At 46.3% G+C, this 72,089-nt stretch overlaps 2 protein-coding genes across 5 annotated transcripts; one reads left to right on the forward strand and one right to left on the reverse strand.

The window, feature by feature from the left end:
• Nucleotides 1–9,833: 9,833 nt before the first annotated feature.
• On the reverse strand, nt 9,834–19,769 carry LOC146206889 (uncharacterized). 3 transcript variants are annotated; one of them, XM_084591646.1, is made up of 5 exons: nt 15,325–15,596; nt 14,995–15,212; nt 14,737–14,899; nt 12,494–12,922; nt 9,834–10,274 (listed from the first exon to the last, which is right to left on the reverse strand). In XM_084591646.1, exons 1-2 carry the CDS (start codon nt 15,495–15,497, stop codon nt 15,074–15,076), a joined length of 312 nt encoding a protein of 103 aa, XP_084447772.1. In that variant the 5' UTR covers nt 15,498–15,596; the 3' UTR covers nt 9,834–10,274; nt 12,494–12,922; nt 14,737–14,899; nt 14,995–15,073. The 3 variants fall into 3 exon arrangements, 2 of the variants coding, with proteins under 2 accessions (XP_084447772.1, XP_084447771.1); XR_014704558.1 differs by lacking the exons at nt 12,494–12,922; nt 15,325–15,596 and adding an exon at nt 19,186–19,769; XM_084591645.1 differs by lacking the exon at nt 12,494–12,922.
• Nucleotides 19,770–20,115: 346 nt separating this feature from the next.
• On the forward strand, nt 20,116–52,911 carry LOC146206890 (beta-1,3-galactosyltransferase 5-like). 2 transcript variants are annotated; one of them, XM_084591647.1, is made up of 3 exons: nt 20,116–20,416; nt 49,085–49,151; nt 49,629–52,911. In XM_084591647.1, the coding sequence occupies exons 2-3, from the start codon at nt 49,137–49,139 to the stop codon at nt 50,622–50,624; spliced, it is 1,011 nt and encodes a 336-aa protein (XP_084447773.1). In that variant the 5' UTR covers nt 20,116–20,416; nt 49,085–49,136; the 3' UTR covers nt 50,625–52,911. The 2 variants fall into 2 exon arrangements, with proteins under 2 accessions (XP_084447773.1, XP_084447774.1); XM_084591648.1 differs by lacking the exon at nt 49,085–49,151 and having other exon boundaries at nt 20,117–20,416.
• The last annotated feature ends 19,178 nt before the right edge of the window (nt 52,912–72,089 follow it).

Below are 72,089 nucleotides of genomic sequence, written 5' to 3' on the forward strand. Positions count from 1 at the left end.
ACAAGACAGCCAGTGACACGGCCGCAGGCTCTGGCAATTTTTTTCTCGTTTGATTATGAAGCCGCGTGATGCACAGAAGACACGTAAGCTTATTTTACAAGCGAAGAACTTTTCTCGAAAAAGGTTTATGTGCAAGCGTGATTTTTTCCACTGTTTGATTGATGTTGCCTGTCCAGTTGGTCAGCAGTGGTCGCATATAGTTTATTTAGGTCCTTAGTGTGACTGCGGTCTTCTCTCTCGCAAATCAACTCCGTATATTGCACAAAATAGGGAAGAAGGGATGAAATTAACATGTTGCATAGCTTGCTGCTTCTTATGACCTGCAGGAACTTCATCACCTTGCTAACAAAGGTGCATGGTGATTTTCAGATACCTTAGGCGTCCATCATCAAGAAATTTGATAAGTCCAGGGTTTTGCAGGAATCACAAGGCACAAAGTTAATAAATGGATGGGGACTAATAAAATAAAATTATTGACACTCTAAAGTATAGCACTAGAAGTTATTTAAACTTTGGTAATATATAAATAATGAAAACACGGGCAGGCACTGAAAACAGAATAAATAAAAATGTTTCATGAGGTTCTGTAAAACTATTCATACTTTCTCTTCAAATGGACGTGCAAGGTAACCAGCCAAGAATTCAATCGGTGCTAACTCTGTCAGCTGCTGGTTCACACATGAATGAATCCAAGCTGACTCGAAAACTCTCTCGCAGCAGACGTGATATGGCAGTTGGCAAGGTACGACTTTCATAATCACGAATGCAAAGTTTTATAGCTGTCTATTGTTGATAGGTGCATTTGCAGACTGATGCTTGCAAGATGCCAACCTGCACAAAGCATGGCAAAATGTGTATAATCTCAGTCGATATATATATATTTTTTCGCTAGTTGTACCTTCAGTATTTTCTCCGCTACATAATCGATCCTTCCAAGTACGTCTTGGTTCCGTACTTTCTAAAAACTTCACACAAGAAACTGGAGTGCCCCAAGGGTGCATTTTAAGTACCACGCTTTTCATAGTAAAAATGAACTCTATAGCTAAAGTAATACCGAAATCCATTATGTATTCAGTTCACGTAGACGATTTGCAAATTGCGTGCACATCATCAAACGTAACTACATGTGAGAGGCAGATTCAGCTAACTGTAAATAAGCTGGCATCATGGGCAGATAAAAATGGTTTCAAGTTTTCCACGCAAAAGTCTGTGGCTGTTCTCTTTTCTCTTAGACGAGGACTGCACACTGACCCCACCATCTACCTAAATGAAATCACACTACCAGTAAAACACGAACACAAATTTCTAGGTTTAACATTTGATAGGAAGCTCTCTTTTCTTCCTCACATAAACGTCCTGAAAAAGAAAGCTTCCAAATCTCTGAATATACTCAAAGTCCTCTCACGCAAACACTGGGGGTCTGACCGGACGTGCCTTTTGCACATCTACCGCACAGACATTCGCTCTTGCCTAGACAATGGCTGCATTGTATACGGATCAGCAAGACCTTCATATTTGAAGCGCTTGGACCCTGTACATAATTCAGGCTTGCGTCTTTCTACTGGTGCTTATAGGACATCACCTATCGCAAGCCTTTATGTAGACACCAACGAACCATCCCTAGAACTTAGAAGGACCATGCTCACATTTTCATATATCCTGAAAATACGCTCCCTACCAAAACATATATGCTAACCCATTGTCACTAAATGTGCCCCCAGAATATTGTCCAAAAATAGGCCTCAGTCAATCAAACCCTTGTTACTTCGATTTGAGGATAAATGCAAAGAATTAGGAATACTAAACGCCCTCCCCAATATTGCATCAAGACAAAATTCACTGCCACCATGGTACAGCCTTCCTGTTGTGTGCGATTTCACACAAACTCAGTTTTCTAAACATACAACACCACCTGAACACATCCTGCAAGAATTTCTATCTCTTAAAGGAAAGTATGACAATTGCACACAATTTTACACGGATGGATCCAAGACAACAAAACACGTAGGAAGTGCAATAGTGCATGGAAAATGGGAAAAAACTGTGAGATTACCTCAGTGTGCAAGTATTTTTACAGCTGAATGTTATGCTCTGGCAGTGGCTGTAAGCAAAATAGTAAACGAGAACATTACAAACAGTATTATATACACAGACTCCTTAAGTGTTCTCACAGCCCTTCACCACAAAAATGCAGTTGTACCACTACTCGGGGAAATCATACACAACATATCAACAGCCTCTGCTCGAGGACATAAAATAACGTTTTGTTGGGTCCCGAGTCATGTCGGCATTGGAGGCAATGAGAGAGCAGACTTTTGCGCTGCCCAGGCCCATGGAAAACGAATAAAGAACATAGACATGCCACACAGAGACTGTATGATGCTGGTGCACAACAAACTAAAAGACGAATGGCAGTCATCATGGAGTAAGGAGGTAAATAATAAACTGCAGTTGGTGAAGCCCACTTTAGGGGAATGGAAATCATGTCGCAATCAAGAACGTTTTATAGAAGTGATTTTATGCCGTCTCCGCATTGGCCACACGCATATGACGCACAATTTTTTGTTGAGAAAAGAAAACAAACCTCTGTGTGAAGAATGCGGACAGCTACTCACCATAAACCACGTTTTACTTTCATGCACAAGATTTGAAATGCTAAGGAAAAAGTATTTTACTCGATTTTACGATGAACACATTCCTTTCCATCCAGCTTTGATTTTAGGTGAAAGCGGACTTGTCGATCTATCATGTGTTTTTAGCTTTTAAAAGGAAGCAAATGTGTTACGGAAACTGTAGAATAAATAGTGTACGCCATTTACAACCTTGTGCTTGGCGCATGATAGCCTGAGCTGCTTATGCACCATTAAACCCAACACAACACAACACAGTATTTTCTCCGAGGTGAAAACTGCAGCCCTTGCGTCAACTCTGTCGTTCCCGCCTTTGAATTGCCTTAGGCTGCTAAAAAGCGATACTACAGGCCCGCTGTTGAGGGCCTGCTTTAGGGCGTATCGGAAGCTGAAAATAAGATTCGGTTAAACGCAATGCACTTGTAAGAAGAAGACGTTGCACATAGAAGACGTTGTAAGATACTTGATGTGATCAAGAAGGTACTTAATTTGCGCCACTGTGGATCTGGCTGTCATGATTGTTGCTTCGTACGTTTGCTTGGTTAGCCTTTGCTTCGACCTGCCTCCTTGGACCTGAATGTCTTCGATATGGCTAAGTCCAACTCTAACCAAGAGAGATCACTCGTCATCTGACAAATAGAGCGGCTCCTCTTGGTGTCTCTATGGCTTCACTTATGCGATGTTGGGCAAGGCATACCATTTTGATATCATCGTCATAAAAGTGATCGTGGCACAGCTATCTTGAAACACACATGCTTCAGGATGACACGGGGGGTTGTCCAGGAGGAAATGAAGTGTAGCTATAACAAGTGGGGAAAATAAAGCTATTGACCTGCGCACATTAATTTTTGCAAGGTTGTTTGGCTCAACATGAGCCCGCGTGAGTAACTTAACTTGTAATGTGGGCAGTTCGGGAACACGGAGGGGACAGCTGAAGGAAGCAGGATCTTCAGTTTTATGTTCTTCCTGTAATCGTCATCTGTGAAGTGCAGTGAGTATACACTCGGCTCCCACTGGCTTCCTTTTCCGTCTTAACCTTCCCAAGATATGTTTTTCAGCCATGCTGCTCGACGTTGTGAATCGCACGGGAACCCATGGTAACCGATCTTTTCTTGCTTTCGTGGTGTACAGTGGCACACAGCAGTTGCCTGGCATGTGCTGCATACGCTTAGGATGCTGTTGACACAGGCACCGATGAAAAGCATGCAGGACTACCAGAACCACGTGGTTATGCTGAGTAGTCAAAACGATAACACGCGCCAACCCAGCCAGCGCGCTCCTTCCACGTCGTCTGCTCATTCGTGCCGGCGGCGCCTTGTCCTGGAGTGGTGGCGCCCCCGCGGAGAATGACGGCGGAAACTGTAACTTCTCCCAATACGCGCTTCCCCAGTCATTGAGGCGCGACGCGACGGGCCGCACCAAGTGCGCCTCCATTGAGCGACCGTGGTGCAGGCATGTGCAGGTGAAACTGAGCGCGCTGGCTGGGATGGCTCGAATAGCAATGAAAGCCGTCGGCGGCCGCATAGCGGCGCTGTGGTGCGAGCCGGTTTCTCGCGCACATTGCGCCGCGCTGCTGAGAGTTGGAAAGGGAGCTGCGCGTTGCTTTGGCTCACGTTTAATACTTTGTTTTAGAGCTCTTTCAGGAGCTTAGGATTGATATAACGTTTTAACATGCTAATGTTAATATCGAATTGCTTTGTGCAGATTGCTCTAACTTGAAAGCTCAATCGGTACGTGAGCCACACGCTAACCCGGTAAACGCACATGAGAGCTTTCGCGTTTGGAGGAATTAAAACTCAAAGAATACAAGTCACGAAACACAGATTCGGTTTAATAGAACGAAGGCAGCATGTTTAATCAAAGGTGACAATGCGAGTGGAAGGCAATGCTGGCATATTCTTCCCACTTGTCCAGATATCCTAAAAAGTCTTCCAAGAAACGCATGTCTGGGCTACCCGGCTTAAGTGCACGCTTGGTTATCCTGGAGGTCATTACTTGTATCGGGCGATTGATTAGCTTGACGAAGTCTTCTGTTGGTTGCACCCGAGTGTATATAGTCTCCACATGCCGCCGGTGCAAAAAAAAGTCCTTTAATAACCTCATCTCCAAAAAGTTGGAATGCAAGGTCAACCTTCGTCTTTTCAAAGTTATTGGGTCTTAAGCATAAGCTAGGCTGTCATCCACAGAAAGTATCCGCATCCATGTAACCGGAATGAGAATGTCCTCAAATGGATGACGGCCTCCGTGGTGGTTAGGTGTCTGCAGTGTAGCCTGGCTGCCACTCTGTTCACCCACAATGCCCGCTTCACTGGAGCCGGAGGAGTCGTTGCAGTCTTGAAAGCCAGCTTCGAGAAAGCAGGAGTCCTCGTTGATTTCCGAGCCCGAATTGCCGGGTCCAGTCCCTGCGTCCCGCTTATGGCGTTTACGAGCTGGTTGCTGCTCGCATATGTTTCTTTCTTTCCTTTTTGGTGCCGTCTTGGGCACAAGGTGTGGAGGGTATAATGTTAACGTTTTGAAAATAAAAATAACCATCTTCTACATGCTTCTGTTTCGCACCCCAGTTATGTAACCCCCCTCACATAATTTATTTATTTATTTATTCAATATACCTTACAGGCTCCTAAGGCGGAGCATTGGGTAAGGGGGGCACATGAACAGTGAAACACAAAATTAATTACTTACAGGCAACGGCAAGATACAAGATTATACAAAAGCAAAATACATCACGGTCATAAAAAAGAATGAAAAACACGAATAACACCCAATGACATGTTCTATTTATTTCCTATACAACTTTTCCAGCGCTTTTCGAAACAGCGCCCGGTCAACTTCAGAAGCGATTGTGTCGGGAAGACTATTCCACAGTGAAATGGCTCGTGGGAGTGCAGATGAATTGAACGCCAGCGTTTTGCCAGAAATGCGTCGAAAGCTGAGATTATTATGTAGCCGCGATGATGTTCGCAATGGAGCTTCAAGGGGAAAGAGGCATGGTCTCGGGCTATGAACATATTTCTGAAAGAGGCATAAAAGGGCGAGTTGTCGACGAAGTTCTAATGGCTGAAGCGAAATGTCCTGTTTAATTACTGTAATGCTGGAGTATGGTTTGTAATTGCCTGAAATGAAGCGAGCGGCTCTATTCTGCACAGATTCTAGTTGGCAAGTCAAATATTTTTGATACCGTGACCAAACAGCTGAAGCAAATTCTAGCTGCGGACGGACGAAAGTTAAAGGGCCCCTGAAACGCCATTTACGGCCGTATTTTGATGCTACATGTGTTTAGAGGTGGTCTTAGTGAGCATCGAGATCACATTCAAAAAGCTCTGCGTGTTAGCTGTAATTTACAAATAATTTTGGAAAATTGCCGCTCGCAGCCGATTTGGGCGACTCACCACCGTGCGTTTTCAGCCGCCCAGCCCATGCGACGTCATTGGGGTTAGCGTTATCATTGGCCATGGCCATATGACGTCACGTGTAATTTTTGCAATTATAGATTTTAAAATTAGCACTATTCTTCCTGAAAGTAGTATTTTATTCGTTAGTTATTACTGTACATTAAAGAAAGGTAAGAATTCTGCGCGCATCTTGATAGAAGCGGAACACTTCCGGCCGAGAGAGATCCGTCTGCTCGCAAAAGCACGTGTTGCCCGGTTGTCAGTCTGGAAATCTCACGATCCCAACTGCTGCTGCTTTTTTTCTGGTCTGCAATGGACCACCATTGCTGTGTAGTTGGCTGTAAAGCCGAGGACAGGAAAGATGTTATAATGCGACATCGTGTCCCTACAAAGCAAGGTGTCACGCGGGAAAGCTGGCTCCAACGCGTCGGGCTGTCATCGTCGGACAAGCGCCAGGAGCTCAGAGTTTGTGGCCGCCACTTTTCCCGTGACGCATACCAGTATAATCCCAGTTTGGCGCAGCAAACTGGCCTCAACGTGAGACGTCAACGCCTCAAGTCCGACGCTTTGCCGACGCAGTTTCTCCCTGGAATGGTAAGTTTTCTGGGTTGCGAGTTATTGTGGAAACACGCGTAGCATGGCTCGGAGTCTCGCATGGAAGTGCATGAAGCCTAGCGGAAGTTTTGCAGGCGCAGATTCCTTGCGCGCAAACCGCTCTTGCGAGAGGACCACAACAAGTTAAGGCGCTGAAAATGTATGAAAGGGAGCTCTCGCCCTGCGGCGCGCGGATAAGGAAAAAAAAAAAAAAAAGATAAGGCGACCTGCGCACATGGAACCATGAATTGACTCCTGGACTAGTAGGAGACCACCCTGGAAGACTTTTTTTTTTTTTAAATAAAGTTGTTTCCATCCATCCAACATACACTAACGTGTACGCGATCACAACAATCGCAGTATAATTTGCCTGGGTGGTGCAGTGGGTTAGGGCGGTCGACTGCTGTGCCCAAGGCACAGCGGCCGCTTTTCGACGGAAGCGCAAGCAAGGTGCCCGCGTACCGGTGCGGACAAAAGTAAACGGAGCACGCTTTTTCTTCATTTTTCACTCGGTGCATATTTGAAACTGGTAGTCGTGGTATGCGTGGACCGGTAGTAGACGCAAGTGCCCTTTCACGGGCAAATATTTCCTGATCTCCAGTGAGGAAGGCGTTATTTTATATTTGACTGAAAAAGCCTAACTGCTCCGTTTACTTACGTCCGCACCTGTACATGTGCTGTGCGATGTCACTCAGTGCTGTGCGGCGCCTCGTCTGAGTCGAATTTGGGGCGTTGAACCCCATAAACCAAGCCTGACTTGTAATAAAAAAATACCAGCACACTAATCACAATACAGACCAACTGCATCCCCCCCTCCCCCACCCCCCATCCACCTAAAGATATGCTTATTTTACAGTGCGTTTAGTCTACTCTTGATCTTTGCCTTTTAACACCTGTATATGCATGTCTTTCTCATTCATGAAGCGGAAAATTGAAGGGGAAATTGGCTCGTTATGATACAATTAATGAAAGGAGCCAACAGTCGAGTCCAAGGTAAATGTAGGTTTTTTTTTAATACTTTTGTGGTTGATATTGATCAGAATTAGTCCTGTAACGATTTTAGGCAGAAAGATAATTAAATACCATGTGGAAGGAAAAATAACATGTGGTATATAGATAAAAAAAAAAAAAAGAAGGTATCCCCTATGACCTTGCACTTGCAGACTGTTGTCTCCTTTCATTCTCATTCATGTGCAGAATAATAAAACTGCCATTAACACAATGTTGATTACGCACAAATTTTCTTTCTTTTCCTAGCATGGCAATCCATCATCGCCAGGAAGCCCGAAAGACCTCAGCACTACAGAGGTTTCCTTTGGACAGGTTAGTACTGTTATCATGGTATTAATAACAATGTATATATACTTTTATATTTATATTTATGTATATTTAGGCCATATATATAACTTTGGAATATGTTGCACACATATATGATGGCTCTATTGCTAGAAGCTATATAAACTAGCACAACTGTTGCTATGTCATTATGCTTTCATGCAGTTAGTTACGTGTTCAACCATTGCTTCAGGCACCTACCAGAGGTGATCCAAATACCACAGCTCTTCCTGTAGAGGTGAGAATATTTTGGATAGTTCATTTTGTCCAGTGGATGATGCAAATCTTTTGACATATGTACATGCTGAATTTTCAACTGTACTGAACAGCTTTGTATTATATTGCATATGATGGCTCTATTGCCCGAGTAAGTAAGCTATGCAAATTAGTGCAAATGTTATGTCTGCTTCCATGCACAAGCTCGATCATTGCTTGAGGCACCTTCTGGAAGCAATTAAAATGTAACTCTTCCTGTATAGATGAGATTATTTTGGAGTTCAAATAGTTAATTTTGTTTAGTGAGTGATGCAAGGCTTTGGTGTGCACTGGCACACCAAAAAAAGAAACTCTGAGCACATATATTAACTGGATTAACATGGGAGACCCGACGTTCAAAAATAATGAGCTGCTGGATTGGTTCATGGAACAGTGTATTAGTCGACTGTCCTGCACTGTGTCTTTTGTTAGTGCTGCTAACATGCCTCCAAATTTTTCAGGGCTCTTGAAACTCCACAAACTACAGCTTGTCTGTGCAAATTTTTTAGTCATATCAGTTCTCCACTTTCAGAATATTTGTGTATGTGTAGCAAGTTGACAATGTTTGCATTTTGTTACGGGCAGTTCACTCTATACAGCACCTGAAAATGAAAGCATGAAAAATTTCAAATCTGCAACCATCATTATAATTATGAATATCTGTCTGCAGGAAGCATAAACCAGCGGGGCCTTCAACTACTCGCACGCATACTGTAACACAATGTGGGAGTGCCATTCTGTTGGTAAGTCATTATTGATAAAGATGTTGCAGTGTTGTGAAAATGTATTAAAGAGCTATATGATTGATTACATTAAACGTAGATGGGGTGCTTGCGAATAATTTTAAATATATGAAATTTTTCCAGGCACACAGGTGTCTATTGGATTTAAATCTCTAGTCAGCACCAAGGTTCAAACAGAGAAGCCTGCCACCAGAGAAGTCGGTGGCAGGCTGCTATCACTGGCCAGTTACTGCTATCACTGGCCGCTCGTTAGAACAGAACTTCTTTCATCAACTTTTGTGCATTTGCTGGCTATGGCAGGCAAGAAAATTTGTCATTTAAGCACTGTTCATTAGGCAAAAAAAAGAAAAGAAAACTTGACGAAATACGTCACCTATGTGTCACATATTCACTCATTCAAACCTGCAAATATACCCTCCCTGTGACACAGTCCATTCGAATGATAGCGTTCATAACTCTCATGCATGGCTTGACATAATTAAGGATGTGGTAATACTCACAATGGGTCAACAAATATTGCCTTGATGAGTCTATAGAAACCACGCCTCATACATACCTTGCACACCACTAATCTCGGACGTGGTGTTAGGATATTCACAGTTGCGTCAGGTAGCAAAAGGGCAATTTTTCCTTACATAATATGGTCATGCTGTGTCTGCCTAGTGTACATTAGTGCTGTCTTTAGAGCTACTACGGAGCCATCACATGCACTTTGAAGTTTAATTTTGCACAAATATTTGAACAAGTCACTAAGATGCACAAGGATATTTGATTCTGTTGTGAAAAAAATATAAGTTGCGTAGCCCTAAAGTGTACCTAATTTGCCATGGCATTTTTCTGTTCCCTGTTGATAGAATGAAAAAAAAAAAAATGCATACCTACTATAAACTTTGACAGCAGCTTTATTTAGCACATTTTACAGCCAAGACATTCCGAGATGAACATCCACGGCTGCTACGTATTAGTTCATAATATTAACAATCACATGGCACCAATCGCTGACATCACTGCACTTCTTTTTCAGCGACCATCAGGATGAAACGGCCCAGTCAGCGATTGAGGAACCCCTCTACAAAGAGCGAAAATTCCTTGTGTTCGAGGGTTGCCTGCGGCAGCTTCTTGAGACCTGAACAATGTGCGGGCAAACAAGAACCCTTTACTTTAGCATAGCGGGAAGCCTTGTGACTGCGAAGGGGACATGCTCACTGCAGCATTCTTTCCTCTGGAAAAGCCAACCACTGGTTGAAGGAAAAGCAGCAAGAAATGTCCTCCTGGCTGCAGGCATCTTGTTCTCTGGCTGCGGTATAGCTTCAGTTCTTCGGTTCCTGCAATCCATTGGGGTGCAAGGCATCACAGAGGGGACCTACTACAACTACCAACGGGCATACTTGCTACCTGCCAGAAATGAGGTTTGACAATAAGGATATCTCTCGTACAACTTTCAAGTCAAAGTATATGTCATTAACTCGATAACTAGATGTCGCATCCTTTCATGACAACAACTTGAAGCTACAATGCAACATATAAAATGCAGCATATATGCAACAGTGGAGGCATTGCAGTGCAATGCACCTGCTACTGCACATCTCTGTTGCCTTTGGCTACATGTTTAATAGACCAGCTGCATGCTCTAGTACTGAAGGCATAATTTTTGCAATATTTTTTTTTTAGTAAATGTGCTGTGAGAAAAGTGAAAAGCAATGCAGCATTTGAAACCTGCCCCCCTCATCCTAATATGCATTAAGGCAACCACATGACTGCAAGTTTGTAGCCTCTAAATTGAACATCTCCTTCTTTGCAGCTTTTTCAGCAAAGGCAAGCAGAACTTGCTAGTGAGCTTGTAGGGACAACAACAGACCTGGCAGGGGATGGTCGCTGTGACTCGCCAGGCTACAGCGCAAAGTACATGACTTGCAGTGTACTAGCTGTGCAGAATGGAGCCATTTTGCACACTGCACAAGTTCAAGTCGGTGAGGTAATGCGACTCATCCTTTCCGACAACTGAGGTTCCTCCTAACATCACATCCTATCTTACGGCATTTCAACCCTTCTACTCCAACTTCAGTGCACACGGACGCAAGTGGCATAGGCCTCAGTGCTGTCCTCGTTTAGCGCTATGACGACTGTGAACATGTGATTGCTTACGCCAGTCGGACTCTAAGCAAGACTGAGCACAACTACACCATCACCGAGCAGGAATGTCTCGCGGTTGTTTTCGCCGTGCAGCGGTTTCGCTGCTACCTGTACAGAGAGCTTTTCGTAGTAGTAACCGATCACCATTCCGTATGCTGGCTACTCAATCTCTGTGATCCGTCTAGTCGCCTAGCCCGCTGGGCACTTCGCTTGCAAGAATACGACTACAGCATTTCATACAAAAGTGGCCGACGGCACGCAGATGGAGACTGCCTCTCCTGGTTGCCACCTGCCACGACGGAATGCGACGCGGACAACTTTGATCATTACGTCACTGCTTTATCTCAGAGATTTCCAAATACTCATACCTTTTGAACCGAGGAACACACCGATCAGCATCTGGAGTCGTTCTTAGCTGCTGCTCACGACCCAAGCTCGAACAGCCAGTTTTGCCTATGCCTATGTGATGGCCTGCTATACAAAAACGTTTACTCTTGTGGCTGCTTGCTCCAGGAAAGTGTCTTGTTTTTTTCACCGAGCCCACGTCCCCACTCCCTGTACGGCCGCCGCTACCGGCCAACTCTGCGATTACGATACCTCATTAGATAAGAAGGCTGTGAGAATCCGTTTTGCTACAGACTGTCGGTTAATTGAATATTCTTTTTGCCTTTGTTTAAACCTTGGCTTGGCTTAGTATTTTACGCTGTGTTTTTGTGTAACTCTCGCCCTTACTTACTATCTCTGGAATACTTGCTTTGTTATTTTATAGTCTTCTTTATCGCAGCGTTTGTTCATTGTCGGTTTTTTCTCGTGTCATTTATTGAGTCGTTTTTTATTACTATCATGTCCTGGTGTTTTATTAATTTTTTATGCAGTGTAATTTGGACTACTACCTATATATGTTCCCATTGTGTGTTAAAGTGACGCATAAATGTATTCCTTGATCACACACCAACACACGCACTTCACTGGTTTGCCGGCCTAACTTTTAACTGTGTTCTCAAACCTCATAGAGGGACGACGGGTAACCGTAAAGTGGATCCCGCGCCTCTGTTAATCGTTAAAGGCGGGGTTTGGGACAATATAAAACAGACCAAAACTGCAGGAAAGGTATTACATATGCTAAAAAATTACAAAAATTACAAATAGGTCAATGAGCTGCAAGGATTCATGGGATTTGCCAACTTTGAGAAAAATTTGTGGCACAACCTGCATACTCTAGTGCAGTGAAAAGAACTGCTCCCTCCCCCCCCCCCCTCCAAAAGAAATTGCATGAGTGCACTCAATTCTGCTTAGGTGCAGTAATGTTAAAGCACTGCGGATTATGTCACACTGCTTAAATTGGTCCGACATTACGCTAGCAAACCTCGGCCGCACACGTCCAGATGGCGTACGTGTATGCCATATTTACCCAGGTTAAATGAAGAAGTGGTGCAGACGGTACTTCATGAAGATCACAATGTTTGCCGCACAGCTGAACAGTATGTTGTAGTTTGAACTTGAAGAAGAGAATGATGCTTACTGCACAGCATGAGAGTGTGTTGCAAAGTGCATTGCTCGTACCGTAGACGGGGAATGCCTCAGCCCACATAACCAAAGCAGAAGCCAGTGGAGGCCGCTTGGAACCGTCAAAGCCGACAGCCCACCATCACACACCCACGTAACTGGTCGGAATGCTCTGCCCCAAGGCAGGTGACCTCTTCCCCTTGGATAAATGCTCCCTTCTTCTCTCCTTGCAAATTTCATAGTGGTCTTTTTCTGCAAAGCTGTAAATTCTTCAGTTCTGCTCCTTCTATCTGGTGCTCTGTTCTATACTGCCTTTCGTTTTCCTTTGACTATCCTGCACAGATGAATAAAATGTAAACACCAACAATGGAAAAAGCGACCATGAAAAGAAGCCACAGAAGAGGAGATATGCGGATAGAAAAGCGACAGTAAAAACTAGAAACATATTCACAAATCTCAAGGAAGCAAGATAACAAGCCAAGCTGTCGACAAAGTTCAGGCCCCAGAAATTGCAAGAGAACAAGTTAAAAACATCCTTATCAACAGTGCCAAATGAATGAATTATGAAAGAAGCTCCTCGCTCTATAAAATGCCAGAGGGATAAATATTAGAACAGGCAATGACAAGGTCTCCCAGCCCAACTAAGTGATTCCTGCGGTACAGGCCACAAAATGAGAAGCAGTGGCTACCTTAGCTGGCAGAATTTGTGTATATATATTCACTGTGAAAGGAGAGCGATTATATGCACAGTTAGATACAGCTGATAATCAAGAAATAGGGGATTATGTCCAGGCATGACAGCTGGTGATAGCCGAGACAGCTAAAATAAGGCTTTTAGAGCATTCGCTCTACTTCTCCCGTGCACAAACCTCAAAGTGAATGCAATGTTGACTTTGAACTCTCACGCTGTGCAGCAAACAATGTCATCTTTATAGCTTAGACATGAGAGCACTATGCTATTGCCACAACCTATCACACCTCGTAGTAAAACTACAACACACTCTCCTCTGTACAGTGAACATCGCCTCCATCAATTTATAATTGCAAGACATTTTCGTGCGCTACAATGATCATCGTTTTAATGTTTCATCTACTCCTTCTCCTTCATTAAACTTACGGAAATACACCGTGCACATACGCCACCTCACTATAGACGGAGGTTGCAACCGTGCCAGACAGCCTGCCGAGACCATTGAACAAAGAGAAGCCAGACTAGCCCATTGCCAAAAAGCTGAGCAAGAGTGCAAGCGAGCCAAGATCGAAGTGGTAGCAGCAACTGTGACTGCGGCCAATGGCTAACGCTCATGAAATTTGGTTCAAGGACAGTTGAACCTGCACAACGTTTTGAAAATATGCAGTGCTGGCCCTACACTTTGGCAAACACACCTGAAAGGGACCAGCTATTACTGCAGCTTGGAGATAAGAAATGTAACACTCTGAAAGCATATTAGACTGTAAATAAATTCAAATTAATAATTCAGATCAGCAAATGCAGGAACAAGAGTTGTGGTTTGATCTGTGCTTCACCTGTATTACTCCACTGCTGGAATGGATGTATTCTGCGATCTGTTGTCATGTATTCACGGCTAGGAGTATCAATAAACAAACCTTCAAGCACTCATTTCATTGTGTCAGTATTGAGCACTCACACACTCGGTATCAATCAAAACACAGAATGCTTGTGCTGCCTCGGCACAAGCATTCTGTGTTTCGACTGTAATTTTTTTTTCTATAAAATTCCATTCCAAATAAATGAATGTTTATGGTAGATGCTTGGAAGCATGTGCTCAAGCAGACTTGGCGATGCTCAGCATTGTCCTCCATTCTGGATTGTTTTTGGATGTGTATCTTTTTTTTTTTACTAGGATTTGAATTTTCTTCCCAGGCTTTATTTTTCACTAACTAACCGTTCTACACCTTTCTTGCTTAGATATCTGCAAGTTCTGGCACTTTAGAGGTATGAGATGTCTGTTCTTAAACAGTGCCACAAAACAGACACTTGACACAGTGCATAACTTGGCGTTCATAAAATAGCATTCTCTATTTTTCCACCTTAAAAATAAACGCACTTCCATGCACCACTCGAAGCAGTGCGCCTGGCACACGTGATAAATTTTAGAATACAGCATGCAGTGAAGCGACAATCACCTGAGATTAAAGGGGAGGGTGCCTGAATCCCACGTAGCTCGCCGACGGAAATTCACGCCGAACCCGGCAAACGACGCAGGCTGGCAGGACCACCCTGTTGCCTTCGCCCAGCCTGCCCCAAATCCACTTGGTAAACAAGCGGTAGGCTATGAAGCGGTGCTGCCTGAAAATACCACGCTTTACAGTAAACGGATCATACGCACACACAAAAAATAATAATAATGCGAATCTGTCACCTGACGCTTCCGCACTACCTACTTGTTTACATCTCCGTCTCCATCGATGTTCGCTCCCTCCTCCTCTAGCGCAATGTGCACAGCCCGAAGGACTTCGGGCGTTAGGCACACGCTTTGGAACGCTGGGTGGATCGTAATGCAGCCGCCGTCTGCTGGCACACCACCAGCACCTCCGGCATGCTGCGGCAGCACACATCTTCTTCAGGTGTGGGCATGCTTTCGCAGCGGCCGCAGCGGCACCTGCGCATAAGTAAAATGTGAAAAGGCCGCGAAGCAAACACGAAACGGCATTTCGTGAAATAAGAAAGTTGTAATAACTTATGTGCAGTGGCGCGTGCGCCACGGAACGCACCATGGTAGGCCGTCTCCGTTGCCAGCGGGTGGTTCAGAAGGGCCACTCGATGGCGTGCTGCTGTCGTCGCTGTCTAGCGGATCACGAAACGGAGTATAATCATATGGATCAAAGTCCAGCTCGGCAGCGGCTTCACGCAGCCTCGCTTCGAGCTCGGGATCCATGCGATCCATGGCGACCGACACGCGAACCGCCGCACCGCAAACACGAAGGGGAAGAAATCGGAGCACTACCGGAAGTAAACAAACCGAGAGTCGGTGGCGTCACTTCGTGACGCATTATGGGCGGGGCGTCGGCCCGGACATTTTCTTCTTTTTTTGGCCGGCGCATCGGCGTGTATGAGTTGAGGGCTAAGGTGACGGGAGAGGAGGAGCGTCATTTTTAATATGGAATATCTGCGCTATTAAAGATGTTAGCCTAAAATTTTTTTGCGCTTTGCTGACTAGCGAAGGCACGCCGACCGCTCGTGCGCCTTTCTTAAGCACGGCTTTAAGCTTTTCATGGGCCCTTTAAGTAAGAGAGGCTACGTACGGTGGGCGGAGACTTGTGCAAATTACGGCGGAAGTACCCTAGCGTCTTTGATGCTTTGCTACGAATGGTGGAAATGTGCAAGGACCACGATAGGTTGGGCGTGAAATGAATACCTAGGTATTTGTAAGATGAGGCTTGGGATACAACAGAGTCATTTAATAAATAATTAAGTTTGGATACGGTCTTCTTGCGGGTGAACGTCATAACCTTGCACTTATTAACGTTAAGAGTCATTTGCCAGGTCTGGCACCAGTTAGAAATTGTGTTAAGATCAGCCTGAAGAGCTAGATGATCGTCAGTGTTGTTAATCGTGCGATAGATAATACAATCATCCGCAAAGAGCCTCAGTTGAGAAGAAATATTACTAGGCAAATCATTAATATATATCAAAAAAAGTAAAGGGCCGAGTACGCTGCCTTGCGGGACACCGGAAGTTACATCGGATAGGGGCGAGGAAAAGCCATTAACCACAGTAAACTGCTGACGCAGCGTTAAAAAGTTACGGAGCCAAGATAGCGTATGGTCATCGAGTCTAAGAGCGACTAGTTTTTCTATTAGGCGACAATGGGCTACTTTATCGAAGGCTTTCGAAAAATCCAGAAAAAAACAATCTGTTTGCTGGTTATTATTCATATTAAAGTGTATATCAGTAGAAAATTCCAATAACTGTGATTCGCAAGAGTACCCCTTCCTAAATCCATGCTGATTAGCGAAGAAAAAGTGATTAGATTCCAGGTGACGGTAAACATGGGATGCAATTATATGTTCGAGTAATTTGCAGGAAATGCACGTGAGTGAAATCGGTCGGTAGTTGTCCGGTAAATGTTTATTACCAGACTTAAACACGGGGATTACCTTAGAGATTTTCCAATCCAAAGGTAGCTGACCAACGGATAATGATTGGCGAAAAATATGACATAAAATGAGGCTGGAAGCATTAACGGTGTTCTTTAAAAATTTTGAGTTGATGTTGTCGATGCCAGAAGATGTGGATACTTTAAGATTGTTAATGATACATGCGATTCCTTCTGCAGTAACGTCGATTGGTGCCATGAATGGGTAATCAAGTTCGGCTACCATGGGCACATTGGAATAGTCTTCCCTTGTAAAAACAGATGTAAAAAACGCATTAAATGCAGATGAGCATGCACTGTCGGACAATGGTGTTTGACTATCATCATGCAAGGAAATATGAACTGGGTCATTGTTGGGGGATATCAACCGCCAGAATTTCCTAGGATTGGATTTCATAAGTGATGGTACATCGCGTGAAAAATATTTCTCTTTAGCGCTACGCAGGGCGGAAATATAGGATTTTAGGCAACATTTGTATTTAGCCCACGTGGATGTGTTTACCACGCGTTTGGCATTCCGGTAGAGCCTCTTTTTCTTATTTCTTAACTGTCGAAGATGTTTAGTGAACCACGGATTTGTTTTGTCGTTAGAAATTGAAATGAGTGGTATGTACTTGGTAACCAATACAGAAATCCTGTCTTTAAACAGCATCCAATTTTCGTCAACAGAACGATTAGAGAACGAGGGCAGGAATTCCTCGCTGATGAACTTGTCTAGGTCAGCATTGATAAGATCGAATTTACCCTTATTATAGTCTCTAATTACCTTCGGTGACTTGCCTGCATGCGTCAAGGGGATATGAAGGTCTAAATTAAGCAGCTTGTGGTCACTGAAACCGTCATGATGTGTAATAGAACCCAGTGTTTCGGGAACAGAAGTGAAAATTAAATCCAAAATATTAGAGCCACGCGTAGGCTGGCATACCACTTGGAACAGGTTAAAATCTAATAAAACGTCGATAAAGTCAGAAGAAACTTTGCATGGTGATGTCAAAAGGGACCAGTCAATATTTGGAAAATTGAAGTCACCGAATAAGTAAACGTTATCAGTAAGGAACAGCTCAGAAGCTGCAGTTACGCTGTTACGCAGATCACTGACAAATGAATGGCCAGAGTTTGGTGGACGGTAGCAAGCGCCTATCAAGAATCTATTTGCTGATGATGTGCAAGCAACCCAGAGTATTTCTAAAGGTGAATTCAGGTCTAAAATAAAGGACGAAATTGTATTTCTTATGGCTATCAGGACCCCACCACCTCTTTTGTCACTGCGATCACGCCGGTGTATGCTGAAACTGTTGTTTTCGGGGAGGATTTCTTTATCCGCTATATCAGCATGCAACCAAGTCTCGGTTAAAATGAGAATGTCAGTGTCATTGTCGGTTAGCAATGAACAGATCTGGTCATGCTTAGGCATGAGGCTTCGAATGTTAGTATATGATATGGATAGCGAACGTGCCGTCTCAGGCCTGTGAGGGTGCTCGTGAGCGCAGCTGCCGACAATAGATCGTTGCTATCTGTTTGAGGTTACTACCTTATCTGTCTCAGGGTCGTAGGTGTAGGTGGAGTTACCGATACGCAGCTTGTCAACAGACAATTTGAAAGGTTTGTCTTGCAAGCCAGCGAAATCGATTAACCTTTTTCTAGCATGCCGCATGGGCATCGAAAAGTCCTGGCTGATTGAAAATGAAGTACCCTTCAAATTGCGTGCTGAGGCCAGAACGTATTCTTTATCTTTATAATGAGCAAACTTTGCTATAATAGGCCTGATTTTGTGTGGTGAAAACCGACCTAGCCTGTGAACACGCTCAAACTGGTTACCACTCATTGATATGCCAAGGTATTCCGAGCAGAGCTTTGTAATTTTATGCTCGGACGCAGCCCAGTCCTCTTTACTGTCATCTTTGTCATAATAATCCAATCGGAGCCCGTGAGGTATTTGAATTAAAAAAATAAATAAAAAAACAGCAGCGCACAAACGAGGAACCTTTACTTACAGCGGCTAAGGTACATCGCGGCCTGTTGCACAAGGTTTTGCCGAAGCACCATCTTTTGGAATGAAGAAGCTGACGAAGTTTTTTTTTTTTTCTCAGATACACAATATGCACGAGACGCGGCCGGTTCATCGCGATGAAGCTCGTTGGTAATGCCGCGCTTACGGTGAAACATGCGCCTAATATATAACTGCATCCACATGACATATGTGTAGCGCAAAAGGACAATCGAGGGACACAGAAAAGGTACACAACACAGGTGCTGTCTGTAGAGCCTGTGTACACTCTTTGTGCTACACACTGCCATGGAGCACCGTTACCGACTCGCCCAGGTTTGCATCCTTGTGAATATAACTGCATGCTCTAAAAATGTTTCTCGCCAACAAAAGCAGTTGCCGTTTACCTTCCGTCATTTCTATCGATGCTTCGTTCCCATTGTACAGAATGCGTACTTACGTAGCATCAGATAGCGCAGTAATACGTACGCTCCTTGTTCTAGCGGTAGCCCCGTTTGCCAAAAATGCAAGTCTTCTCTGTGCACCACCGCTTTCTCTTTGGCATTTTTCTCTGCAGTCTAGTGAGAGGCACTGGGGAAACAACAATCGGGAACCGCGCTTCACCACTGGCGACATAGTAAAAAAAGAAGAGATACAGGCGAGCACAGAACGCGCGCACAAAACGAGAAAAAAAAAAAAAAAAAACAAAAAAAAAAAAAAAAACGATGCAATCGTCGCCGAGCAGGTAGAAGTGCGGAACGACTCGCATGAGCAAACACCTACACCGTAAATAAACTACTGCACCTTCGTGAAAGCAAAAGACGCGCAGAAGCAGGTTTAACACGCACGCACAACACCAGATTGCCGTATTCTGAAGAGAGAAAACTGCGTCGTCTGCTCAGGTGGCACGGATGGATGGATGGATGGATGTTGTGGCCTTCCCCTTTGTAACGGGTGGATATTACATTATAACAATATCCTGGCCTGGATCACTAACACTAACACTTACAGGTACATAGATACAGATTAATATTTTCATCTACTATTTTGGTCGCACTATCTTCCACCACTCTCTCAAGCGGCACTTGGTCTTCGCCACCCTCCCGACAAGCAGCGCCCTCTGCCGCTAATGATTGGCTTTCATTGCAAATAGCGCCATCCTCGCCCATAGGGAAGCGCGGGCGCTCGTCACAGCTGAGGACCATGACCCATAGAGTTAATACAATACAATTAACTCTATGCCATGACCATCAAAGTTGATGCCGCTGGCAATAGGCAGCTGCACGCGTTTTCTACCAGTTGCATTATAGTTGCATTGACCTTGGAAAAGTTGCAAAGTTGTCAGTACGAGCGTTTACCGGCAGGAGCGCTTGTGGTCATCTGTGCAGCGTTTGGAAGCAATGAATGAACATGCAGCGGCTGCAGTCAGAGGTCATGAGGCTGGCGCACGCGCAGTTTATTCGCGCGCTTCTTTGAGGAGGAGCCGAAGGCAAGCCCAAGGCGCCAAGGGCTTTGCCCAAGCTCGCCCGCCAGCCGGTCGCGGCTCGGACGACGCGTCACGCTGGCGCAACGGGCGTGTGCGTCGGCCACTACGGGCGAGAAGCAGTGGTTCTCAGCAAGGTTACTGTGCTTCGCGAAGCCACCCCTGCACCACCAATCGCACGTTTTGTCGACACTGCAGTCATGTGGGACGGGCACGGGGAATCGCGGCACTGACACAGTGAGTATAGTACTCTTGCATGCGGACCGAGGTTCGTTTGTTGGAGTGATGACATCTTGGGCATATCGTTGCTAGTCCTTTGAAACATGTGCGTTTCTGCTGCATATTGCGCTCTTTCAGTGTGATCTCGTTTGTATCTGATTATTGCAATGAGCTTCCATGGCTTGTCTTCAATGAGCGATTGCTTTTTATTGCCTCACTTGGGTGATTCCAGCTACGCTCGCTAGCGCTACGTCCAGTAGATTACGATGGCTTTGTTCAGTCGGTTGACTGCATCAAGGTGCCGGCGCTTGGCTAATACATTTTCTTCTAGTTTCGTGCCGATCATGACTGTTTTGGAACTGCGTTAAACACAGCAGGCGTGACGTTTGTCGTTTCTACTCGCTAACTAGTGCCTCTGTTGATTGTAAGTTTGATTGCACAGAAATGACGAGAGCCTTGTGGCCCGCTTTACTTCATCTGCCTGTGAGCGCTAAGCTCAGGCTCAGCGTCTTGTGACAATGTCGCTTTTGATGTGTACCGGCGGTTGTTGAGCGCAGAGCTATCCCGGCGCGCACCGCAATAAGCCCGGATGAATTGCCGTCGAGCAGACGACGTCCGAGGCTGGACGTCGCGGGGTCACCTCGTCTGGTTCATTCACTTGCTTTAAAACTACGCCTGTGGTGTTTACTAAGTCCCTAGAAAAAAAAAAAAAGTTGTTGGGGTTCACCATAACTGTCTATCAGGGACAACGTGCTGCGCGAAAGTTCGGTGGCTTTGTGCTCATAAAATGGCGAGAATCGGGCCTAGTTGATTATTCATAGTGGTTCACCGCGCTAACACATAGAACGACAAAAAACACAACACCATGGAGCGCGAACTAACAATTGGTTTTAATGGAAGAAACGGAAGTCATTTTATACACAAAAACGTGATCATCATCAGACAAACATAAAGAGACGAGGAAAGCTGAGGAAAGCAATCGTCGTAGGCATCATGTACGCGCACATTTCTAAACCTGTCACGCCTTGTGTAGTTACCCCGAACTAAGATCGGCTTGCGAGAGAGACCCTACGTACAGAGGAATTACGAATTGGTATAAAAACAACAGACTGAAATATCCGGAGCCCCACTATACACTCAGCAAATCACAACAAACACTACTTAGAAAACTTCAAACAAATACGTGCTTTAATCCGTATAAGCTAGCACAATGGCATCCAGGCGAATACAGCCCCTCATGTTCACTTTGCGGTGACCAGAGGGCAGATCTCAAACACATCATGTTTAAATGTGAAAGCATGCATCTGCCGGAGGGCCTGCAGATTACCAATTCGGAACAGTGGGAGGCCGCATTGCTTAGCTTTGATCCAAGCCGGCAACACGCCATCACGGTTTGGGCCAAGGAGGTCGTCGAGCGCCATCGAGCGATGACCACCCCTGGGGCGGCTTGAGGAGAAGCGAACTCCCACGAAGAAAGAACTTTCCCAATTCTCCTCAATAAAGTTTCCTCCTCCTCCTCCTTTGTGGCGCAGCTTTCGCCCTTAACTTCCTACTCGCGCGTTTCACGGGCTATAGAGGGCGCCACCAGGCGTGCAAAATGGCGGGCAACTGGATGATCGCGGCTGCCTCACAGCTCCCACGCATCCATTTTTGAAAGGTTTCCTGGCTTGGTATGAAATGCCTGTGCGTTTATTTTTTATGTTTGTGGGGCACATCGAAGGCGCTGACAATAATAATGTGCCCCGCTACTCGACGAAACTGGAAGTGCTTGAATAAAGTAAATTTATTGCAAAAGCCGGATACACAAAATGTCGCTGCGTAGGTATAATGGCAGTCAAGCGGTAGAAAGGCCTTGCTCCCACCTTGATGTTTTATTTAATGAATATTGCAATTAACTGCAGTGCTAATCCGTTATTATTGATGTCGTGCGGCTCAGGGTGGGGAGCGTTTTTTTTTTTTAAGCCACGTTGACCGCACATTTAAGAGGGGGCAATAGCCCGCAAACATACAAGCGCAGTGTGCAATGTTATGTGAACGTCAACTGATGATCGAAATTCGCAGCCCCCCTTTCCCCACTGTGAGGTTCACAGCACATTTTGCATATAATATTCAACCCACAGCTTGTCATGCGGTTACCACAATGAAATTCAGGCCAGAATCAACGGCACTGACTACAGTCCAAGGCCAACCTCGGTAATCAATTTTCCTTCTGGACAAAATTTATCATTTACTTGTACTTCTAGCTGCTAATTGTATGAACTACTTGTACTTCTAGCTGCTAATTGTATGAACGGAAGCTGATGTAACATAAGGAAAATAAAACCGCAACAGGCACAGGACGGAGGGTGGAGACAATACAGGGTGGTTACACATTAGAAAACACAGTATATAATTTTTAAACACACCCACATGCTGTTTTCGCCAACGCTCAAACTAATTATGAATTTGCAGGTGCGCGCTGTTAGTGCCGTGAACCCTGTGGATGTTCGATCCTCATGCAATTGGTTTTATTTATAATTGCTGACCATTTCAAATAATATTTGGGAAAGAAAGGTGAAAGTACGTAATCATCATCTCGTCGAGCTAGAACCTCCCAATAAAAGCACCGAGACATCATATTGTCCAAACAAAGCTCTAGTGAAGATGCTTTGGTGCGTGAAGGTGAGATGTTCCTTACCAAATAATATATCTACATACTTGGCAGTGACTTCTATGATTTCAAGACGAACATATTTCAGTCTCTAAGTAAAGTTTGCATATACATGCGCTGTGTTAAAAAAGATCACTTTTTCAATTATGCGATTCTCGTCTTTCATCTTGAACCCTCAAAAATACAAAGGAAAGAGTCATGACGCTGTGATGTTAATATAAACGCTCACCACTCGTAAAACTTCACACACAACCAAAGTCGTCGCCTCGCTAACGACTCGCTCGATAGATTGTCTTCATATGAAGAAAAATACATTTTTTTTGCCTGCATCAAGGTTCGTCTCACTCACGAAGTAACTCTGATGATAACCTGGTTGGTAAATCAATTGGAAAATGCTTCAGAAGCAAACGCCGAAAGCCGCCGCCACAGCCAATCATCACGGAGACAGGGACACTTTTCTTCGCGCCAGTCTGTGAAACATGCAAATTGACAATTACGTGTATGGGCGAGCCTCAACATAATTAAGCTGTCGTTATGGTAAACATGGTATGTGGAAACAAGATACACATCCTTGTCCTGTTTCTGCGCACTGTTTTTCATCATGCTCTCATGTCACGAAATAGCCCAAGTGCAGAAATGTATAAAATTTAAAGTTCTTGGGGGTGGGGGGGGGACATTCAGATTACTATGTTGAAGAACTAGATGTTTTACTTTCCATAAGATATTTTAGCTATTATTATTGTTGGCATTTGCAACCCGGCTTTGAGTGTCTGTGCATGTCACTTTAAGGACTAAGGCACCTAAATTTTGGGTTAGTGTTTTAACATTTGTAATGATGCCTAGAACATTACTGTACATGGATCACCATGTCACATTTGTCTACGACTGCTGAATAATTTATAATCAAATTTTTTTTCTCACCTATTTCGTTTTCAACAGCCGAGCGATGGCTGCGACGTCACAGCCAAGTTCAGGTCACGCGAGAGATGAAAATACAGTGGTATAATCATTGCTGTGTGATTTGATTTCACTGCAGTGATAAAGCCAGCCTGCCTCAAGTACAGGAATCACTACAAGTGAAGAATGAGCAATTATATAGCTTTTTTTTCATGCCACACATCAAGACAGGATTGTGATGTCAGCCATCTCTCAGCTATCGAAACCGAAACTAATGAGAAAAGAAAATTCAATTATAAATTATCTAGCGGTCATAGGCAAAAACTGCGGGTGGATCGATATACAAGAGTGACTTATGCATCATTAACGAGAAGAGAAATGCCACCAAAATTTGGTGTCTATAGTCCTTTAAATTTGGTTTTAGATTTTCCATAACCATCATATTTTGACTGCCAACACTTGCTACATGGCTTTATTTATTTATTAACAATGCCTACAACACTCTTAACAATAAATAAATAAACATATTGTTACGACGGGGGTAAGACGTCGGAGCACTGAACAACAAGACGATAGGGCAGGGGGCTCAGCTGGTCAACGGCAGCGTGTCCGGCACGAGTCTTTTTCCAACGTCTGTCTCCTTCACATGTGTTGTAAGCTTCATCTTCTGTACTGTTACATTTTCCCCCTGGACAGACGAAGTCCCCCGGGCGAGGTAGTTATTCGTTTCCACGAGAGTGACATGGCTTCATCCAGGCGACGTGGGCAACTTCAGTTCTGACTGAGCGACGACCACTGGCTGTCATACGTGCTATTTGGTAGTTCAGTTCACTGACGCGCTCAAGCACAACGTAAGGGCCAGCGTAACGCGGCAACATTTCCTGCGCTAAACCACGTTTTCGGAGAGGTCGCCAAAGCCACACTAAGTCTCCAGGGGCGTAAGACACATGGTTATGCCGGCTGTCGTACCGAGCTTTTGAACGCTCTTGCGAAGCGAGAATTCGCAAACGGGCGAGACGGCGAGCTTCTTCGGCTCGACAAAGAGTTTCCGCGATGCATGGTTCGTCATGGACGGAGTAAGGAAGAATGGTGTCTAGACAATACCGAGGAGGACGGGCATATAGAACAAAGAACGGGCTGTAGCCGGTCGTCTCATGTGTTGCAGTGCTGAATGCAAACATTATAAACGGCAGTATAGTATCCCAATTCTTGTGGTCAGATGCGATGTACATAGATAGCATGTTTATGAGTGTGCGGTTTGTGCGTTCTGTCAAGCCGTTGGTTTGAGGGTGATATGGCGTGGAATGCCGAAAATGCGACGCACACAAACGGAGAAGCTCTTCCACAATATCTACCATAAACTGGCAACCTTGATCACTGATAATCACTCGCGGAGGTCCATGGCGGAGGATCACAGAATGGAGCAAGAACAGGGACACGTGGTGAGCGGTGGCTGAAGGAAGAGCTGCCGTTTCGCAGTAGCGGGTGAGATAGTCGGCACAAACCACGATCCAACGATTTCCGTCGGATGACTTCGGGAGGGACCCATAAGGTCGATTCCGATTTTCTCAAATGCACCACGTAATGGAGTCACAGGATGCAGCAGGCCCTGTGGCGTGGACGTAGGACGTTTGTGTCATTGGCACTCAGTGCAGCTCGCCACATATCGCTGTCGTCTGGCGCATCTTTGGCCAATAAAACCGATCGCGGGCACGATGGAGTATTCGTGCAGAGCCCAGGTGACCGGAAGTGGGGTCGTCGTGCATGACATGCCGGATGCACGAGCGGTAGCTCTCGGGAACCACAAGCAGAAAATTCGTGGCGGTGCTTGAGTAAGCCTTTTTGTACAAAAGGCCATCACGGAGACAAAATGGGCTGGAAGCAGTAGAATCCCGCCCTTCCGCAAGCAGTGGCTCGAGGCTTATGTCAGTCTCTTGCTCAGTCCGCAGAGCCGAGGCATCAGGAAACTCGGGCACGACGGAGGCGATGTAATGATCGAAATCAGCAGTCACATTCGGTCGTGAAGTCGTACTCCTGCAGATGAAGGGCCCAGCGTGCCAGACGACCAGATGGATCACGAAGGCTGACGAGCCAACACAGGGTATGATGGTCTGTCACAACCGTGAAATGGTGTCCATATAGGTAGCACCGAAACCACTGAACAGCGAAAACTACAGCTAGACACTCCTGCTCCGTAACAGTGTAGTTACGCTCAGGTTTGCTGAGGGAACGGCTTGCATACGCACCTCCACCAACTTGTTACGACGGGGGTAAGACGTCGGAGCACTGAACAACAAGATGATAGGGCAAGGGAGCTCAGCTGGCCAACGGCAGCGTGTTCGGCACGAGTCTTTTTCCAACGTCTGTCTCCTTCACTTGTGTTGTTAGCTTCATCTTCTTCTGTACTGTTACAATATATATATATGTATATATTGTTACGTGCTTAGTACGCACAGGGGGGTTTATTTACACAGGGATTGACCAGCCTCTTCTTCCTTCCCTTGACGCCCCGAAGCACGTGACACTTCCCCCCTCGCAGACAAAGCCCCCAGAGCAAGCAGTTTAATGAAGGTGGCGGGGATGGAACCTTTTTAGCTGAGCCACATGCACCACCTGGGTCCGGCGTGAGCATCGGCCACTTTCGGTGCAGCGGGAAATTACATAGTTCACGTCACTCAGGCGCTCCACAACAACAAAAGGGCTGCTATAGCGAAACAGCAGCTTCTGGGCTAAACCACGCTTGCGCAGCGGCGTCCACAGCAACACTAAATCACCGGGCACATAAGAGACATGTGGGCGTCGGTTGTCATAACGCTCTTTCGAACGTTCCTGTGAGTCCAGGATGCGGAGGCGGGCAACGCGGCGAGCTTCTTCGGCTCGACATAAAGTGGCGGCGATAGAAGGCTCGTTGTGGAGGGAGAAAGGAAGGATGGTATCAAGACAGCTGCGGGGAACTCGAGCATAAAGGAGGTAAAACGGACTGTAGCCACTCGTCTCATGCTGTGCAGTGCTATTATCATCATCATCATCATCAGCCTGACTATACCCACTGCAGGGCGAAGGCCTCTCCCATATTTCTCCACTTAACCCGGTTCTGTGCTAGCTGCATCCACTTGATTCCTGCGAACTTCTTAATCTCATCCGCCCACCTAACTTTCTGCCGCCCCCTGCTACGCTTTCCTTCCCTTGGAATCCAGTTTGTTACCCTAAGCGACCATCGGTTATCCTCTCTTCGCACTACATGTAGTGCAGTGCTATACGCTTATGTAATGGAAGGGAGGATGTCATCCCAGTTCTTGTGATCAGAGTCTACGTACATTGCCAACATAGTGGTCAGAGTGCAGTTGGTCCGTTCAACAAGTCCATTCGATTGCGGGTGATACGATGTTGAATGATGGTAATCGCAGGCGCATAGACAAAGGAGTTCTTCGATAACTTCAGCTGTAAATTGGCGCCCACGGTCACTGATCAGAGCTCGAGGAGGGCCATGGCGCAGGACGAGAAATCGCAGAAGAAATAGGGATACTTCATAAGCAGTGGCTGAGGGTATTGCGGCTGTTTCTGAATATCGAGTGAGATGGTCGACACATACCACTATCCACCAGTTACCGTTCGAAGATCGTGGAAAGGGACCCAAGAGGTCGATGCCCACCTGCTCAAAGGGTGCAGTCGGAGGCGGAATAGGGTGCAGCAGTCCCGGTGGACGGGAAGTAAGGAGCTTGTACTGCTGGCATTTGACACAACTGGCTACATAGCGCTGAATGGCTTGATGCATTTTCGGGCAGTAAAAGCGTTCCTGTGTGCGATGAAGGGTCTGGGCGACACCCAAGTAGCCCGACGTGGCATCGTCATGCATCATTTCAAGAACAGGAATGCGGAGGTTTTCCGGCACGACGAGAAGAAAGCGTGCACCTCCGGAGTTTAAATTCTTGTGAAGCAGGCCGGGACGAATGCAGAAACGCGCATCTGTTGAGTCATGAGCGGCAGAGAAGAGCGATGCCAATGTCTGATTGTTGCGTTGTTCTGTCTGGAACAGTTGAGGGTCAGGAAACGCTGCCGAGATAGGCGCCAGGTAGTCATCAAAGTTGTCAACATCACTACCACTTGACGAAAGTGGCAAGCGTGACAGACTGTCAGCGTCAGCATGTTGACGGCCGATTTTGTATGCCACAGTGAAGTTAAACTCTTGCAACCGCAATGCCCATCGAATGAGCTGGCCGCAAGGGTCACGAAGATTTACGAGCCAACAGAGCGAATGGTAGTCGGTGACGATGGTAAAAACATTGCCATATAGGTAGGAACGAAATTGTTGCACTGCAAAAACCACTGCGAGGCACTCTTGTTCAGTAACGGTGTAGTTACGTTCTGCCTTGCTCAACGAATGACTATCATAAGCTATTACGTGCTGGTCGGTGCCATGATGCTGGATGAGCACAGCGCCAACGCCCACGCCACTAGCGTCGGTGTGAACTTCGATGGGGGCAGAAGGACAGAAGTGACATAGGGTAGGTCCTGATGTTAGAAGGAATTTGAGGTGGCGGAAGGCAAAATCGCAGTCAGCAGTCCAATTGAATGGTGCATCTTTGTGCAAAAGGCACGTGAGCGGGTATGCGATGTCAGCGAATCTGGGCACAAAACGACGAAAATAGGAGCACACTGTGATCAGATGCAGGTGATGAACTCCGCAAATGAGTCGAATGGTATGTGCCCCAGCAGACATAGTCGGGGATCGCTGCTGTTCGGTGTGCAGTCGTCCGTGAATGTTCGCCGGGGGTCGGTAGTATTGAGCAGGGAAGCGGCGGCGGCGGCAATATCTAGTGATGTACCCTGCAATGCCACATCTGTAACACACAGGTTGATGGCGCTAGCGAGCAGCATAGGAGTCCTGACTAACAAAGTCGCGACGTTGGTTGTAGTCAGGCTCTCGCTGCTGACGAACCACGTCTCTAGGGTAGGCGGACCTCCTTCCCGTCGGCCGATGGACATAACTTTGGGCAGAGTTGTTATGATCGTCCATATCCGAAGCGCCTCTAGGTTGTACCCACGGAGTGGAAAGGGCTGCGACATCTGCCTGCGGTGCACTACTGTGCAGCAGATATTCTTCATGGCAGATGGTGTCCCTGGACCTGGACAGTTCCTCACACACAATTTCCCGTGTCATATCAGCCATTGGAAGTTGAGAACATGCTTCAACACTGGCTACAGAGGTTACATTGGCCAGTCATCCGAATTTAGGTGTGATTCGACGCAGCTTGAGAGCTTCAAGTGCTCTGCAGTGTTTTATAATGTCGACGGTGGTGTTCAGGCTCTCTTTGCTAATCAGGAAGTTGTAAACATCTTCCCCTATTCCCTTTAAGAGGTGGCCGACTTCATCTTCTTCGTGCATGCTGGAATTCACTAGCTTGCATAGCTTTAAAATAGCCTCGATATACGCAGTGCAAGTTTCTCCGGGTACTTGCGCCCGGTGAAGCAATGTCTGTTCTGCAAGCTTCCAATGGCTTTTTCTGCTTTTTTCTGTCAACCCGACCTTTGCAGGTCATTAGTTTGTTCGAAAGTTTAAGCCCCCGAAGGAGCATAGCAAGGTTAGCAGAGCCTCTTCCAAACGCACCTCCTTGAGAGAGCCGGGCGCCGGGCCGGGGGACGCTTGTACCCATTTTATCGGTGGGTGTCCGGCAGCGGGTTTCGAAGTGAGCACCTCCTGCAGCCGAGACGGGCACCTAAACCACTCGGCCATAATATACCCCATACCCCGCACCTCCACCAAATGTTAAGGAAAGAACACAGCGGTAAACGCTAGTTCACTCTTAGACGCACACCACACACCGCACACCACAGAACGAAGTTAGCTAGGCTTGAGCGTCGTCTTCTTCACTACTTCACATCAGCATGTCGTCGTCGTCTCGATATACTGTGCTCCGTAACAATATATATATATATATACCGGGTGTCCCAACTAACTTGAACCAAGGGATACAAAATAATACATTTGAGGTAGGTCAGTGAAACCAATTGCATTCACCTGCCAGCCTCCTTGCGCACTACAGGCGATTTTTTGTTTTGCAATTACTTAATTAGCTTATTATGTTAATTTTTCTAATTTGTTAAATATCGGCTTTAGACCAAACATGTGAATTGGAAACTTGTAAAGCACCTTCAGAAACCCCCATTCCATTAATTACGATAAAGAAAGTCTCACGTGTATCTTTTTTTCTGGGCTCAAAAGAAAGCCCGCGAAATACAAATAATACCACGTGACTAGCGCATTTGAGCGCAGCGATCGTGGTGCTCTCAGTCGTGGTTTGAGCGAACGAAATCAGCTGCGGCCGTGACCCGATGGTCCCGTTGCAGCGGCAGGCAGAAATGTTGGCGATGGTTGGAGCGAGCTCGAGCTCGCCCGTCGTCACCGCGATCTTGGCCAGGCCTGTGCACCGCAGCAGCCTACATCACGACAGGCGGATGACAATAAAGAACCGGCAAATGAAGGTGCAGAGCTAATTTTAGTCGAGTCACATGATGTCATCTCGCCCTTTTACCCAAGCCTGTATGCGCAGATTCAGTGGCTGATACCTTATCGCTCATCCGTTTGCCGTAAAGTTTGCTGATGGGAGAGAAGGAGGGTTTGTTAGAATCCCGGTGGTGTCGGCTCGCTGCTCTCGGTGCTACTTGCACCATCACGTGGGCAGGCTGTCGGACGCGGGCGAAGAAGCCATCGCAGGCATATCGGCCTGCCGCTTTAACGGGGCAAAGGAGACACGGCCGCTGCTAATTTCGTTCGCTCAAACCACGACTGAGAGCACCCCAATTGCGGCGCACAAATGCGCTAGTCACGTGGTATTATTTGTATTTCGCGGGCTTTCTTTTGAGCCCGGAAAAAAAGATACGCGTGAGACTTTCTTTATCGCATTTAATGGAATGGGGGTTTCTGAAGGTGCTCTACAAGTTTCCAATTCACATGTTTGGTCTAAAGCCGATATTTATTAAATTAGAAAAATTAACATAATTAGCTAATTAAGTAATTGCAAAACAAAAAATTGCCTGTAGTGCGCAAACAGACTGGTAGTTGTATGCAACTGGTTTCACTGACCTACCTCAAATATATTATTTTGTAACCCTTGGTTCAAGTTAGCTGGGACACCCGGTATATATATATATGTGTGTGTGTGTGTTTGTGTGTGTGTAATGTCACATTAGGCGGTGCATACGCATAAGGAAAGAAGAAGACTCTCGTGAGTTGGAGAGAAGACGACGTTCAGCAGCGTCGGCTGGTGCCTGCAGAAAACGTCTGTTTTGAAAGCCTTGTCTTCCGTGTCCGCCCTCTGCTACAAGCTGAACTACCCCGTAACACCTTGGTGGAGGTACTTTCGATTCCCTTTGCCACAGCTCCTCGTATTTCTGCGCCAGAAACCTGGATTTGTGCAGTGGACGTCATCTTCCTGAGCTCACCCCACCGACTACCACAGTAAGCATGGCATCCCAGGACGCATCACCCGCTACGGAAACTCCAGCTGCCCCTATGGTTTTAACCAAAATCCGTCATCCGCCTATCTTTACCGGCGAAGACAACAAGGATGTTGAAGATTGGCTCGACGAATATGAAAGATGCAGCAAGAATAACTGGTGGGATGCTAGCATAATGCTTGCAAACATAATCTTCTATCTGGCGGGAATGGCGAAGACCTGGTTTACCAATCACGAACAGGAGATGCCTACGTGGGACATCTGCAAACAAAAACTGCAGGACTTATTCGGCAAACCAATTGGGCAAGCTCTGGCAGCCAAAAAAGACCTGGCTACTCGGGCTCAATCGTCAACCGAGTCATACCTGGCCTACATACAGGACGTTCTCGCACTGTGTCGAAAGGTGAATACCTCCATGACCGAAGATGATAAAGTGGCCATATACTTAAGGGTATCGCTGATGACGCATTCAATATACTTCTCTGCAAAGACTGCTCTACGGTGGACTCAGTCCTGCAAGTCTGTCGCCGTTTCGAACAGGCGAAGCAGCGCCGCATCGTCCATCGGTTGCAGTGCCTTTCCAACACGGCGACTACATCCTCATGTGACGACTTGCCAACGTTACAGCAGCCTTCAAGTCAGAATAACCTCACTACCATCGTCCGCAGGGAAATCGAGGCCTTGACTCCTGTTTCACATACGTCACCTCCTGCACAGGCAACAATAGTTATGATACAGGCTGTAGTCCGCCAAGAATTCGCTAATGTGGGCCTCGTTTCAAATCCTGCCCCACCACCCCCTGCACCACAGCCAATCCCAGTGGTTGCTGCTGCTGCCACAACCCCGCCCTACACACCGCGCTACCCTACCCGCAATCCTGCGGAGTGGCGCACATCTGACGATAGGCCTATTTGTTTCGTCTGCTGTCGAGCTGGCCATACGTCCCGCTATTGCCGCAGTCGTCCGGCTCCCCCCTCTCAACCCTATTACGGCCCTGTCCGCCATAACTATTATGCACCACCACGATGTGTTTCTGTCACCCCAGCACATCTTCGTACTGAGAACACAGAGCAAGACCGTCGTCCTAGCCGTTCTCCATCGCCTCAAGCCCACCATTCCCGATCACCTACTCGTTGCCGCAGCTTGTCCCCAACGTACCAAGGCACCTACTCTGGAAACTAGGCAACGCAGCGCCCGGACGTGACGCTGCGTTACCAACCCGGACAGCCAACTGTGTTTCGACCATCGCACCACGCCGCAACCTGATCAATGTCCTCGTAGATAGAGTCCCTGTGCCCGCTCTCATTGACACTGGAGCCCATATTTCAGTTCTTAGTTCGTCGTTCCGCCAGCGCCTCAAAAAAGTTCTTACGCCCGTTAACACCTCTACAGTTCGTGTTGCTGATGGAAACACTGCTGCCATCATCGGAATGTGCACTGCACGCGTTAGCATCGCCGGCCACCACGTCCCTGTGCTCTTTGCCGTCCTTACTACTTGTCCTCAAGACGTGATTTTAGGCCTAGACTTTTTAACAGCCCATTCCGCTCTCATTGACTGTTCCTCCGGACTTCTGCGCCTAGCCCTGCCCTGTTGTGTTCACGACCCCAGTGCTGACCATTCCCAGCCTCGCCTCCGCTCCAGTACATTTACTCGCCTACCTCCCGAGGCGGCAGTATACGTGCCCATGTCACCTTTACCCTCCCTTCCTGACGGCGACTACGTTGTCAACCCCATCACCGACGTCACTCTACAGCGCAACATTGTCCTACCTCATAACATTGTACACGTTGAGAATAACCTCACCTACATTCCCGTACTCAACTTCAGCATGTCTTCGCAAGTTCTCGTGGAGGGCATTTTCCTTGCCGAGCTGTCGCCTTTGTCCAGCTTTACTATTTCTGCAGTGCTGTCCGACCGTCACGCCGACGTACCTGCACAACCTGTCCCATCACATAGTCCGGAGGACCGCATCTCAGCCATAGTTGCCTCTGACCTGCATCCCGAATATGCCAGCGCCCTTGTCGGTCTTTTGCGGTCATACAGCGACATTTTTGATTTCGGTCACGGATCCCTGGGCCAAACGTCCGTTGTCACACATCGTATTGATACTGGAGATGCCCGACCTATTCATCGACGGCCTTACAGAGTTGCTCTTTCGGAACGCAGGATCATTCAGGAAGAAGTAGAGAAAATGTTGGCAAGCAACATTATTGAGCCGTCAAGCAGCCCCTGGGCGTCTCCGGTAGTACTCGTCAAAAAGAAAGACAGCAGCTGGAGGTTTTGCGTTGATTATCGACACCTAAACAAGATAACAAAGAAAGACGCGTACCCTCTTCCAAGGATCGATGACGCTCTCGACTGCCTGCATGGTGCCAACTACTACTCCTCCATCGATCTCCGTTCTGGATATAGGGGAGAAAACCTGGGCCAGGGGGCGCTGCGCCGCTCTGTGCGTCAGCGCCCTCCATGGAGACCCCGTCAAAATCTACGCGCAGCTCGACCGCGTCGTCTGCTAGCCGCCGCATAGAAAAGCATGTTGTCGTCTGCTCCGCGCTGCTCTCCAGCACGTGTTTGCGCGCGCGCGCTCGGTTGTTTCTCTCCTCCTCCGGCCGCATTGTGGCCACCGCCGCGCTCTAACAATGAGGGGGGAAGAAGAAAGAAAGAAAACAACTAGAAGGAAAATAATGACGGCTGACTTTTTTCGCGAAGCTTGTGTGGAAACGGTAATGGGATGGTTGTGGGCCTTTCTTTTTTTCTTTTTTTTTTGGGGGGGGGGGGGATATCTCGTACCGTTCGTGTGTCGTACTTCTCTAACTGGCGGTGCTGAAGCAGCCATCGTGGAACCGGGTCGGCCTCAAGAAACAGATATTCGTCATTAATGCGATCATTTTACGTCAATCATCCTATCCTCATACGCGATCCTGCTTCGGGAGCTCAAAACTGCGCGTTCGCTATAGGAGATAACTGAACTAGGAATTGCGCAGCGTAACAGTGGAATTAAGAAGACAAAGATTTCCGTGGAGAGATGTCCCCGTCTGCATGGAAAGTCTTCAGACATTTCCTCGCTGTTCGTCTCGTGGAGAGGAAACTGCCGCAAAAATGGCATGCCTCGGCTTCTGGGGAATGACCCAGGTCGTTAAGAAACCCCTCATCGTTAACGGTAGCTAGGTCATTGATTTCGGATGGCAGCGCCGCAGCAGTGAACTTCCCCTGGCCGGTGTCGGCAGGAACCAAAGGGTAAGGCGGCATGCTTTGTGCCTTTGTAGGGAACGCATCCTAAACGCGCCGAAAACAGGCCCCACGGCGCCGGCAGCACTGCCTAAAACGTTTGTCCCCAAAGAACTGAATAGGCCCCTTTCAAGTGACCAGTTACAAAGGGAAAGGAAGGAGCACTCGAAGGCTGGACCCTTCATTCTGTGAACATGGACAGAGGCATCAAGAGGTGCCGCCTCAAGTCCTTCAAGATACCTGTCGTTTGCCTCCCGCCTCCAAGCAGCGAATTCGCGTTCTTTTTTTTTTATGTATGTCTGAGCCTGCCAACAAGCGCTCTTTGAAAACAATGTCTGGCGATCAATTAATCATAATTTCTTGCTTTCAAAAGCACCGATAAAAAACATGCCTCCAGCCAGCCTCTATGTCAGCCGGGGCACAGAAAAAAGCAAAATTAAGAAATCCCACTGGCAAAGAGCGCCGGCTTTGCGCGCGAGAACGTGCCACCAGCCCCCCTCGTCCTCACTCTCCTTCTCCCGCTCCGCGTGCACGCGCGGCTGAACGTAGCACGCGCTCCCGAGCGAGCGGGCTGCGCAGACTCCGCAGACAGCCACGCGGAGCGCGGGCGCGGATGCGCGTAGGTTTTGTAGTTCCTCTCCGCTCCGCTGGAAACCGAGCGCTGGCGTCGCGGAGCAAACTCCAGCTTTGGTTCCCTATTGGCAGATCTCTGTTGACGAAAGAGATCGTGAAAAGACGGCTTTTGTCACCCCGGATGGCCTCTACCAATTCAAGGTGATGCCTTTCGGCTTATGTAATGCCCCTGCGACATTCGAGCGTATGATGGACTCCCTGTTACGCGGGCTCAAATGGACCACATGTCTGTGCTCCCTCGATGACGTCATCGTATTTTCATCAACCTTTGAAGGCCACCTCCATCGTGTTTCGGCTATTCTTGGCGTCTTCCGACGAGCTGGCCTTCAGTTGAGCTCCAAGAAGTGTACCTTTGATCGCAGGGAACTCAAGGTCCTAGGATATTTAGTCAACGCCCATGGCATCCAGCCGGACCCCGACAAAATTCGCGCTGTAAGGGATTTCCCTATACCGAAATCTAGCAGCGACGTGCGCAGCTTCCTCGGACTTTGCTCATATTTCCGGCGATTTGTACCAAACTTCGCAGAAATAGCCCGTCCGCTCACGCAGCTTCTGAAAAAAGAGGTCTCCTTTACCTGGGGCCACGAACAATCGGCCGCCTTCGTCGCTCTTATTGCCCGCCTCACCGGTCCGCCGGTGTTGGCTCACTTCAATCCGTCAGCGCCCACAGAAGTACACACCGACGCAAGTGGTCATGGAATTGGTGCCGTTCTCGCACAACGTCAGCTCGGTTTACCTCGCGTCATCGCCTATGCCAGCCGACTTCTCTCTGCGGCCGAACAAAATTATTCCATCACTGAACGTGAGCGCTTAGCCCTAGTTTGGGCCATTACAAAGTTCCGCCCTTACTTGTATGGGCGGCCATTCACAGTAGTCACTGACCACCACGCACTGTGTTGGCTTTCTACACTCAAAGACCCTACTGGCCGCCTTGGACGTTGGGCCTTGCGCCTTCAGGAGTACAATTTTTCAGTAGTTTATAGGTCTGGCCAGTTGCATCGAGACGCCGACTGCCTGTCCCGTCATCCAGTCGACCCGCCTAGTCAACCTGAATGTTGCTTGCGTGCTCTCTATTTCTGATTTTTCCAACATTCGCCGTGAGCAACGCCAGGACCCTCAGCTTCGCGAAATTATCAATCGCCTCAGCGCCGATCTCCATGACCCTTCCCTTCGTTTGTTTGTGCTCCACGACGGCACCTTATTCCGGCACAATATGCGACCTGATGGCCCCGACCTTCTACTAGTAGTCCCTCGGCACCTACGCTCAGCCGTCCTTCAACAGCTTCACGACGTTCCTACAGCGGGTCATCTAGGCGTCTCTCGCACATACGACAGTGTGCGCCATCGGTTCTTTTGGCCAGGCCTATATCGCGCAGTCCGCCGCTACGTAGCTGCTTGTGACTGCTGTCAACGTCAGAAAAAGCCATCAGTTTTACCAGCTGGACTTCTGCAGCCAATCGACATCCCCATAGACCCATTTTCTCGAGTGGGTCTGGATCTTCTAGGGCCTTTTCCACTGTCCGCATCGGGGAACAAATGGATTGCGGTGGCCACTGATTACACCACACGCTATGCGGTCACACGAGCAATACCAACCAGTTGTGCAACTGATGTCGCTGCTTTCCTCCTCAACGACGTTATACTCGTCCATGGCGCTCCCCGCCAACTGCTCACCGACCGTGGCCGTTGCTTTCTGGCTCGTATAGTCGACGAGATCCTACGGCTGTGCAACGTTCGTCATTCTTTCACAACTGCCTACCATCCACAGACGAACGGGCTTACCGAACGCCTTAACCGGACACTGACTGACATGTTGTCTATGTACGTTTCTGATGACCACCGTGACTGGGACATAGCGCTGCCATTTGTGACATTCGCTTACAATTCGTCGCGTCACGACACTACCTGCTACTCCCCCTTCTATCTTCTATACGGCCGTGAACCTCTGCTTCCTTTTGATAGCCTGCTCCCGTCTGTCACCACTGCCAGCTCATATGCTCGTGACGCCATAGCCCGAACTGATGCTGCCCGCGTTGTTGCTCGCAACTGACTCTCAGCCTCTCAGCACTCCCAGAAACGTCGCTATGATTCCTGTCATCGCAACACCGAGTATTCTTGCGGCTCTCTCGTGCTGCTTTGGACTCCAGCTCGCCGCGTTGGCCTCTCGGAAAAACTTTTGCCCCGTTATACAGGACCCTACCGTATTTTACGACAAGTGACACCAGTGAAATACGAAATTGCGCCCTTGCATCCCACCCGCCATGCCTCTACACCACGCACTGAGACGGTCCATGTTGCACGCCTAAAGCCGTACTACATGGACCCTGGTTTGGATGCTAGTACGCACCGGGACGGTGCTTTTCAGCCGGCGGGGTAGTGTCACATTAGGCGGTGCATACGCATAAGGAAAGAAGAAGAAGACTCTCGTGAGTTGGAGAGAAGACGACGTTCAACAGCGTCGGCTGGTGCCTGCAGAAAACGTCTGTTTTGAAAGCCTTGTGTCCGCCCTCTGCTACAAGCTGAACTACACCGTAACAATATAATTAAAGGAGCCAACAGTCTATGAGGTCCAAGGTAAACAAATGGGGATATTATATATATTTTTTTATTTAGCGTTTTGTAGTTGATTTTGACCAGAATTATTCCTATGATGATTATTTTAGGGAGAAAAAATATAAATGCAAAGCGGAAGGAAAAACAAGGTGCCGATTGTGTGAGTAGAAGCTATGTATGTATGTATATATATATATATATATATATGTGAAGGAAAGAAGCCAACAGTCGGCGAGGCCAAGGAAAGCGTTGGGGATGGTACTTTATGTATTTTTTTTATTATTATTTTTTTTAATGTTTACTTGGATAATCACAGAAATTAGTAATGTAATCTGTTTAGGGGAAAGATAATTAAACACAAAGTAGAAGAAAAAACAATGTGCCGATGGTGGGAACTGAACCCACGACCTCCGAATATCGCGTCCGGTGCTCTTCCGACTGAGCTACATCGGCCGCTGTCCCCCCTGCTACTTGCTTGGGTATTTATGTTGTCTGTATACGAACCTTGAGAGTGTTCACCAGCGCCACCCTCAACCATAGCGGCAGACGTGGAACCTCCTTTGTTACCGCCAGCGTCACGTAGAACGTGATCAAGAGCGAGGGCGAAAGCTGTGCTAGAACCTTCTTACGCTACCTATGGCTTCAAGACTATGGCTTCACGAGCACCCTCATTTCCCCTATATATATATATATATATATATATAATCACGCGCCTTCGTAGAACGTCGACGGAAGATGAAGAAGAGCGGTCGGGTAGATCGGTGAAGAAGAAAGAAGAGCAAGGGCAGAGGAACGTTTGTACGCTTCGCCGCAGTCCTGTTTGTACCGATCCTTGTAAATAAACCCCCCGTGCGTACAAAGCACGTAACATCTTGGTGGAGGTGCTGGGTAGCGACCACGGAGCGTTTCATCTACCGAAGAAGCCGTAGACTTGCTGGCCTACCACCAATGCCATCAGACATGGCTGAAGACAGCAGTACCGAGCAGCCAGGACCATCCACGGCGAACAACTGGCCCCATTATCGAGAGCCGCATACTTTTTCCAGAAAACCTGAGGAGGGCGTTGATGAGTGGCTGAAGCACTACGAAAGAGTGAGTAAATACAATCACTGGACCGCCGCTACTAAGCTGGCTAATGTGGTGTTCTTCTTTGCCGCCACTGCCTTTGACTGGTTCGATAATCACGAGGATTCATTAAGTACATGGGCTATCTTTACAAGCGAAATCAAGAAAAATTTTGGAGATGAACCTGCAAAGAAGAAGCGCGCTGAACAAACTTTGTTTCATCGGGCGCAAGTACCCGGAGAAACTTGTACTGCATATATCGAAGCCATCTTAAAGCTATGCAAACTCGTCAACCCCACTATGCTTGAAGAAGACAAAGTCGGTCACCTCCTGAAAGGAATAGCGGAAGACGTTTATAATTTTCTTATTAGCAAAGAGAACCTGAGAACCACCGCTGATGTTATAAAACATTGTAGAACATTTGAGGCTCTCAAGCTGCGACGAATTACACCTAAATTCGGAAGACTGGCCAATGTCACCTCTGTAGCCAGTGTTGAAGCCTGTCCTTCAGTTTCCATGGCTGATATGATACGAAAGATTGTACGCGAGGAATTGTCAAGATCTAGGGACGCCATCTGTAGTGAAGAATATGTGCGGCAGAGTTGTGCACCGCACGCAAATGTTGCCGCCCTGTCCACTCCGTGGGTTCAACCTAGCGGCGCTTCGCATATGGACGATCAGCGCAGCTGTACTCAACGTTGTGACCACCAGCCGATGGAAAAGAGGCCCGCCTACTCTGAAAATGTGGTTCGTCAGCTGCTGCTACCCTCCCCTCTTAGGTACAGGAAACAAAGTATGTTTGTTACTGCGTAAACCTGTAATAATTCATTTTATATTTAATAAAATGATACTGTTAACCCTCACTTGAAGTTCGATGCATGGAGGGTGTACAGTACAATTCACAACAGATTAATAACTTTAAGTTGAACGCGCTCAACACAAAATATCAATGGATTGTCCGAATTTGTGTACATCTGTTTGCTCAACAACCTTAGCTGCAAAGCATCCCAAGATTCTATCGCATCAGGAAAAAGAGTGGCGAAACATCAACACATATATCATAAGGCTTGATTGCTCTACTGTGATTTGTTCTGGCGCTCTGTTTTCCCGGGGAGTGAGTATATCTATCTATTCTTATTTTTATCTTTAAATGCCCTTGGAGTATCTGAAATAAAAGCTTTAATCTGGATTTTTGCCTTCGAATTTCAAGTTACTCGAATTCACACATATTTAGTATTTCCGTCACTGAGTCCATTCTTCTGTATCTTGACAGAATGAATTGAGCGGCCATTATTTGAATACGTTCCAGCTTATCTTTTAAAACTTTTTTTTTTTTGGCGGGGGGAGGGGGTTCCAGATGACGCAGGAGTACTCCAAGGAGGGGCGTAGGAATGTTTTGTAAGCTATTAATTTGACGTATTTTGTCTCGTATTCTAATTTCTTTCTTGGAAAGTAAAGTTTTTATGAAGCTGTTGAGCACACATTATTAATATGCACATAATCTCCAGTGGTATAACACTGGAGATTATGTGTAATTGTGGCTCCTAAATATTTGAAAGTTCAACGTTCTTTAGTTTCTTGTTTCCAATGTTATAAGTTAATAACCTAACACTCTTTTTATTTGTAATATGCGTAAAAGTTGATTTTGTGTAATTAATTTCCATATCCCATTTTTCGCACCAAACGTGCAAAGACTGAAAGACTAGGTTTATTCTGATCTGGTCGTCAGCCTGAGTTATTCGAGAATAAATTAAACAGTAATCTGCAAAAAGCTTCAACTCTACAGGAAACTTAGTAACCTCATTAATATCATTAATATAAATTAGAAACAATAATGGAGCTAGAACCGATCCTAGAGGAATGCCAGAGAACACTTCTAATGTTTACGAAGAGAAACAGTCACCTATACGCACAACCTGCCTGCAATTGTTCAGATAGGCTTCAATCCACTTCAGAATAGTTTCACTAATTCCTGCTTTATGTAATTTAAAAAGTAATTTACTTTGTGGAACCTTGTCAAATGCTTTTGTAAAATCTACGCAAATGACATCAATTTGTTCTTGGGCATCTGATTGAACTAAAATCATGTATCATTTCTATGAGCTGTGTTATGGTAGATAATCTTTTTCTGAACCTGGTGTTGGTGCTGATAAAAGAAATTGTTGTCCTCAAGAAAAGTTAGTATATGTTTATTTATAATATGTTCTAAGAGTTTACAGCTGATACATGTCAAGGAAATTGGGCAATAGTTATTTGTGAGTAATCGGTTACCGCATTTGAAAACAGGTATTAGGACTGTGCAACGCCAATCTTGTGGCAATGAGTGAGTGTGTAGGGACTTCATAAAAATTTTATGCAAGAAAAAGGACACCCACTCCGCATATTGCTTTAGAAACTGGGCTGGTATTCCATCTGGCCTGCTGGCTTTTTTAGAATCCAAAAGCAGCAGTTGATTAAACACGCCAGCCTGTGTCACGATTGGGTCTCCCATCAAACATGAAAAGGAAGAAGGCAGATACCCGTCACGGTCATCATTGCCTGGTCTAGAGAATACAGACTGGAAGAACTGATTGAAATGGTCTGCTATTTTTGTTTTCTTTGTCACTATTTCATTGATAACTTGATTTCTATTTATTTCTTCTTTATTGCCACCCAGATAAAGCCAAAATTTTCTAGGTGCTGTTTTGATGAAGCTGTTTAATTTTTGACTGCAAAATTGCCTTTTTGATTCCTTCAGAGCCGTTTTTAATGTACTTTGCAGTTTCGATACTTCAACTGAGCAGTTTTTCTTCCTGTGTAACCGCTTTATTTTGCGCTTGATGTATATGTATATGTATATGCGGGGTTTTATTTTCTTTTCCCGTGTTGGAACGAACCTGTCAACTCAGTGTTTTACAGTATTCTTAAAGCACAGCCATAGTTCTTCAACCGATTCACAATTGCAGGGAAGTTCGAATTCACTAAAAGACAATTAAAAAAAATCCAGCATGGACATGTCGTCTGCCTGCCCATAATCCTTAACTTGCACAGGTATGAAGGGTTTGGCATGAGTGCTTGCTTTGACATGAATGTGCACAGAAACCATCTTATGATCAGATTTCCCGTCTTTTACAGATACAGTATAATCACCCACTCTACCCGAAATAAATTCCAAGTCTAATAGTGACCGAGAATCAGGTGTTGCCCTCGTGTATTTTTCTACAATTTGTTTCAAATTGTGAGAAAACATTATTTGCAGGAGTGCTTCGGAGCTATAAATTTCTACGTTCCCAGGTAGTAAATTGTCCCAGTTAATATTTGGCAAATTAAAATCACCGGTCATTATTAGTCTGGTGTTATGGTTCAGATGATTGCACAAGAACATGTTCAGGTTATCCAAAAACTCTGTGAAGTGGCAGGTGGCCTGTACACTGCTCCAACAAGGTAAGTAGCATTCTTGTGAGTAATCTTGCACCAAACTGTTTCAGGCAGAGTGCACTCAACCATTACCGCATCTATAGATCTTTGAACAATAATTGCAACACCACCACCACGGGTGTCCCTATCCCATTTGAACATCTGGTAGTCTGAAGGGGGGGGGGGGGGGGCACACCATTGTTTAGCCATGTTTCGCTTACGACTAGCACATGTGGGCTTTTCATCAGCACTACATTATCTAACTCAGTCACCCCGCAGGGGGCATCTGTTAAAGCAGATGTTTTTGTGTACTGTGCGACACCACGGACCCCGAGCACCCACGCTTAGCCGTGCGTGGCATCGCTGTGTCTGGGGAAAAGGGGATCCTGGTGGTTGAGCCGATGCTGAGTGTTCGGACCTGTAAGGCCCCTCAGCGGAGACGACACACCACTTTGGCCCACGCTTCCCATAGACGGCACCTCCGGGCTGACCCACCCGGGGGAAATCGGCAGTTGCCTTTTCCTATCCTCTCCTCCATCTTTTACTTTCCTATTTTCTTTCTTACAACTGTCCTGTCTTCTCCTATCTTCTTCGTTTCTTCCTATTTCCAGGGGGCGAAGGTTAACCTTGTGTGGCGAAGCACCCTGAGTTCATCCATATTTGGTTATAGTTACGGTGTACGGCTGGCGCAGGCAGGACCTTCTTGCAAGCTCCTGTCACGTCCCCTTGTTGAGCTTCGCGGTGGGTGGCCGCCACCCTGGCCGAACAAAAAGCCCATTTTATGGCTTCTAAACTCCTTCTTCCTGATCGTCCTCCTTCTAAAAGGGGGCGCATTGAGACCGCGTGTTCTTTTCAAAGAGCTTAAACAACTTTCCTTGTTTCCATGTGGTCCACAGTGACCATGACGAAATAACTGCACGACTTGTGTCTCCATTTGTCGTTCCACGGACATTGACTGATACCATAGGCAAGTGCTATAAGATAAAGAAACTTGGAAATGGTGACCTGCTGTTAGAATCAATCTACAATCAGCTTCAGAGGCTAAGTGCAGTCAAATCGTTTGGAGAAATAGCAGTTACAATTAGTCCGCACCGATCACTAAACACTGTCCGAGGAGTCATCTCTGATGATGACCTTAGGTACGTGAGTGAACAAGAACTCTTTGAAGGCCTGAAAGGGCAAAATGTCACAGACGTTTACCGGATAAAGATCAGACGAGACAACAGAAGAGATACAAACAAAGCACATTGTACTCACCTTTGCTGCAAGCACTCTCCTAAAATCTATTGAAGTAGGCTACACGAAGATAAAACTAAGGCCCTACATCCCGAACCCCCGTAGATGCTATAACTGCCAACGGTACGGCCACAGCTCACAGAGCTGCCGGGACCAACTCACCTGTGCCAAATGTGCTTCCCACAATCACCCTACAGATAACTGTGATGTTGAACCACACCTTTGTACAAACTGTTAAGGAAATTATCCTGCTTACTCGCAGTCATGCCTAGCATGGAAAAAAGAAAAGGAAGTAATCATTCTGAAAGTTACGGAAAATATAACTTACGGGGAATACGGAAGAGACTTTCATTGTCAGAAAAGCTTTCCTATTGCGCTGTAACAGAGCAGGGCGCGGAGTCACAGCGGTCATCGGCGCCTGCCCAGGTAGCACACAGCGAGGCTGGGGCAGCGCCCTCCGTGGAGACAGCTAGCGCTGCTCCACCTGCTGCTCTCAAGGCAGCAAAGCTTCCTTGAGAGGAGAAAAAGGGAGAAAATCCCCATAACAGGTCTGAAGGACCTACAATCTTAGGCTTTTAACCCTATCCCCAGCAGTATTTAAACATGGCTTTTTTAATTCATTGCAATTGTTGAGGACTTTTAAATAATTACTGTAATGTAACAGATATCTTGAATTCATTTTCTCCTTTAGCATTGTCTCCAAGGGACAAACTTGGGACCGGAACAAAAAAAAAGAAAACAAAAAAAAATTATCAGGTTTTTCGTTGTGACCGCAAGCATTCCAACAGGCTGTCTGGAGGTGCGGCTATTATAGTTCAAAGAAGTATTGCAACTCACGATATTGACCTCAAAACTAACTTCGAAGCTGTTGCTGTCATCATTCTTCAATTTAAAACAATAACTATATGCTCTATTTACATTGAACTGCACTCTTCATGATCTTGAAACATTGTTAACACAACTGCCAGAGTCATTTATTTTAGTTGGAGATTTTAATGCTCGCTCCTCCTTTTGGGGAAGCGAATAAACAGACACTAGAGGACGTATTTTAGAAGATTTTATTCTTTGTAATGACATCTGTCTTTTAAACACGGGAAACACACATACTGCTCCTCGAGCAGTGGAAAAATGAGCTGCCTGGATTTATCTTTCTGTTTACCATCCATTTTTACTGCTTTTAAATAGGATGTCCTCGACAACCCACATGGAAGTGATTATTTACCTATCATAATCAGTCGAACATCCTCACCATTCATCGCTTTAGCGAAACCTCGGCGGTGGAGGAGGAGGAAGATGAGGAGGAAAGGCAGGGAGGTTAACCTGTAAAGGAACTGGTTTGCTACCCTGCACTGGGGGAGAGGGGTAGATGGGTATAAAAGTTGTGGCTAAGAGAGGGATGGGTGATGACAGTACAGTTACATCACAGACATGTCACATCACGTCACAGTCATTACACGTAACATAAAATATCATAGCCTTTTGATCAGTCCTGTGCTTTTCATAAAGCGGAGTAGTGCCTGGGAGGCCTTCACCGCAGACGATCGCCGTGTCCAGGGACCTAGGATCTTAATTTCAGTTAGTGGGTGTCCATCTAGACGCTCCAGCGCACGGCATAGGCACTGTCTTTCCTCGCTGTATATGGGACACTCACAAAGAATGTGGCCTATAGTCTCGTCGCACCCGCAGTTGGTGCATGCAGGGCTATTTGCCATACCTATCGCAAAAGAATAAGAGTTTGTAAATGCCACACCAACCCACAGGCGGCACAGCAAAGTTTCTTCACATCGGGGTAGGCCAGGTGGAAGCCGGAGCTTCAGGTCAGGGTCCAGGGATTTTAAGTGGCAGTTCACAAACTGGTCAGAATTCCACAAGGAGAGCGTGTGTTCCCGCGCAAGTGCGCGAAGCCTGCCCGCTGCGTCTGCCCTGGAAAATGGAATCAACACACAATCGCCGCCTTGGTGGGCTGTTCGTGCGACCTCGTCTGCCCGGAGATTGCCCGCTATGCCGCTGTGTCCTGGAAGCCATTGGTAGATGATGTCATGTCCTCCCTCGGCGGTGGAAATTACAACTAGCTGACTGGCCCCTTTTCTAGAGCCAACCTGGAAAATGAATTTTCAAAAAACCTCAGTATAAATGAGCTCAATCAAAAGTTTACAGTTGGTATCATCGCTGCAGCGCATGCAGCTATTCTGCAATCCTCCGGAATTGTACAGCGAAACCACAAATTGTGGTACTCAAAAGAGTACAAAGAAGCAAAAAGGAAACAAAATAAGGCCTGGGGAGTTTTTTGCAGATATCCTACGCATGAAAACCTAATATGCTTTAAAAAAGCCAGAGCTAAGGCGCGGTACATTCGCCGCAATGCAGAAAAAACCTCATGGCAAAGTTATGTCTCTTCAATAAAGAGCTCGACCACATCTAAAAAAATATGTGGGAGCAGGTTAATAAACTAGATGGCAAATAGGCAAATATTCCCCTTTCACAATTCCACTTTTAACAACCCCTGGCACACAACTAGCATATTAGAACAAGTAGACACATTGGGCAAACATTTTTCTGAAGTTTCTAGCTCCGCACATTACACATATTGCTTTTTAAAGTTTAAAACAACTGCTGAAAGAGAAAGGCTCCCAATAACTGGCAGCAGAAACGAACACTTCAACTCTTTAATCACACTAGAGGAAATAAATAGAGTACTAATGGCTGGCAAACACACTGCACCAGGACAAAATGAAATACATTACGAAATGCTAGCTCATTTATTCCAATCCTCAGTACATGCATTGCTGAAATTTTTAATAAGATATGGATATCAGGAACAATACCAGAAGCATGGAAGAAAGCCATTATAGTACTGTTTTTGAAACCTGCCAAGTCTCCGAACTCCCCAGACAGTTACAGGCCAATAGTTGTCGGAACGGCTTCTCCAGTCAGAACAGCAATTTGTGGTTCACTTACAAGCACCTTCCCGTTGTAATGAGCCTGCCATGTTTTGGTAACACAACTCGGTTCAAAGAGCTTCTCACAGACATAGTCAGTCGGCTGCAAGCGGTCCTTGCGCGGTGTGGCGTGCCGACAAGCTTTTAAGTGGCCTTCATCTTATGGAGCAGCGAACATGGACGCCTTCTGAGAGCATTTCTTAATTGTAACCGGAGTTACATCGAGGGACGAATTTTCTCCCCATGAAGTCATTTTTTCATCACGCAACGATCGGCGACAAAATCGTTTCTCCCTGCGCCGATTCCAACGAAGAGGACGACAGCGAAGGCAAATGTCAACCACAGCAAAACATCACATTCTGCGCACAGTGCTAGAAGGGCCGCATTTCCGAGACGCTGGTGGCATATATGTGCTCGCTAACGCCACGAATTGTGCCGCAAGCGCACCAGCCGACCCTCCGCGCCCCAGAGTGCCAGCCTTGTCGAGGGCGCGCTGCTCGCGTCTTGGCGGTGGCCCCGGCTTGGCTGCCCAGGGGCTCTTCCTGGAACCCGTGGCTGGGTAAAGTTACCGCAGTGTTCAAAACGCGGACGGCAATGGTGAATGGGAGTCTTCCTCTGGCAGCGTAAGAAAACAGCTACTCGCCAAGACTTTTGATGGCTACAGGCTCTCTTCAGTTTTTTTTTTCTGGCCTATACACCCAGTATAAAGACCCATACTAAACAACTTTCACTAAGTCCGCCCCTCAAACTACAAGCGCTGGCTAGCAATTGACGTGAGCATTGCGGCGAGATATGTGTGGCGACTGGGCATTGCAGGCCCGACTCAACGTAGTGCCCTCTCTCGGCTTGAAGTTTGTTCCAATGTTCTCCACGGCGGTGGCGTGTCACCTAAACTACTTCCAACACCGTGGAAGCAACATTAATGACTGCCAGTGGCATTTTACCTTGTATACTCATGTTCATGCAAATGCACTCTCCTCATTTAATCACAAATTGCATAATCTGCAGCCTCATCTCATGCATACTGATTAGCATATAGTCGTGAACTACCACAATATGGGAAAGATCACCTGACATATCATTTAACCACAAATTGCATAATCTGCAGCCTTATCTCATGCATACTCATTAGCATATAGTCGTGAATTACCACAATATGGGAAAGATCACCTGACATAGATATAAGGTCTCGCTTTAACCAAGCTATGCAAAAGTGCTTGCATAGCCTAGGAGTAGCATGTCTGACTCGGGATCCAACGGCTCCTGAGAGTTCGGTTCCCATCTCAAAATTGCTATCAGAGTTGGACTCGCACATTACATTGTCTTGTGATGTCACACAACTTGCTCGTCAATTAGTGCCTGGCCATATCACTTGCCAAAGTTGTGTCTGTGATTTTTCGCTCACAATGAGCACTGGATTATTTAGAGAATGCGGCCTTTAACGCTATTGCACTGGAAAGGAACCGCAGCTATGAAGGGTTAAAAATAAACAACCGAAAGCAGCAGCATTTTATTCTTTGCAGGATGGTAAATTCATGATCACAGCCAAGTTCCAAGCAACAAAAGAAACATTAGGGTTCCTTTACTATGGTATACAGCGATTTGTGTTGCTGATACTGCTATTGTCAGCACCTTTTTTAGTTTTAACTTACCTTGTTCTTCATATTCTTTAGTCTTCTCTTGCAGCCTTGTGAAAGGATCGTAAATTTATTTAAACTTACCTTGTTCTTCATATTCTTTAGTTTTCTCTTGCAGCCTTGTGAAAGGATCGTAAATTTATATAGGCTGGTTATATCCCCAGAGAAATAGCAATAAAACAAAGCGCAAGGTACCTTTTCTACACTGCACATTTGCAATGAGCTTTACCTTTGCGGGAAAGCAAACTTGGCAAATTCAGAAATACGGTCTAAACATACATTATTACAAACTACAAAATACAAATTTCTCCAGGTTTTATTCGCTTAATATACTAAAAGTGGATGATAGAAAGCACGTAAAGTATGCAGACTTGCTTTTGGCATTTACCCTCATTTTGGGCACTGTACACAATCCACGCCAAGTCGGTAGCAGCACTGTGCACTACACCCATTCCGCTGCATCTGTTTCGCTGCTAAGGTTACTTCCTAGCACGACAATGTCCACTGTTGTAGCCGAAACGTCCCGGAGGCATTGCCAACCGAAGCAAAGGTCTTCCTCAGAGGGAGCAAGCATAGTTGCGTTATCGAGCTCTGCCTTCCAGAGAAACATGCTGGAAAACACAATTTGAGTTTTCCCTTCTCGAGCTTGAACGCGCCCCCTATATCTGTGGACAGTGTGTTGGCATTGTGAACAAACGTTTAGTTGTTTTGTCTTTGGTGTTTGATAAAAAAAACGCTATAACCAGTATACGCAGCTTTTTGGTGGCCAACGGAAAGCAGCAGTTTTGATTAACGCGCCACCGCACATCCAACTTATGCAACATACTAAAGATGGCGCGATGGACGCAATTGGCATGATCAGTGGATTACAGCATGTAATTTTAATCCAGCAAACTATTTTATTGTGTATGCATTTTTGTTTACGTACTGCTTCCTATGCTCGAACAAAGCATAAGGCTTCCTTCACTTGCTTTTTGTTGTTTTATTTTGTAGTGACGTAACGGGCACAACTGTTGCTGCAGTTTTCGGGGAACGGCAATACGCCATGCCGAGTGATCTTGTAAGTCCGCTTTCATCAGGCTAGTTGCTTCTGTGACATGCTTTCTAAAACATAAATATGTATGATTGTATCAAAACACACAAATAAAAATTTCTTTGGAGGTTAGAGGATTTTCATTTGCCACCACGGAGTAATGAAGTTGAGTCTCGCGAAAGCAAAAAATGCAAGGTTATTTTGATTGCTGTGGGCTTAATTTATGATGACACTGTCTGCGACTAAAACTTTTTATTTACGGAGAATCCGATAGCAAAATAAAAGTGAAAACATTTTGCAGACCGCTCTTTAGTGCACCTTTAACTTGTCACTAGATGGCACCACTGTGCACAAGTAATCTAGTAACTTTGGTGCACACTGCACCAGAGCCAATGTATGGATCGGTTCTGCGTGGTGCAGTGAAGGGGGCACACTTCCTACATGCGCCCAACTAGCATTGTCTAATCAGAGCAATGCCACACTTTGGGCCTGACTGAATCGCAGGCCATGCTGGGTCCGCGCGGTGCGGGTCGCGAGCGCTTGCTGCTGCTGCTTCTGCTGGCGTTCGTGGCCGTGTGGTCGGTGGCACGGCGCAGCGGGCTGCCAGAGCAGGAGGAGGCGCCCAGCAACGTGTCCTCGGACGAGCCCGGCCGCCTGGTGGACCGGCGTGACTTCAGCTTTGTGCTGGACAGTGCGCGCTGCCAGGGCCGGCCCAACCTGTTCCTGGCCGTGTTTGTGCACTCTGCACCGGCGCACTTCAGCCGGCGGCGTGCCATCCGCGAGACGTGGGGCAACGCGAGCGCGCTGGCTGCGGCCACGGCGCACGCCATGGCCCTCGTCTTCCTTGTGGGCCGGGCGGCAGCTGGCCTGGAGGGTGCGCTGCGCGCCGAGAGCACTGCGCACGGCGACCTGGTGATGGGCAACTTCGTGGACAGCTACCACAACCTGACCTACAAACACGTCATGGGTCTCAAGTGGGTGGCCAGCCGCTGTGCGCAAGCGCACTACGTGCTCAAGACGGACGATGACGTTTTCATGGACCTCTTTCAAGTGACGGAGCACCTTGTCGCCGATCTGGGGCCCCGAGCCCCGCCGGGCCTTCTCATGTGCGGCCTCATTCGGAGGCCATACGTGAAGCGCAGCCAGCGCAGCAAGTGGCGCGTCAGCTTCCGCGAGTACCGGCCGCATCGGTACCCGCCCTACTGCTCCGGATGGGCCATCCTCATGTCGCCCGATGTGGTGCGTGACCTGTACCGAGCCTCGGCCGGCGTGCCCTACTTCTGGGTCGACGATGTACTCGTCACGGGCATCCTCGCCCAACGGCTAGGCATCGTGCACCGCGACCTGGGCCCGCGGCTGGCGCGCGACGCCGACGACTCCCGCGCCTGGCTGCGCGGCGACGGCCGGCCTCCACTGCTGGGTCACCCAGACCTGGACACCGAGCTCGTGTACCGCCTCTGGGAGCGCACCAGGGATTATGTGTTCACCCGGATGCAGTGACAAGGACTCCACCGATGCGTGCCTCGATACCGCTGTATGTGCTGGACATATGTGCCAGTGGGTGCTCGTGACCAGTTTCACGTCGAGTGTTTATCTTTAAACTATATGGCTTAATTAGAGGCAAGTCAGTTTTCAGTGCCATCTAGTGCAGATGGTGTCATTTCTACCAACTTGATTTAGATGTGCTTTATGTAAAACTAAACATTATTTCTAATATTTGTGCATGATTTGCACTTGTGGCTTGCAAAGTGATGCTTAAAATGCCAGCTCCTGTTACTTTCAAAAGCTGCCGAAGCCACGAAGCATTCAGATTATGCATGTGGCTGAAGCTGAGTGTACTTTTAAATTATTGTTATCTCATCTTAAAGGATCACAGCTTGTTGGTGATGCAGTGTATTATGCTTTTACTCTGTTTCTTGGCATGCTCAAAGTTACAGGTGAAGTTAGTAGTTCATCCATGTTTCTAATTTCATTTGTTGAAAAGGAAGCATACCAATCTATCCTCCATACTGTGTCAGAAGCAATTTGGAGGACAGACGGTTTGACAGAGAAGTGGAACATGGAGAATGTTTCTTCCTTTGCTTGGACACGCCAAGCATATGTCCTGCTGGCCTGGACCTGTGGGCATCAACCATGCATAGCCCACACTGCAGTTGTGTTTGATGCCTGAACTCTCTGTGTACGTCAAGTTGCACAGGTGCTGAAAGGGTGCGCAGTTCTGTTGTTCAAACAACACTTGGGTCCAGAGGCACTGGGCTTCGCCTTAACCAGGGCTGCACTGCTGACGTGTAACTTGCCCCGAAAGCTTAGACGTGTTACACCTTGACCACATAGCAGGTGTGCTTGTTCGGAGGGCCTGCACTTCTACAGTACTTGGAGCTAGTCTACAGCGAGGATGTTTCGCTTGCCTGGGTGTATAGAACTGTACGGGAATTTCATCCACTCCGAAGACATGTGGCCAGAGGGCATTCATTTCCTGTAGTCTGCCCATGTCGCGCTCCTGATTCGTATCAGTCTTAAGTGGCTGTCTCTATAAAGCTTGAATTGATTATGAAAGGCGTTGGCTTGTAACATAACATTCTTTATCTTAATTTTTGTCTTATTGGCTCAGGTATCTATTCCTTGGGACTATGTTAAAGAGCCCATTCATACCGTCGCTGACAGCACACAGATATCGATATTAAGGCGCCCTTTATGTCGGGTAAGCACGCATAAAAAAGAGGAAAAGCGAGAGTCGCTTTCAGCATTTGTGGCCTTTGAAGTTTTTCTGTTTTCGCATTGAAATATGTAAAGCGCAGTAATGATAAGAAAGACAAAACGCAGTGAGACTGAGTTCGAACAATCTTTTTCCGTCAGTTGTGGTAGCGCAGTAATGATAAATACAGAACGCAGTGAGACTGAGTTCGAACAATCTTTTTCCGTCAGTTTCGGTTTCTGTCAGCGCTAGCGTGTGATCATATTCAAGCCGGTGCATTCTTGGCAAAGAGCCTCTCAGTGCACTTCACTGCGGTGGTAGTGATTTATTAAAAACAAGAACGAAAGGAGAAAAAGGTTGCTATCCAAAATCTTAAGCATGTGAGCTGCGGCTGGCAGTGAAGCGGATAAGATACTGTCAAGTACAGAGGTGAGTGACAGCGAGTACAGGGGAGAGCTATGTGCACAGTTAACAAAAGACTACGGGAAATAAGTATGCACGCTAATGTTGATGCGCTCTTTGAAGTGTTACCGCGCGGGCGACCACTGCACACAGCCACGCTGGGGCACAATGCACAAAAGCTGCGCGATAGTCCGAAATAGCACATACGGCGATTTCACGTCACGCTCAAGCCCCGCGTGTGTTCGATGAACGCACAAGGACTCTTGATTCTCCTGTCACAAGTGCGCATACTGCCGCGCTGCGAAAGAGGCGTAGGAGTAGGTGCTCCTTCACTGGACCGCTCGGCGAAAGTTCGCGGCACACCGTCATTCAGCGCCGGGAGGAAGCTGGTGTGCAGCGGAGGTGAAGTCATTCTTTCGCCCAATGGCAAACATACTGCATTCGTGCTCCTTGAGACAATTAATTCGCGGACGGAAACCGCAAAGCAATTTTTGGAAAGGATGTTCTACATGCGAATGAGGCTTGCTGGGTGGCATCCCAGTGCGCTAAGGCTTTTGGCCTCTGAAATTTCGCCTCCAAACAAGGGGTTACTGAAGGCTTTTCTGGTAACAGCAGATCAAGAGTCAGCTGTATTCAATAGATGCAGTGTAATTGAAATTATGGTGAAAGAAAGGTTATCTGACTGCGCAACGAGGCTATAGTGCTCTAGAATATTACAAGGGTCAGCCACTCCGTGTTACGCGGGGCACGGCTGCCAGTGGCAGCACCTGTACTTCTTATCTCGTTTTGTTGGCGCTTTGGGCGCGTCTGGCCCAAGCACTTGATTTCTACGCACATGTGGCGTTCGCCTGCTTGTAATGGCCTGCATGTGACGGCTTTGTTCTTGGTGGGACATCTTTTTATAGCGCTGCTCACATTTCGCGCTATGACCTTTTCAAACTTTGTTCATGGATGGTGCCATGTGAGACGCGTAGCGGCGGAAGGGCTGTGACGTCCGATTTGGCGTGACCGCGTCGTGTATGCTCCTGCGGCTGTGCGGTATTTGTCTCGCACGTTGCTATTTCCGCGTTGTGTCATCGTTGCAGGCGTGGTTTTACCTGGCCTGTTGTGAGCTGTGTATGCTAAATAAGATAACAAATGGTCGGCAACGGCGCTTGCGACCATGCCGCGTCCGAGTAGACCGGGCCCGCTGTTCATGTCTTGTGTGCGGTGTATTTTTTGCTGAGTGTGTTCATTCATCTGTTTAGTAGCATCCTCGAACACCCGCACTGGGGGTGCCTTGGTGCGCATCTTCTGTTCTCGATCAACCGCACTGGCGCGCAACCGGGGCCCAGTTCTAGACAATTCGCCATTTTGTTCAAATTATGACGTGTGCTATAGGACGGTGCCAGGTTACGTACGCGCACAATCGGGTTACATGCACATTCTGAAAAAGAGGAAAAGATGGTAAGAAAAAAAAAACGCTGTCGTCTGCTACTATAATTGGCTCCAAGTATGAAAAACAACAATGCTCCAGGGACCGAGCTGCTGCGGTGCATTTCGCGATGCGGTCGCCTCGAGTTGCAGGGAGGGCAAATGAAATATGCCACTGTCTCATTGTATCATATTAGCATACTTGCGGTCGAACATGCGGCAGCAGCTACGCATGGAAAGCTGAGCAAGTTTATGAGACGGGAGGAGCGTCACAGCGGAAGAGCAAGAACGGCAACGGAATATTCGCAGTGGCTTGGCGCAGAATGGGAAAGTGGCATATTGCTCCTCATAAGCACCGATGACCTCTCACATTTGCTTATTAGCGGCATTTGAAGGGACATAGAGTTACGGACGACAACACAGAGCGCTGACTCACAACTCAAAAAAGTTTATTAGTCTCCAGCCAATATAAATACTGCCCTGGTGGCCAGAAAGGAAACGGGCACGCTTGGCTTGCGTGAGATTCAAAACGCCAGAACATTAGACACATGTCAACAGGCAAGTGTCATACTTGAGAAAAACTCTGTCAACGTAACAGTAGGCACACGTTACTATTCACAATCCAAATAATGATTTTTTTTATCTGACAGCACTACAGAGAGAGCACTGATACATTGTTCTGAGGTCTTAGCTATCAAGTGGGCTTCTATTATTTCCCTTGCTAGCGCGTCGCGGTTCTTTGCTATCACGGAGCATTCCTTATACAGGGGAAAACAGGCTTTAGTACCATCGTCGTCTTCATCGTCATCTTTGCAATGTCTGCAGTGTTTCGCTACGTGGCCTGTGATAGCTACATGAGAAACATTTTATTCGTGCTCCTTTAACCTTTCGTTAACACATCGGCTAGTTTGGCTGATGTAGCACTTGCCGCATGACATTGGCAGAGAGTAAATTATTCCTTCATGGCAGGGCACAAATTGTTTCGCGTGCCTTATCGAGCACCTACGTGATTCTTTTTCCACTGAATTAACTTTTTTTCACCAGGCCAGACAGTCACTTTGGCGCCGAAAAGACAACTTCAACATTAGCTCATTTCCCAATTCTTTTCAAGTTGTGCGAAACTTGATGCAGATACGCTGCCATGGCGATTTTGCTTTCCTTTTTCCTTGCTTCACCGACCCCATCAAGCCTTAACTTTGTCTACAGTTTTTTTTGCAACGGAACACAAAATCTGGAGGGTAGCCAGCCATTGTCAAACAGTTTACTTGGTTGCAGAGGCTGTGCTGCAACCTGCGTACACAAGATTTCTTAACAGCATTAAAAAGCACAGAATGAACAATTGCTCTTTTCATCAGCTTTACTACACACTCAAGTCATGGCTGATTACACCAGTGCCAAGCCATCCCAGTCCCAGCTCGCTGTCCCTTCTCTGCTACCGTCTTGCAGCCTGGTACAGTTGGCTGTGGTCACTGTGGTGTAAACATGCTTAAACTGAAACGTGCAGTATTACAGTAAGGGAGTAAATGTTCATGATGCTGATTATAATCAGAAAATACTACCAACAAAGATCTTTTTACTGCCACTTATTTCTTGGCAGCAACATTTCACTTGAGTGTTTTCACTGCAAAAGAGGCAGCATATAGAGAAGCACATGTACCTTGATGTAAATTGACCATACAACATTAACATGTACAGTCTTTGTCAAAAGTATACGGCCCAAGAGGTTCGCTTCTATGCAATGTAACACGGCTGCTGGCCGAATATTGGAATATACAAGCTAGAGGAGGACAAGCGCGAGATTTGTCATCTATGAAATTTCGAACGCTAGAGTTGTTTACGAGCCTCGTTACTGGGCTTAGAACAAAAATCCTTGGGCCGTATACTTTTGACAAATACTGTACATTGGAGAATAAATTATTAGGCTCAAAGAAGCCATTCCTTTTCATATTGAAACTACCTATACAAATAGGTACTGTATACAAAATGCTTATTTATCAGATATAATAAAGCCAGCTTGATGGTAGACTATTAGACGTCTTGCTCTCTGCTGTAGCAGCTGCTAGGAGAACAGTGTACTTTACTAGGCTTCAGTCCCCAGAGTGACTGCTAAATGACAAAAATCTTAGTGACAATATAACTAAGCGTAACAAATGCATTTATGGGGCGATGTGTGAATAAAGGTTATTTTACACTAATAAAACTTGCAACACTGTCATGAAGAATGCTAAACAGCTGGAAGACAGTAGAGTAAGCTAAACTATAAGCATCCAAAAAATGACCACGGCATAAACGTGTGATAGGTACACCTTTAAACAGCTACTTTTGTCATTGGCATTTATTTTCTAAGTATATTTAACAAATAAGAAGAAAAAAATGTTCTGTTCAAACTGATATTTTAATAGAAAAGGTTTAATAGAAAAGGTGTGTGTGGGGGGGGGGGGGGGGGGTTGCATAATTCACACAATATTGAAAGAAAATTCGTAATGTGTATAAAATGAACGTATTTTTGAAACACTACAGACTCCTCGATGGATATAAGGGCACTTGAAAGCTAGTTGTCATAGTGCGATCGCAGAAATTGAGCCGATTTCCAGCTCGCCTGCGGCATCACATGCATGATACGCTTGCCTTTCCTGCCAACAGAGCGGACACCGTCTAGCACGAACAGAAACTATGACACCGTCAGAGAGGCCTTGCAACAATGTGCGACCAACACCATCACTTTTCCTGCTGCGCGAAATGCAACATATTAGACATCCCTGCTCAGGCCTACCTTTATCGCCTCTAAACTGAGGTCTGGTAGAACAAACTCGTTCTCGCCTTGGGAACGGTTAAAAAAAAAAAAAAAAAAAAAAAAAAAAAAGTTGTCTTTCTCTTGAACAAACCGAAACGGAGCATAACCGTCAGTTTCTGTACCTTACACAGTCTGAACAACATCAGCAACTGAACATGAACGCAATGGAGCAGCAGCATCAATCGCAATATCAAGAACCGAGCCCAATGTGCCTGAAGTCAACTGGTTGCGAAGCACAACAGCGAATCACTGTGGCTTGCACGAGAAGTCAGTGGTGGAGGGTCGTGCGTCGGATCTCGTTTCCCGCACTGCAGTCGCGAGCTCTTGCATAGCGGCTGCCACCTACTTTACTGATACTGCCAGCTTCCATCTGTCGGCAGAAGTAATAGTGTAGCCTTCATTTTCTTCTTGTATTTTCCAAGGAAACAGAACACTAGATCGCATGGCTGCCGCTCGTCGCCCTTGTCATCGCTGGTAAGCACTGATGGAAAACACTCTTCAGGTGACAAACACTTTCACCAAGCTGTTCACTGCAGGTTCGTAGCCTTTACTGCTTTCAGTCAGATGTTTCCGGCTACTAACGACATTCGCACAGGACCTCGATTTTAAACTACGCGTAAAAAGCAGCAACTAGACGGGAAATCGGCTGTTTCTTTGCAGGCCGCCATGTTCACGCCTCGCTGTCGTCAGCGGATCCTCGCGGCGAAAATTGTACCTAGGAGCACATTTAATTTTAATACTAAAAATGATACTATTTTTAGTTGCCGTTTTTTAGCTTCAAACAATGTTTCTTAGGTAAATAAAACATTTATACTTTTATTCACTGCGTTCTCACGAAAAATGTTTGCACACATGGACATGGTAGAAGAACAAATGGTAGCGTAACTCCCATAGAAGCCTGCGTGTCGACTCTGAGCGAGGATGGATGGATGGATGGATGGATAAGGCTGAACCCTTTGAATCGGGCGGCGGCGCCACAGGCCGCCTAGCCGTGAATAGTAATATATAGTGTGGACCTATTCTTGCCTTCCTTTCAGCCACCAATCAGCTAACCTTCGTTTGGTTATTTCTACCCTTTTAAAGTCTATTTTCCCTTCATTATCCTTAAACCCCAATGCTTTGGCTAAATCTGGCCCGTTGCCTTGAACTATAGGGCGGAGCCCTTTACAGGAAATTATTAAGTGTTCAGGCGTTTCCTCATCCTCCCCACACACCCTGCACAGCGTGTCTATCTCTTGGTACTTGACTCGGTACGTCTTAATCCGCAATACTCCTGTCCTAGCCTCGAACAACAATGGGCTGCCCCTAGAATTATCGTAAATGTTTTCTTTGGCTATTTCCTGCTTGAACGTTCGGTACATTTCTAATGCTGATTTAGTCTCCATCCCTGTTTTCCACAGACCCCTCTCTGTTTCCTTAACCTTTTTCTTAATTGATGATTCCTGGCTGGTCCCCCTACTGCTGTCCAAATATTTGCTTGCCAATTTTCTTGTCCGCCTTCTCCATCTTGTGTCAACATTCCTCATGTAGAGGTAGCTGAAGACTTTCCTAGCCCACTGCTTTTCTCCCATTTTTCTCAATCGTTGCTCAAACGCTATCTTGCTGCCAGCTTCCCTGCTCTCAAAAGAAGACCATCCCAGGTCACCCTGCACACCTTGGTTTGGCGTATTCCCATGAGCTCCCAAAGCAAGCCTACCCACCCCGCGCTGTTTAATTTCCAACCGTGCTCGGACCTCTGATCTCATACACAGGACTGCGTTGGCAAAAGTCAGACTAGGAACCATCACCCCTTTCCAAATCCCTCGCACCACTTCATACCTATTGTAATTCCAAAGCGCCCTGTTTTTCATGACGGCTGCATTTCTACTTCCCTTAGCTGCCACATATTTTTCATGCTCCGTTAGGTATTCAGCTCCAGTATTTATCCACACCCCAAGATACTTGTACTTATCCACTACTTCCAGCATGTCCTCCTGTATCCTATGTTCGCCGGCCTCATTATCATTAAAAATCATGACTGCCGATTTTTCCTTGCTAAACTGCAGACCTAACTTATCTCCCTCTGTACCGCAGATATCCATCAACTCCTGCAAATCTACCCTGTTGTCAGCCATCAGTACTATATCATCTGCATACATTAGTCCTGGTAATGACTGTGGGATAAATTCTCCTTGCTTGAATAAAGAAAGGTTGAAGCCGAGTCCACTCCCCTCTAGTTTAGCCTCTAATCCTTGCAGGTACAGCATGAACAACAAAGGTGACAGGGGACATCCTTGTCTAAGCCCCTTCTTTACCTCTACAGGCTTCGACACCTTTTTTTCCCATTTTATTAGCACTTGGTTATCCTTATAAATATCTTTTAAAAGATTAGTTACTCCGCTTTCCACACCTAACACATCCAGAATACTCCATAAGGCTTCTTGAAGTACACTGTCATAGGCTCCTTTGATATCTAGAAAAGCTAGCCATAGGGGTCTGTGTTCCTTTTCTGCTACCTCGATACACTGTGTCAATGAGAACAGATTATCCTCTAACCTCCTTTGTTTCCGGAAGCCATTCTGCAGCTCTCCCAGCACCCCCTTGCTCTCTACCCATGCCTGCAGTCTGTCCTTTATAATCTGCATCACCACCCTGTAGACCACTGATGTTACTGTTATGGGACGGTAGTTGCCTATGTCAGCTTTGTCCCCCTTTCCCTTATATATCATGCTCATTCTACTTAGTCTCCATTCATCAGGAACTTTGCCATCCATTAACATTTTGCTCACCACCTCTCTTAACGTTTCCTTAGACTTTGGGCCCAACATCTTTAATAACCTAACAGGAATACCATCTGGGCCTGCTGATGTGCTACTTGGTACTCTCTTCTCAGCCCTTTCCCACTCTCTTTGTCCAATTGGAACAATTGCACTAACCGGTCTATCTTCCTCTACTAAGGCACCTACTACATTTCTTTGTTCTTTAAACTTTTCTGACATCGTTAGTCGTATATGCTCTATTGCCTTTTCCCCTTCTAGCCGAATACCTTGATCTGTAACAATAGACCTCTGCTCTAGGCTAGTCTTATTACTCAGGGAATTCAAGTGTTGCCAGAATTTCTTAGCTGCATTTTTATCCCTTTTGTTTACTTCTGACAGCCACTGGGAACCTTGTCTTCTAATTTTCTCATTGATTAAGTAGGATGCCTCCCTTCTACATTTTATGTATTTATCCCATTTTCTCTCAACGTCTGCTTCTGGGTCTCCCCTATGCTTAGAATATCTGTGTTCCCTGGAGGCTTCCTGGCGTTTCTCTATGGCCTTCTTCACCTCCCCATCCCACCAGCTCTTTGGTTTTCGTCTTGTCCTTTTTTTCCCAGCGCCCCCTGCGAACTGCGAGGCACAACAAACACGTGACGTTGCTTGTGACGTCACAGGAACGTGATTTTGGCGGGGAATTTGATCGTCTTTTTACTTATGAACGAAAAACAAGGCCAATAACGACGGAGGCAGAACGATGCTCAGATAAGGCAGAAAAATGGACACCGTAACTGTTCAGCCAACTTAACTTGACATGGATTTCTACAGTCAAGTTTTACGTTAACTGAAATGTTACGGCATCTTTAACCACCTTATCATAGCATCGTTCTGCCTCCGTCGTCGTTAGCCTAGTCTTTCGTCGCGCGTCATGTAAACGCATTCTGGGGCTTATTTCTTCGGGCACGTTTGTGAACAAGGGCCTTCAAGTGAATTCGGCAAGCACATGGATAGAATCACATGGCTTGAGGCATTTCACTAAGGGCATAAATGAGTGAAACTGTGCTGCATAGAAAGCCAGGCTTTATTAATTCACGATTACTTACATGGACGCTTCACGACAATGAAATCTTTAAGTGTAGGAAAGCGACCACCGCTCATTCGTCACGGTCTTCATGAAATCCTCGTGATAACAAAATGACCTCAGCGTAGGTCTCCTAACGAGACGCGGTGAGATTATAAAAGGGTAAAAAATCTTGCTAACAAACAAAGTACATATCAGTGTCAAAGAACAACAAAAACAAAAGAACGGAATAACTAACGCTAGCGCTGGAACGCCAACCTGTAAGAGCTTAGGTAAGCAATTCAAATTGGGATTACTAGTATTTAGAAGTTAATGCGGCTGAGAAATCAAAATATCTACATTATAGCTTTTCTCCAATAAATCTTGCCCTGTTCATGATTCCATTATTTTACTCGCGCTTCATTTGCCACTGAGAGGAGTCACTGCGAGGTTACAAATTTACAACTTAAGCATTTAACATGTTCATGAGAAAGATCCCATTGACAATAGGAACATCACTGTAATAACAGCTAAAGCACGTTCAGCGAACGTTGGTGCGGTAATACGACGCAGTAAGCAAAACACGCAGCAAAGGGAGCGGAACGGAAGGCTTTGCGCAATGCGACACGCGTCTTGGGGGCAATAAAATCTCACCTTCACCGTTCAATTAAAACATGTAGCGATACGCCGCTCATGCAGACGTGTATCCGTAAAACAATTAAGCCACCACTTTTGCGACATGCCTGGGAGGCCGAGCCGAACCGCCGAGCTGTGACGCAGCATTGTCCCATCGTCCGGAAATGCGCACATGCAGCGGCAATCAGTTTCTCATCGAGCACACACAGTCTTCGCCTTGCTGTAAAGCTCTACTGGCTCTACCACAACCAGCAGAATGAAATACTGACTGTTTGTTACAGATAACCCACTCTGTACGCAGCGCGCAACGATGAACGTTGAACCGGGGCCGATGACGCACCCATCCCGCGGATGAAAAAAGCCGCCATTTCTGAGCTTTGGGCAACTACGCAGCGGATAATAAGTGGCCTCTTTGGAGTTCTGGCAGATCTCATTTTCTGTGCGCTAGTAATTTGCCTCTCATTTCGCAGGAGCCCTCATCATCGAGTTGATGCCGCTGGCAGTAGGCAGCTGCACGCGTTTTCTTCCAAGTTGCGCGACCAGTTGTACATTGACCTTGCACATGGACACATGGATGAAGGAAAAACAAGGAAAAACTAGGGTCGTGGACCCTCGTAGACGTCTACGAGGGGGTATTGGAACGCACCCTAAGTCAACATCGATGCAGACTACTTTGCTGTCTAAACATGGCGGACAGAGCGCGGTTCGTACTGAGCGAGTCGTGCGCAAGGTCAATGTACAACTGGTCGCGCAACTTGGAAGAAAACGCGTGCAGCTGCCTACTGCCAGCGGCATCAACTCGATGATGAGGTACAGTTATAGTGCCTAGAATATACTGGCTAGTGTGCCGTGCGGAGGGCTCTCTCAATGGGAGGAGGTGTCCGCGCCGGCGATGCCTTCCAACTTTGGCCGCCAGGGGCGCTGCTCATCGTAAAGGTGCCGTCGACGCCGTCGGCCGCCGGCGCGCCCTTGATTTGCCGCAGCTGCGCTGGCCGAGCCATCAGTGGGTTCGAGCGCTTTGGACGCGTCTACGCTGTTCTTTTGTTTTAGTCGTTCTGTTTCTTGCATTCATATGAGATAATTAAATTTGCAACGACTAATGATGCTAAAAATAAAGCATCAGGGCAGGGAAAGACATGTTTCGTGTCGCTCTGTCGGAGTGGCTACCGCTCGAATCAGGACTAGGTTTCTATGTTCGGTGTGCCATCGGACCCTGCGCAGCTTGCTGAGTGGAAGTGGCTGATTAAAAGACAGGACCGCAAGTTGACTTCAACGTGTGTTGTCTGCGAAAAATATTTTGAGGAGAGCTACATCGAGAGAACGTTCAAAGTGACAGTAAACGGCATCGTCAATGAGCTCGCTAGAGATAGACCACAAATTAGGCCCGAAACCGTGCCAACGCTATTCGACCATTATCCGAACCATCTTCTGCCTAAGAAGACATAGAAAAGAAAGTTGAGGAACCTCTGAGACCGACCGGCCGCTAAACGACAAAAACGCAGTGCCGTAATGCCAGTGGTGCAGACGACAGCCATGCACGCACCGTCAAGGATGTTTGACAATGCTTCCAAGGAGCTGGCAGCAGAAGAGCCGAGCGAGAACTCATGCCCGCAGCAGCAGACGTGCAGCTTTGAGCCTCGGGATCCGTTTGACTCAATTTACATACCTGCAACTTGGACCAAATTAACCGAAGCACCTGCCGGATCTGTAGCCTACGCGCGTTATCGAGCAAAAAAAAAAAAAAAAAGAACTTTGTCACTTTGTACATAGAAAAAGTGATAACTTTTGGAAGCCTGAACGCAGTTCTGTGGACACAATAGTGTATATTCTCGGAAAAGAAAAACAAGCGCGTACAATACAACAATATCTAAAGCTGAAGATAGAGCTATATATAGGTAGAGTGCACTGGAGGGTCTTTGTTTCGAATGTGGCCTGCAACCAGCTGATTCAGGAAGCACATATCATTCATGGGAATATATTTTGCAGAAAAAGTGTCGCTTGACCGTCAACTCTGAAGGGGTTAGCTGCGCTTAATGCAAATACCAGCGGAGGCTTACACAAGATGCGCAGAAAGAAGGAAAAAGCATGCAACTAGCCAAATATATGCTGCAACATTTCTCGCGCTCTGAGAAGAGCTAAGAGAAAACTGGCATGGAGCGCAGAACAAGTGGCTCTATTGACAGCGCAAAATGAGGAGCTAATAAGTGAGTCTGCGGTTGAAGCTTTTTTTTTTAATCCCGCGCGTGACCTAGACAATTGTGACCGTACAACAACCGCTCGGCTGCTGAAACCGCGAAGCCGAAACTGGTGAAGAAAGTAAAATTAATTATAAATTACTTAGCGGTGGTAAGCGAGAAACCACGTGGAGAATTATACAGGAATATCTAGCGCATCATTAGCAAGTGAAAAAAAAAAATACCACCAAAAATTGGTATCAGACTACTTTAAAATTATTGCGGTGTCATATGTGCGGCCTTTCTCCAAAACCTTTAGCGGTGCATTTCTATATTTTTACTTGTTTATTGTTGCTGGGCCTTTTTGCTCAAATTTTACTGTAGACTTTGTAAAAAAAAAAAAAGAATCAGTGATACAATCACCACTTTTGTTTCTTGCCTTTCCTTCTGTTACAAAAGAAAGCACACCGCATAATAATCATTTATGTATGAAGCAACAATTAAGTGACTTCCTAATAAAGCAAATGTATAAAGAGTAAGAACAAAAACTGAAGTCAGATTCAGACTGCAATTGTGTTTATTGTCGCATATGCGATCTTTGAAAACATGCGCGCGTGCAATATATGTTACGAAAAAGCAAGATCGCCCTTCTTTTCTGTAGCATAAATGTGACGCTATAAAACGTCACTAACCTGATATATATCACCTTAGCAATAAGCATGACTGAATTGCAGGAACGTCGACGTAACCTATCCGAAAGCATGGGGCCCGTATTGACGTTCGTAGCACTCGACTGCGGCATCGCGATATACCATGGACCATAAGAAAAGACCGAAGAGTAAATAAAATTCAAAGTTAGATTAATGAACAGTGTAAAATATTAAGGGTATTTTCTGATACTAGCTGTGTCACACGGACAATAACAGTCGTCGTCGATCCGTTCCGGGTTAGATCGCGATTGAGAATATAGTTCCCATAATTCGGGACAACCACCTGGGCTGACTGAGCGCTCACTCAGAAGGAAGATGCATACGATACCTTACATCCGCAATCGCGATGCGTGGATCGCAATCGAGTGGCTCTAGATCAAATAAAATCGTCATCGGAATATTTCATAGCAATATATTGAATCCGGCCCGGACTCGATCGTTTAATCAAAGATTAACAAACTATATTAACCTTAACAGATTAACCTTGAATGTTAAAAAGACTAAATATATTATTTTTAAACCTTATAACAAAGCCTGCGACACTGAGCTAGTCCTAAACTTTCAAGGTACAGCGTTGCAGCGTGCAACTTCAGAAAAATTTTTAGGCGTCTGGTTTGAAGAAACCATGTCATGGAACACACATGTTAGCAAGCTGGCGATAGAATTAAGCAAAACAGTTGGCTGTCTCTATAAGCTGAGAGAATTACTTCCAGTGAGGCTCAAAAAAGCAATATATTTTGCTAATTTCTACTCTCGTCTTTCATATTGCATTTTAGTTTGGGGAATTACAACCATCCATAATTATAATAAACTCGAGCGGCTACAAAAAAAGGTGCTACGAATTCTTGAAAACTTTTATGGAAACCCTAGCCAGCTATCTACTGATCCCTTGTTTACTAAACATAGTATGCTTAAAGCAACTAAATTATATGATTACAAACTGTCTCTCTATATGCATAAACGTAACCTTCCCAATGATACGCACCGTCCCTTGCATGCTTACAGCTTACGCAGGGAACTAACGCCAGTGCCACATACACGAACAAATTATGGTCGGGCCACTGTTGACTACCGCATACCATCACTTTATAATGAACTTAAAGCCCACATTGACTTTACTGCCCCGCTTTACATATTTAGACACGAATTAACAAATTTTATGATGAGGCAATGAATAAATACTGCGATGTTCATATTCATTTCTGATATCTGATGTGTGTATAATTCTTTTGATTTTGACCTCATGTACATATCCATTTTTTGACTGTGTTGTGAAATCCTCTACGAGATGCTGCCTGTGGGCCCCCAGGGCCCAGTCAAGCTGTCTGTGACAGCTTTTTTCCTGGGGGCCCCCAACTTGTAGGTTGGAAATAAAGTGGATTTGGATTTGGAATATTGCAACCAACGTGTCAACTTTAGGTGGTTTTCTCAAATTTCTTCTCTCGCTGGATATCAGGAAGTCAATATGTGTTCTGCTTAAGACCTTATCCGGTTCAGCTGAATAAATAAAACAGATATATAACAGACATGGACCAGACAGTATTTGTTAAACGCTTCCTCGAGCGCTATTTGAGCGTATGATTTTCTCCGCACAGTACTAGGACGGTATGAATGTCTTCCACCAAGACTGTTTTTAGACACAAAGTGCGCTTAAACCGTCAAGAGACAGGTTTCGCAGTGGAAAGCGCAGCGTGCTATCCGGACCTATATGCCGCCTATGCTGCCGAGGCCGCGAACGCGGAGCGATAGCACCTTAGCTATTGGTAGCGCCGCCCCGCGGTGGCGGCGGGAAGGCATCACCGCGGCGGACACGCCAGCGCGCGCCCTCGGCACACTAGCCAGTATATTCTAGGCACTTATAGTGCTCTAGAAGATTGGGCAGTGTGTCGACCGCGCCGCGAAATGCATGGGAGCGAGGGGCCGCTTTTGCGATGACGGAGGCGCCGCAGCGCAGAGGGCGCCACCAGCAACTGGTGGGTCAGCCGTCCGCGCTGTGCGGTGGGGCGGATACCGCGCGGACTGCACGTACGTTCTTGTTTGCTTGTGCGTCGTCTCGAGCTGTTCGCGACAAGATTTTACAAATATGCCGGTTAACGGTGCTCAGTACTATTAGAAATCACCTAATTTATTTTCCATTTTGGCCGTCGGCAACACCTCGGGGAAGTAACATGACAGGAGTTGGCTCCGAAGAAAACAGCTTGGAGAGGGCCGGCGTACGACTCGCACAGTACGCTTCACTCGCCGTACAGCTTGCTTTAGCTTTTCTAAAGCACCTAATTCCCGTCCAGAAATGTAATCGTTTTGAAAAGAGGGCTGTGTGGAGGCAGGATGTATGAAGAAGTGAAACATACAACACGTGCGTTCGAGCGCTGACTAAAACTGGTCACAGTAACCCCATTATCAAAACAGCCCAAAATGGTATATTCCGTTGTTTTTCACGCCAACTATGCCGACTACAGTACGACACTGAAGCCACAAGAGAAGTCGGCATTCAGTTTGAATGAATTAAATGTGGGCTACCCCGCATGGAGGTAGAGATATAGTAAAGTAAGGACATGAAAAACGAAGGACACCACGCCAACTGGCTACTGAATAAAGGAACACAGTGGGTCAGGAAAGGTGGAAGAAGTGGGAGGTAAAGGTTTCACAGGAAAATAAAAAGAAACGTGTCGCCTACCAGGGAGGGAGAAAGGGGTTGGTGGAAGGCAAGCAGCGCCGTGAAAAGAGCGACCGCGAATGTGAATAAAGGTTCAGAATTTTCGTGCGGCACGGCAAACGCACGACGAAGAAAGCAGGCAGCCTAAGACGAAGAAAAATGGAGATATATTAAAAACAATAAAAAAAGAGGAAACAGCCGAGCATAAGAACCAAATGAAGGCCCGGGAAGAGGAAAGCAGTGCACGAACAGCTAGACTGTAATCAAACGCGTATGAAGATATAAGCGTCGAAATTTAAGAGACAACAATTTGTGAAACTGGTTTGGTTTGTGGGGTTTAGCGTCCCAAAGCAACTCAGGCTATGAGAGACGCCGTAGTGGAGGACTCCGGAAATTTCGACCACCTGGGGTTCTTTAACGTGCACTGACATCGCACAGCACACGAGCGCCTTGCTTTTCGCCTCCATCGAAAAGCGGCCGCCGAGGCCGGGATTCGATTCCGCGTCTTTGGGAACAGTAATCGAGCGCCGTAACCACTGCGCCACCCCGGCGGGGTAATTTGTGAAACTGTACACTAATCTAAGAACACACCATTTTCTTTTCTCTCGATAAGCTGAAACATTGTTGTAACGGGTAGCTTTATAAATGCCCAGAGATGTGCGCTATACTTAAAACATTTAATCTCAATGCGTTATAGTTTAACAATGACCTAATTGTTGCAGAAAATGTTTCCATTCTAGGGTGCGCAAGCCACCGGTAATGTGCAAGTCATTGCCTCCAGAAGATCGCTCTAGTCCTGTTTTATGTACATACAAAAAAAAAATGAATAGGTTTGAAAAAGAAATAACGACGGAAAATAGAGGACGCAGAGGTTATAGGGTACGCTTGATTCGCTTCCGCTAGATCATCCTTCTGCGAAAGAGAGGTTGTGAGGCCGGCACGGTTTCTCACCACGAACAAAAATAGCGCCATAGGTTCGAAGCTAGGTCGCAATTTACTCAAAAATTTGGCTCGGATGCACGGTCCATTTCGACTGCTTTGCACTTCAGATTTTGCAAACTTCCTGTAAAATGTGAAGGTTCAAAACGTTTACCTACTTGGAGAACCAGAAAAGCTCCCACTTGAAGCAATGAAATTTAATGTGTTTTTGCGGCTTCGCTCTTTGCGAGGTTAGCGAATCACGACAAAAGTTCCCAAAGGGAAAATAATTAAATTCCCTTGGAAGTATTTCACGTGTAATATCAACCTTGTTAACAGTTATAGTCTGGTTAGTACTGCAAAGAGCACCCGCGGCAAGTAGCCCGATTATATATAGTCCGGTAAGCAGTAGTTGCAAGTATATCCAGTCGATTACTCATATTTCATACTACACACTCAAAGAATAAACACGCATTATGTCCGCATTTGATTTCGGCATTATAATTATTGCTTGCGTATTAGGTGCTCGTCATCTTTTTCACATTTTTCCGCTTTCTCTCGGTGCGCGCCAAGAACTGTATCATACCTGCCAATTCGACGCACAATTATCAGTGCTTTTATTTTTGTTTGTTTGCTCTGTACCATTTGATGCCAGTAAAGCGTCCGCACGTATGAACGTATTACGTATACGTATGTGACGGGTTTAATTTTTCATATTTTATCTGAAGTAATGCCCTAGCTGGGGAGGTACTTTACTTTTTTTTTTCTTTCATCTAAGGAGCTGGTTCACCCTTTGGTTAGTGGCACGTGAACAAATGTCCGCGACATACATAATTGTTAATCACGAACAAAGAATAAATGCTTGAGTCGCGTATATCTTGTTTATTTTTTTATTTTTTGCCGGTAAATACCACAGTGCTTTAAATTAGTACGGTAGTGAATAAATGTTTTGCTCGCACACTGTATTTGTAATTTCTATAAGCGGTGATTAGGGCGCATAAAGAACACCGATAAAGAGATATATTACAGATTATTGACGATTTGAGATAACCGTTGTTATGTATTAATAAGCGCAAGCTGCAAAATGTAAGCAGGTGTTCGTAAATAAGGTTTGTAAAAAATAGGTGTTCCTAAAGAGGCCTTACGAAGCACAAGCTTTGATTCGCATGTGCACTGTTTTTCTCCGCGTGTTAATAGCGCTCCTGGGCAGCAGCCTTTATTCTCTTACGGGAAGAACGAATGCAAAACACCACGCTTCATTGCAAACATTAAGTACAAATTGCTCATCTGGACGATTTTTAACTGTCCGCAGGAAGAAATATTGAGAGTTTCAGATAGCGATTCAAACATCGCGCGCTGCTCCGAAGGACTACCCAAGCGTGCACGATGTCTCTCGAAAGACGTAAAAGAATGGTAGGGATCAGTTTAAGCACCTGGAATAAATAGCCTCTTTATTAATTATCACACTAATTAAGTAGCGTCTGAAAATCGCTCCAAAGAGAACCGCAACCCTCACCTGTACCCCCGCTATCCCGCGGCCGCTACGTGCCTAGCGGCGAACGTGGCACCCCTGTTGCACGTCGCGCCCTCTCGCGGGAGTCGGTTCTTGTCATCGCAAAAGCGGCCCGCTCTCCGGCGCCGGTCGTCACACTGCCCAATATTCTAGAGCACTATAGTACAGTGGATGAGGGCTCCTGCGAACTGTGAGGCAAATTGCTAGCGCACAGAAAATAAGGTCTGCCAGAACTCCAAAGAACTGGAAAGTAAACATAATATTCGCGCTCAGGAATGAATGCAGTTTTTGTTTCTTGCGTAAGAAAAAACGTGTCACATTTTTAATAATATTTTAACTTGTTTCTAACGGCCTCTCTCGGCCACTTATTATCCGCTGCGTAGTTGCCCAAAGCTCAGATATGGCTCAGACCAAAGCTTTTTGTCGGCCCGGTTCAACGTTCATCGTTGCGTGCTGCGTACAGAGTGGGTTATCTGTAACAAACAGTCAGTATTTCATTCTGTTGGTTGTGGTAGAGCTTTACAGCAAGGCGAAGACTGTCTGTGCTCGATGAGAAACTGATTGCCGCTGCATGTGCGCATTTCCGGACGATGGGACAATGCTGCGTCACAGCTCGGCGGCTCGGCTCGGCCTCCCAGGCACGTCGCAAAAGTGGTGGCTTGTTTTACGGATACACGTCTGCATGAGCGGCGTATCGCTGCATGTTTTAATTGAGTGGTGAAGGTGAGATTTTATTGCCCCCAGGACGCGTGTCGCATTGCTCAGAGCCTTCCGTTCCGCTCCCTTTGCTGCGTGTTTTGCTTACTGCGTCGTATTACCGCACCAACGTTCGCTGAACGTGCTTTAGCTGTTATTACAGTGATGTTCCTATTGTCAATGGGATCTTTCTCATGAACATGGTAAATGCTTAAGTTGTAAATTTGTAACCTCACATTGACTCCTTTCAGTGGCAAATGAAGCGCGAGTAAAATATGGGAATCATGAACAGGGCGAGATTTATTGGAGCGAAGCTATATCGTAGATAGTTTCACTTCTCAGAAGTATTAACTTCTAAATACTAGCAATCCCAATTTGAATTGCTTACCTAAGCTCTTACAGGTTGGCGTTCTAGCGCTAGCGTTAGTTATTCCGTTCGTTTGTTTTTGTTGTTCTTTGACGCTGATATGTACTTTGTTAGCAAGATCTTTCACCCTTTTGTAATCTCAACGCGGCTCGTTTGGAGACCTACGCTCAGGAAATTTTATCACGAGGATTTCATGAAGACCGTGACGAATGAGCGGTGGTCGCTCTCCTACACTTAGATTTCATTGTCGTGAAGCGTCTATGTAAGTAATCGTGAATTAATAAAGCCTGGCTTTCTATGCAGCACAGCTTCACTCATTTATGCCCTTAGTGAAATGCCTCAAGCCATGTGGTTCTATCCATGTGCTTGCCGAATTCACTTGAAGGCCCTTGTTCACAAACGTGCCCGAAGATATAAGCCCCAGAATGCGATTACATGACGCGCAACGAAAGACTAGGCTAACGACGACGGAGGCAGAACGATGCTACGATAAGGTGGTCAAAGATGCCGTAACATTTCAGTTAACGTAAAACTTGACAGTAGAAATCCATGTCAAGTAAAGTTGGCTGAACAGTTACGGTGTCCATTTTTCTGCCTTATCCGAGCATCGTTCTGCCTCCGTCGTTGTTGGCCTTGTTTTTCGTTCATAAGTAAAAAGGCAATCAAATTCCCTGCCAAAAGTACGTTTCTGTGACGTCACGAGCAACGTCACGTGTCTGTTGTGCCTCACAGTTCGCAGGGGGCGCTGGGAAACTAAAGCCTCGCTCAGAGTCGACACGTAGGCTTCTATGGGAGTTACGCTACCATTTGTTCTTCTACCATGTCGTGCGTGCGGTGATTGCAGTAGCTGTACGGTGGTCGTGCTCTTTGCGAACGCCGGAGTATGCATATGAACGATCTTTCAAACGTGAGTTGTTACGTCAATGTATGCGCTAGCTAGAGGCTAATCTAGCGGTCTTTATGGTCGTGAGATTCATAGCACTGCAGATTCTTGTACCGCGCTATGAGAGGAAAGCGTGCGTTGGATGCTGTTGGTCTTCTTTCTTAACTTGACGACGAGTTTCTTCAGTCTTGATGTTATCGACGAACTCCTCGCTTTCTGGGCACCTCGCCGGGAGTCAGGACGGCTGCTGTACGGCGCACGTGTGTGTTTCTATCTTGCTGTAGTAACCGTGTCAAACTCTTCCGCTGATTTTCAGTTAAAGGGGTCGTGAAACGTTTTCCGGAAATTTTGCACGACTTAGTTAAATGGAATCCTTGTCCTGCATCATATAATATACCTCGATTCGTTTCATCGCCCGCGTTGATTTAATAGCGACAAAAACAGAATTTCGGTTTCCTAGCGCGCGTCCTCCTCAACTCAACAGATACGTCATAGCGCTAAGCCAATGAGAAGCTCCCGTTGCCGGAGCCTGCTGAGCCAAAGTTGACCAAGCTCGGTGTATTTTAGAGGTTATAATTGTGCCCTACTCTACGCTCACACAGGGTTTTTTAATATGGCCGACGCCTAGGTTCCTCCGTGGGTTCCAGCGTCGCTGTGCTGCTATAGTGAACTAGAATATAGTCGCTACTGTTAAAACATGGTTACATCGTGGGCTTTGAGCCTTACGCCGACGCAACTTTTCGGGTGCCAGGTCGGCGAAGATGGACCCTGCGAGCGACCGGTACAGTAACACTTGTGTCGAGAGGCCGCGGTAGCCGCGGCACAACTCCGGCTTGCAGAAGCCGCTACCGTCAGCCTCCCGATCCCAGCCGTTTCGGAACTACGCATTGGTATGTATGTCCGAGTCTTGCAGCCTAGCCTACGTTTGACCGTTGCGAGAGTGCGCAATCGCTAACCGAAGCTTTCGAACAGGTGCAGCTGCGGGCGGTGCGTGCCGATGCCGACTGCTCTTGAGAGCATCTGGCGAGATCCCGGCGGCGACTACGTAGTTGAAGCAGCCGTCTGGGTGTTACAGATCATCCGCATTTACTCCAAATGCTTCTTGATAATGGACTGCTAGTCGAGAACACAAGGTAAGAACCTTGAGCGAAAGGCGACATAACTTGAACAAGCGGCACCTGTTTTTCATTTTCTCGAGCAAGAAATGCTGTAATGAAATCTATTGCGGAAGGCAGTGTTAATAAAATAAAGCTTCCCCTTTAACGTTACTTACCTGCGATCATCTACACTGTCTACAGTGTTGATATTGC

The sequence above is a fragment of the Amblyomma maculatum genome, chromosome 1 (genome assembly GCF_055883805.1).
Source record: "Amblyomma maculatum isolate TAMU_Amacu chromosome 1, ASM5588380v1, whole genome shotgun sequence".
Classification (NCBI taxonomy): domain Eukaryota; kingdom Metazoa; phylum Arthropoda; class Arachnida; order Ixodida; family Ixodidae; genus Amblyomma; species Amblyomma maculatum.

Coding starts and splice junctions, on each gene's coding strand:
- LOC146206889 (XM_084591645.1), bottom strand. CDS start 15,497: ATGGATCGCATGGATCCCGAGCTCGAAGCGAGGCTGCGTGAAGCCGCT. Junction 15,213..15,324: donor AACGGAGACGGCCTACCATG/GTGCGTTCCGTG, acceptor ACTTATGCGCAG/GTGCCGCTGCGGCCGCTGCG.